The 61860-nt window shown below is 41.7% G+C and overlaps 3 protein-coding genes and 1 pseudogene across 3 annotated transcripts; 3 read left to right on the plus strand and 1 right to left on the minus strand.

Annotated features, from left to right (window-relative positions):
• Positions 1-5273: 5273 nt before the first annotated feature.
• Positions 5274-5813, plus strand: LOC122616562. The gene is given in 4 exon segments (XM_043792057.1): positions 5274-5281; positions 5366-5417; positions 5419-5479; positions 5734-5813. Coding segments are annotated over 4 exon segments (201 nt in total).
• A 29963-nt stretch (positions 5814-35776) lies between these two features.
• Positions 35777-36598, plus strand: LOC122618009 (loricrin). Its single transcript, XM_043794120.1, has 2 exons — positions 35777-36518; positions 36549-36598. The coding sequence occupies exons 1-2, from the start codon at positions 35777-35779 to the stop codon at positions 36596-36598; spliced, it is 792 nt and encodes a 263-aa protein (XP_043650055.1).
• A 2490-nt stretch (positions 36599-39088) lies between these two features.
• On the minus strand, positions 39089-39566 carry LOC122616566 (annotated as a pseudogene).
• Positions 39567-51196: 11630 nt separating this feature from the next.
• Positions 51197-51615, plus strand: LOC122618125. The gene is given in 4 exon segments (XM_043794267.1): positions 51197-51268; positions 51271-51336; positions 51338-51463; positions 51466-51615. Coding segments are annotated over 4 exon segments (414 nt in total).
• Positions 51616-61860: the final 10245 nt, after the last annotated feature.

Raw genomic sequence — 61860 nt, forward strand, 5'->3', positions numbered from 1 at the left:
CGCCCGACAACGGGGGGCGTGGCTGGGGCATAAACTAAATCAAACAAAAGGCAAAAGCTGAGTAAAAATGTGGAGCGACGATGGGAGGAGCACTTCAATTGAGTTTTACATAGATTTGTCGCTGTTGTGTTGCCTTTTGAAAAGTGATACTCTGCGAAAAGGGTTAAGCAACAAATAAGGAAAGTGTAACAAACAAAACAATATGTTATAAGATGTTTTGAATATTTAAATATATATGTTTATAAAATATAAATATATATAGTTGCATTACTTTGTATATGAATTATATACTTTTATATTGCAAGATCAATAATTATTTTCCACTTATTTAACAATTTAATTAACGCCTTCCCAACCAAGTTGGTTACTTTTTTAATATGGCTTAACTTAAATGGTTATCGAGTGTATTAGCCTCGTCGGTTTTCCTCGATTTTCCCGCTGGACAGTTGCTGTTTGGTGTTGTTTTACTTTTGTTGTTGATTTGATTTCCAACTATTTCTCTTTTTTTGAGGGCACAGCGATGGCGACAAAATGGACAACAACAAGAGCAGCAGCAAAGCAACAGAAACTCGTTCGCTTGTGTTGCTGTTGCTGATGTTGATGTTGCTGCGGTGTCAGGGCAGCAGCAACGCCGCAGCAGCAGCAACATCGCAGCAGCAGCAGCAGCAACATCAGAGCGGCAGCAGCAGTCATGACTTGGCAAATGCGCTCGCCAACATTATCGTCTTGACCATCTCGTGAACTTCATTTGCAAGCGTTGAGCGGGGGGCGCCACAAAGGGGGAGCCAAAGTGGGCGGAAAAGGGGCCAAAGTGGGCGGAAAAGGGGGGCCAAAGTGGGCGGTAAGAGGGTGGGTCAAGGGAGCGGCGAGGTGGGCGGTGAAATGAAGGGGTCTTAGGTGGGCAAACATATTCACAGCAGAGCAGAGCATAGCAAGTGTTGCCAACTTTATGGCATTTACAAACACAATTACATTAGCTTCTTTGCTGGCTTCTCTTTTCGCCCTCTTCTTCTTCTCCCCCTCCTCCTTCTCCCTCTTCTTCTTCTCCCTCTTTATCTTCTTAGCCAACTTCAGTTGGCCTTAGCTTTGCCGTTAGCTTTTACGGAGACGGCGAGGAGGCAGCTGGTAGTTGTTTGGCGATGATGAGTTAACTGTTGACCAAGTGCGCAACTAATTTGCATTGGCTGGCCGGCAGATCTTGCCAAACGCAAATCCGCGATGTGGGCCGACTTGAGCTGGGTAAATATATATCAATCGGCTGGCGATATACAGCTCACTTGGCTGGTGAGTTTGGGGATAAGTAACGGCTGGGGAATTGATTGATAGCAGCATCGGGAATTGAAGGAGCGGTGTCCAGACTAACGGAAAGCCATTGAAATGGGGAAAAGCTACTGGGAGCTGCGATTGATGCCAAACTATAACTTTGTTAATAGTTTAAGAAAGTTCAACTGCGAACTTGACTTTAATGGACGATTAGGCCTATTTCAAAAAAGTAATGTACATCTTCGTTGGTTAGATGCTTGATTAAGGATATTTAAAGTGTACATAAAATGATTGTGAATGATCAGATTGAGATGGATTAAAGTCAGTTGGGTATTAACTGCAAGAACAGGAATAATATTTGAGTATATCTGCGCTGTTCTTGGTAACCGAATAATAAAAACTCGTATCCCTGCTTTTCTTGCCACAGAACAATGCTTCCCTTGTGCAGTTTATGCCTTCATCATCACACCAAAGTAAAATGGTGTAAGCTGTATGGTTTCATCTGGCCTAAAACTCGCCCTTTCTCCACCAGGACGACAGCTGATTCTTCGAGGACCTGCGAGCAGGCTCCATTCGCCATCTGAACAATTATTGACACGTGCTCGAGCCTCCACGGCAAACAAATCGAGTGTCAAGAGAGAGGGCAGACAGGACAGGAGACAGGACAGGACTGGGGGTATTCCCCCCGCAGGAGATCCTGGCGAAGAAAGGAGACCGCAGGGGAGTCCCTGCGAGTTTTGCTGCCCAGATGCATTTCCGGGCACTTCAGCTGTTGATTGTGGCCTCCGTCGTCCGCCTGCTGTTTTGTTTTGTCGATATTATCTGCAATTAAATACTCAATGCACAATGCATAGGAGACAGCACAAAACAAGTAAAAATTTCAATAACTAAAAACGCACATGTCCTCGCACAGGACCAACAAAAAGAAGAAAAAAAGTTAAAAACGAAGGTAAGCAGGATGATGATGATGATGATGAGTCGGGCAGATGTTTAATGAAATTTTTGTGGAGCGCGTCCTGCTGCGTCTCCTGCCTACACACACTCCATCCTCGATCCTTGATCCTTGCTATTCTCCAGGGGTTGGGATCCTGCATTCACGTATATACTGTATATGCTACATATACAAGATATTCCCCCGATATTATCCCCTAAATGCCGCCTGTCAATAGGAGAACGGGGAGCGGAACGGGAGAGTTGCTTCCTGCGCAGTTTGCGGCTCATCAGCGTCACCAGTTTAAGGAGATCTCGTTGTTCTGTTATCATACAACCCCTGAAACAGGACACAAAAGGTCGCGCATGCGCATTGCTATCTCTTTCTCTACTCACCTCTCGCTCTCTCTCTCTCGCACTTGCTGGGCTAATTGGTTGCTCTGACACGCGTTATGGGTTTTTGAGTAGGCAACTAAAACACGAAAGGTGAATATCAAATGTTACACAGCGAGAAAACTTGTCTAAAGTTTTCATAATAATAATACACTTTTGTCATATGTTTAGAGTGTTTTCAATAATAAACCAAATAACTGTCAAATAAATACTATAGTTAATACTTTATCAAACGTACTATTTGTTTCTCTCTCTGCAATCATCGAACTGGCAGCCCGTTTTCCCTACTTCTTGCGACCTACGCAATAAAGAAACCTTTTCAGTCCCATTTTCTGCCCCTTAACACATTTTCCCATTCTTGGTTTGTTGATTTCCCCTCGGAAAAATAGAACCCAGTGAAAAGGTGCCACAATGGAGGCACAGAGAGAAGAAAGCATTAGAATGGCATTTCTTTCATGAATGGATCGCATTTTCTTTGCTTTGCCGTCCGCTGTTCTGTTCTATTCTGTTCTGTTTTCTTCTTTCTGGAGAATGTTGGAAAACTCTGGTCGATCGACGATTGTCGTGTGTAAACAGCGTGCAAAGCGGTCATAAAAATGTGGCCAGCGGCACTCGAGGTCACATGATTAGTGTCACATTAGTTGAAGGAGTTGCGAGGGGGTAGTCTCGAGTGAGGGGGCAAAGGTAATGGCCAGAGAATGGGTGAATTAAGCAGTCGGCTTTATATCAAAAGCCAGAAGAGGGAAACTCATGGAGTGGCTTTTACATACTCGAGCTGTAAAATATATTCCTGCTCTTATTGCTAAAATATGTGTATGTCGGCAGCAAATTGTGAATGCAATAGGCGAAATTAAATCACCCTAATTTGTGTAATGTGTTGGAAAGGGTAATGCAATTTGCAACAAATAAATATTTATAAATATCTCCATCAAAATATCATAATTTACTTGAGAAGTAATTATAATGATGGGTAAACAAAAAGAACTTAAAAAGAACTGAACTAAGAACTTAAAAGTGATTTAATTTTTAAATTCAATACTTCAATAGTTTGTAATAATTCAGGTATAGAAACTTTTATGTTTGTCCATATAAACTTGTTAACTTATTCACGTCTAATGTTATTCAAATTCATGTTATTCTTTGTATAAATTAGCAATTAACACGCTTTAGTTAGATTAACACCTATGATTATTTTTAGTATCGTTAATTATTGCAATCGACTTCCCTTTACAGCCGACCAACTTGATCACTGAACCAATAAGCCCTCCTCTGTACCCTCACTTTTGTATGCTCATAAATGTATGTCAATTATTGTTAAAATACCTCATAAAAGCTGCTCAATATTTTGCCTGCTTAAGTCCAAAGCCCAACATGCGGCTTCAGTTGTTATTGTCGTTGTTTTTTTTTTAATATTTTTTTTACTCTGGTCCCAGGAAGGAAACAGCCGTGACAGATGTTAAACCGCATCGGGGACAGGAACCAGGATCGGATCCTGGGCAATTGTAGGACCTCATTGGCAGCTTGTCGAGTGCCGCACTCTTGAGCTTAACCCTTCCGGTACGGAAGCCCAGAACTCAAAGAGAAGTAAAGGGGTGATAAAACCCATTTAATACGACCTCGATTCGAAAGTGATCGCCAGCTTTCCCAGCAGCAGCGAGCTAATCAATCGAACGAATGTCTTCCGAATCAAGCCACAAATAAATTGAGAACAACACTGAGCTGAAGAAGCGGAAAAAAAGAAAGGCCACCGAAAAACAAGTTAGAAATCTTTTTGTTTTCCATTTATTTCTCCTCATTTTTTGTTTTTTTTTGTTTTTCAGTTGCAGCGACGTCGACGACGCATCATTAAAATATTTTCCACTCTTTGCTTGGTTGTTTGGTGTTAAATCAAAAACCACTTGAACGAAATAAAATCTTTCTCACAGTCCGCCGGTCGCACAATGGCCAACTGCTATGGCATGGTATGGATGGTATGGTATAGGGGGTGGGGGGGCCAAACAAATTATGAGAACGTTCGGGATCAAGTCGAGAAGAATGTTTTCGTTTTTTACTCGATTCTGCTGTGGGTTCAGTTCAGTTCAGTTCAACTCATATCGGCTTAGTTCTTTTGGACTCTTTTGTGGGCCGACGATGTCGTTGTTCTTAAATTGATGACAACAACATATGAAATGCTGAAGCGTGCGCTTCAAAAATGTATCTGCATAGTCGCCGGCTTCGCCGGAGATACAAAAGCGTACCTCGAGATACATTTCGGTGTGCTGACCGTTTTGCGTATCCGTGACGATTTCTTTCCCGTTTACCTGTGCGACACAGACCCAAAAAAAAAACAGACAATAAATCAATAATCAAGCCGCCGAGAGACAGAGATGGGTTGCTGGATGGATGGATGGATGGATAGCTGGATAGCTGGACGGATTGGTACGGAATCGGATTCAGAATCAACTGGCATTGAGAAGGCGAGTCTGGGGCCTTATCATCATTATTCAAAGCGAGCCACCAACGCCGCCGACACATGGAAATGGGTATAGAAAAATAATAATAATAACGAGAACAACAAACAGAGACCGAGGGAAAACAAAACACGAAACCAAATCGAACAAAACGAGTTCCTAGAGTTTCTAAAAAGCCATAAAACGACGACGAGTTTTGATTTGAATTTCGAGATCCAATCGACTGGCATAGAACACATGTACGAGTATGTAAAAAATACATTTCAATTCACACTCATCCCAACCAACTCGGGTTCCATTAAAAAAAAACCCCTCCTCAGTCCCCACAGACGGAGACCAAACTCAAAAATGCGTGGATGCTGTGGGAGAGAGTCGGACAGAACCAACACATATTCTGGATGGAAACCTCGACGGAGGCAGCAACTCGTCATCGGTTGTATCGGGTTCGGGGTTTCGAGTTCCACAGAGCAAGAAACATTTAAACTAATTGTTCATTATTATATTAATATAAGCTATTTAAAGCTTTTAATTTTTGGAATATATTTATTTTAAGAACGGATTTTGGACCTATCATAATGGTTTGCTATTTTAATGTCTTCGGTTTATTAGAATCTCTTAATTTATATCAAGTATTCATACATACCTTGGCGCCTAAACTAGATTTTTTAAATATTTATTTCTAAAATTTTTCTCACAGTGCAGGCAGAAAGAGCTGCAAGACAGAGTCCAGTGGCAGCCCACGCCCGCGTTATGATTTTGTGGCCATTTTATAACTAACAGCATTCCAGCGGCGCCGACAACTGAGCCCAAAGTCCCCAGCTCAGTTCAAGTCCCCATCCAGGGACCCCATCCCATCCCAGTTTTAAGACCCCATCCCCAAAAGGGCCGGGCCACACACATCGATGGTTTAGCCGATGACGACGACGACGATGATGACCGCTCTTTGCCGCAGGGAGGAGTTGGGGGCCAAGTGCAGTGGAAACGCCGTCTGGTGACAGAAGCGGCAACGGGAGCAGAGTCAACCATCATTCGAGAAGGAGGATGTTAAGGGCCGAAGGTCCGAGCGATTATGGAACGGAAACCCACTCCTTATACAGCCAACTCAACGGTTTTAATACCCTTTAATGTAAGTTGAAAGGAAAGAACTAGTATCCTTAGAAATTTTTTAATTACTTCAGTTATAACTATAATAATGCACCAATAAAAGATTGCGAACTATATTAAAAAGCAAGTTAAAATAGTTCAGCAGAATTTAATATTTTAATATGAAAGCATAAAATAAGAGAAGTCTGGCCAAAAAGCGTGAAGTTTCTTTTAAAAAATCGGCTTGAGAAGATTAAGAAGGCAATAAAACGAAAATAAATATTTTGAAAAGTCGTAAACTTATAATTAGGCAAGTTATTGCTAAGAATATATTTATTAACGCGTTGTGAAATGACGGAGATAAAAGCGAAATGATAAGCTGGCGCAGGGGAAACCGCAAGATAAGTCCCTTAGATCGTTCGTTTTTACACATAATTTAGGAGCTTATCAAAATTGGATTTTTATCGCGCTGCCGAGAGTAGCTCTTTCAGCTGAAGATACAGTTTCATGTCGCACGAGGAGTATTCGCAAATTGGTTTCGATGGGCGCAAGTATCTGTAACAGAGTATCTAAGTATCTAAGTGTCGAAGTATCGAGGTATCTAAGTATCTATGTATCGAAGTAAATAGGTATCTAAGTATCTAAGTGTCGAAGTATCTAGATATCTAAGTATCGAAGTAACTAAGTATCTAAGTATCTGAGTAGCATTTCCTTGAACTGCCGCTGGAGGGAAGATACATATCTATCTACAGATAGTCTGCGCCCCACATTCCACACGTGGCCCCATCCGCTTATCACCAACCACTGGGTGCACCAGATACAATTTGTATCTGTATCTGCGGTCGACTTCGCTGTTGCTTTATGGCCTCTTTCCAATTGTCTGCAGGTCCACACTGCGGCTCACATGTTTTGTATAATTATCGTGGTTAATGTCTCCGCGCTGGCTGGCTGATAAAACCTTTTATCAGTTTTGGTTTTCTTGTTACGTTTCGTTTCGCTTTTTTGCTTTCTGTCTTTTGTTTTTTGTTTTTGTGTGAGTTGTGTGCTATTTGCCTTTTAATTAAGTTGAACAAAAAATATTGTCAACGCATTCTTTAAGTTGACAACAATTTCAGCCCCATTTTGACCTTGAGTCGAGTAACGGCAAATAGCTGCAAAACGCGATCAGTCCAAAAGATACACTGTATCTGCGGCGAATCAACTTTCAACGCAGCTCAGTCTTGTGAAAATGAAAGTCGGAATATTTTGCAAACAAAAATTTAGTAATAACGGCTGCTCAAAGTGCAGTGCGGCCCAAAACAAAGTTATTACGGCCTAAGCTTTGTTTGCCTTTCTGGCTCATGGCAAAAAAAAACCCACATGGCCAGATCGGCCCCAGATTTGCCCCAGCATCAGTATCTTTTTTTCGGTTTTTTTCTGTTTTTAGCCTCAGCATTAGCCCCCAACCACATGGCCAAATTGCAGAGTTGCCGGCCAGGAGTTGCCCAATCTCGGCTAAGATGCTGCATAATTAGCTATAATTTGCGAGCCAAGCAAAGTGAAAGTCCAGGCTGAACTCCAAACTCCAGATGGGATCATCTATCGCTCGGCTCCATCTCAGTTTCATCTGCAAAAGTTGCAATAGTTGGATGTCAAAGGAGCAACTGCAAATTGCCAGACATGCAGATGAGACATTTTTGGGAGTCATAACTGGATAGGCAATGGTTTTCCCAATCGAATTCGTAAATTGCTGAAGCAAAATGGCAGGGGTATGCAAACCTAGCGTGTTAGCTGATTATTCTTTCGAGCAGAAAAAATTATTCAATATTCGTTAATGTTTATATAGAGGTAGTCAAGTAATCATTGAATATAAATGCTATTTTACAATTATTATTATTTAATTATTAAAGGTTTTTTCCGGCTCTGCATTGAGTGTGAAATGTTTTTTCTGCTTAAATAGTTTTCAATTTAAAATTTCAATTTAAATGTTATATTTTATGATCAGTTTGTTGCACATTGTTTAGCCCAATAAATGCTGCTATTATACCCCTCCGATAATTTGATTTCGAACTTTATTTTCCACGGCCATAAAACAGTGATTTTATATGACCCGCAGAGCAAAGAAAAGTGAGTGATAAACGATGTCAAGCTCAGATTTTATTGGACTTTTCCAGACCTTTTTTTCCGAACAGCGAGTGAGCTTGTGTCCGATCATCGAAAGCCGCATCATTATGATCATTGTCATGGTGGTGATCATTAGCGTGGCCCACAAGAATGCATTTGCATGTGTCCGGCATCAACAGCTCCATTTTCATTCCCATTTTCATTTCCATTTCCATGTCCATTTCCAGCTCCACAGGCACAGATGCAGATACAATCACGGGCACAAAGCATTTTTCCACTCGTGATCGCGGTGCGTCTTTTGAGTTTGTGTGCCAGTTGCATTTACAGCTATGACAAAAAAGCATTTCTAAGTTTTTCATCTCTATTTTATGATCCAGCTAACGGTTTTCGGGGCCATTTCTCGATGATTAAAACTCTTTCTTCGTCATACAAAGTCGTCTGTTTCTGGATTTTGAAAAGGGGCCTAGTGGAGAAGTGACTCTGTTTTAAGTACAACAATAAATCGAGACTTAAGGATGGAATGGAAAACCGGGGAAGGGGAGGGGAGGGGAGGGGGAAAAACCACCACCACCCACGTAACGGGCGAAGACAACTTCATAATTCACTCAAGAGAAGTTGTTTCTTTTTTGTTTTGCTGTGTAGCTGGGCTTCAATCTCAATCTCAGCCTACGGATGAATCGCAAAGTACATAAGTAGGTGGCGGGCTATATGGCTATCCATGAGATACTTGGTGCGTATAGGAATTGTGCTCAATTTCCACAGACACACACTGTGACAATTGGGGGGCCTTATCAACACAGAAGCATCATCTTGCACAGCATGCTTTTATCTCTCTCTCAGTTTGAGTCGTTTGCGAACAGGCGTTCAGAAGTGGCCAGCAGCTCCATTCCACTCACAGAAATCGGGGGTTACGTACGGTGCGATTGGAGGCGTTTCGTTCGTTCTATACGTGCACGAGAGTATATAGGTTTCATTTTCTTTCTTTTTCTTCTTGTTGCTGGGAAACGCAGCTCTCGGGTTCTCTCGGTCACTCAACGCTGGGTTCTCGGTTCTCGGTTCTGGATTCATCGTTCTCATGGGCTCATGGGATGTATGTGCGCCTCTTTCTCTCCACTTGCCAGCACTTGCCAAATAGCCGGGCAGAGCACGGGACGGGATGTGCGAAAACTGGAAATGGAGGAGCTGAGTTGCAGCTCACAAAGGCCACAGGGAAGCCCAAAACACACACACGCACACACACTCCGTATCACATTTAAGCCATAAGCCAAAGGATGTCCAGGAACGAGGCTGAGATTCAGGGAACGCCGGAAGGAGAAGGGCAGTCCGCTCTGAGACAAGCGCAAATGAATCGAAATGAGGCGAGATGCAGGCACAGAAACAGCAGCTAAAGCAGAAGCTCTCACAGTGAAAACTCCTTCGAGGAAATCGAGAAAGTTGTGCAGTTTACATGCTTGGTTTATTACATAAGCAAATGTATCTTTGAAGTACTTATAGTACCTCATCTCTGGCTGCTTACTCACTAAGTACTCCTTTTTTCTACTTTTCAAGATACCCTGCTTGTATGCATCTTACTCGGTGTCCACTGTACCGAACCTCGGGTCCCAGTGCCTCTGTCCCCATATCTGTGTCTCTGTTGCTGTTTCGGTGCTCGGTTTTCAGTCTCGGCCACTTGGCAGCTGTGTGTGCGAACCGAGTTTCGCTGGGCTGAGTGTGAGCAGCTTAAAAAGCAGCGGCTGCCACTTCAGCCCCTCCCTCGAATGACCCCCTTTTCCCTGATTTTCCCCGCCCCCTTCACAATTCAGAATTCCAAAAGAGAAGCTTCTAATGCATCGGGGCTGTCGTAATAAGCGCAGTTTTTGTTTGAAAAAAAAAACAAGCAAGAAAATTACGACAAATGGAGTGGGGAGAACCGGGAAAATGTGGGGTCTTCAAGATTGCACTCTGGAAATATATATATTATAGTATGTGTATGGAAAGCGAACTATATGCATGTGCTTGTATATCTGATGGGGGAATCATTCAAATTTGTTGAGTTTTCTTTGCGAGCAAAAGTTTCAGCTGCAAACTCAGTGACAATGAAGCCATCCCACAAAAACCCCTTCAAGTAAGAAGTTTTCCTCGGGTTTTTCGGTGACTGCGGGGGAGGGGGGGTTTCAACTTTATCGTGAAAACTCAAAGTATGCACTTAACACAGTTTCATCAACTCGGCGTCTCCTCAACGCTCTTTCTCCGCCAAATGCTGAGAATATCGCTCGTTTTCAATAAAAATAGCTTAAAATTGTAACAGGCGAACAGCGGAGAAAAAGTGAGAAGTCCGTAGAGAACGAGGAGAAACGCAGAGACAAGTGCCAAATGATGATGCTGGGAAATTGCTCTGCTCCGCTCAGTTCCCGGTTTTGGTTTTGGTTTTAGTTTTAGTTCGAGGGGAAGTGCAACGATGACTTGAAAGTTTTTGTGTGCCAAACTTGGTTCTGTAGAGAGAGGCAGTGCACTGCGAGAAAATGTAAGCCAAGTTGGGTACAATTTTCGCGAAATTAAAAAAAAAATGCAGACAAAACGTGGTAGTCTAACTGGCTTAAAAATAAAATTGGTTTTAAGTAAGGAATTTTAAAAGAGGTATTTGTAGTTATAAAAGTTAGTGCTTCAAAATAAAAAAAAAACTTTACAATTTAATTTCTGTGTTGTTAAAGGTTGGAGTTATTTATTGCCTATGCTGTTTTGAAAAACTAAAAGTTATAATACTTGTATACCTTTTTCAATTATCTACTTTAAAGAAAAATGTCAACATTAATTATTATTAACAAATTATATTTATAATTATCTTTTGGTTAAAACATATACATTTTAACTTTATAGAGAACAAAATATCTAAAAGCCACTTCTTATTAATATTTTACTTTCTTATTACCATCACTTCTGATTTTGTTCAGTGCACCCCATCCCTTAAACTGGACGAGAATGCAGAGAACTGTGCGACTGGCACTTGCTGCTGCTTTCCTGATTTCGCGAGCGCCGCAGATGCAGATGCAGCAACATCAGCAGTGGCAAAAGCAGCAACATCGCAGCATCAGCATCAGTAACATCGCAGTCGCAGCAGCAGTGGAAGCAGCAGCAGCAGTAGCAGCAGCAGCAATTCGCATCTTCTGTTGGCACGTTTTTACTTCCGGTTCGTGACAGTCGCAGGGATGGGGCGGGGCGTGGCGGGGCTGGCGAGGGGGAGGAAGCGAATTCCGATCCCAGTCGAGTGGTTTGTTTGGCTGCTGCATTTTTTGGAGCGCTGCCTTTGTTGTTGTCGCTGCACGTTTGCGGTCGTTGGCTTCATCGTCTCGTCGCATTTGTTTTTGCATTCTCTGTTCTGAAGTAACAACGGATGCTGCTGCTGCTTACCCCTCTCCTTCCGCACCCCTCCTCAGCCCTTTCAATGCCACAAATCCGTATCTGTAGGTGGAGTTGCAGCAGCAGCAGAAGCATCAGTAAGCCGTAAGCAGCTGTCGGTGGCTGTGGAACTTTGAGGATGCTTGCACCACACTCCGCTGAGTCGTTTCAATGGCGTTGCGCAAGCAAAGTGTTGCTCATCGGATTCTAGATGCCAGATTAGGGGAAGTTTTGCAAGCACAAGTACCTAAGAGATCTGTTTAGCATCGCATTATTACAGCTTTCAGCAATATAATTATCTCATAGTTTTGATCATTCTTTGGCGCAGCTTATGTCCTATATTCACCAGAGTTTCACTATTGAAAACACATTGCAAAGCTGCTAAGCAACAGTTTAAATCAGTATAAATTCAGAACATTTTAATTTATGTACATTACTTTGCTTGAAGGAAAATATGCATTGCGGTTTCTTATCATTCACATTTGACATTTGAAGCAACAGTGGTAGTAAGAACTTTCTTATAGTCTATAAAAGTATACTTAACATTTCTTTCGTTTGCTCATAAATGGCAATGTCTGTTTACATTACTCGTACATACATAAAGCGGTTAAGTCCAATTTTTAAACTAAAGCCAATAACACCCAGCTTTTGACCATTTCCCTCTAGCCTTCCAGTCGTATACGCAATGTTTGCGACAGGTCTTGGCTTAGCTTAACTAGCCAAGTGCCTGATTAATTGGCAAAAAGTGTTTGACTCCTGTCCTGAGTGACTGAGAGTGGCTGAGAAAAGGTCTCGATTCTCACCTCGCCACAGCGCCGCGAGTGCCGATCGTGTTGTTGAACATGGCGTATGCGCAATGTGTTTTTCTCTGCCACAAGTTGCAGTTCTTTGGCGGACCAAAAGCGGTGCGGCCGAAAACAACATAATTAAGTATTTATTTATTTGCGATTTTGGGCAACAACCACAACGATTTGAATGCAACAACTCTGGTGTATTGGCGTTTTACAGCTTCAATCTCAATTTCAATTTCAGTTTCAGTTTCAGCTTCGACTGTGTTGCCACAATTGCTCATTTTGCTGGCTCTGCTGCTTTGTGGCAACCTTGTGCTAAATTTTCCAAAACGTTGAGCCTCGTTCGGCGTCGCCGCCGTCAGCCACCAGGCACCAAAATGTACGAAATACAAAACACAAAACCGAAAAGACGAAAACCAAAACCGACACAAAAAACAAAACAAAAATCCAAACAAAAAAAAAATAGAAAAGAAAAACAAACTCTGTTGCAACTCTCTGCAGCAGCAGCAGCAGCAGCAACAATTGAAGCTGGCGATAAATGTCAGTCAAAGCTCCGGCCACGCCCCCTCCCCCAAGCCGCCCCTCGATTGGCTGACGCATAACTGGAAAAGCTGCGGCACAGTCACAGTTAGAGTCGCAGTCACACTCGCAGCGAGATTTTCCACTGCGATCGCATTATTTATGCTTATGAGCCAATGTATCTATCGGATACAGATGACGCTGCCACCGCCGTTGACTCGCTTTATTAATTTCAAACGGCTCGTGAGATTGACACCATTTTACGACGAGGCGGACGAGTGATGACGCCGTCGTGATGACGACACCGCGGGGCCTTCAGAATAAGTAGTTTACGGATTGCCTGGCAGGGTGCTGAAAGAACTATGCAAATTACATCACGTAATCATCGGAATAGCTTATCGACTATGCCAAATAGAGCTTGGCATTTCCATGGGCAAAAGTACTAAAGGAAAATTCGAGATTGTCGCAAAATCTTTTCAGACATACTGCATTTAAAAGCAATTCATTCATTATTTTTATATTCCTCAGAATAGCTATTAAAAACCTTTTTCTATACCTACTTTATGTATAACTACAGCAGTGAAATTTTCTGCGAATCATCGAACAAGTCCGGGTCTTGACTGTAATATCGTGTAATTTGGTAGTTACATAGCTCAACCGATGGCCATGCACTTGGCATATGAAAAGCTCCAATTAACGCATTGAGAAATCGGAGGAAAATCAATTGGGAGCGAGCGAGGAAATTCGAAAGAAAGCCTTGAATACAAAGCTGGCAATACACTTCTTGAAGAAAATTCAAAGATTGGCGTCGAAATGGCTATAGATTCGAACTTAACCTTACGGAAAGTGTAAACTGGTGGAAACGTTGCGGTAGGAAATTACTTTAATTTGTTGATCCCCATTGTTGCTGCGGCCTCAGATGAAACTTGGCTAACTGAATGAGTAAATGAGTGGATGAGTGAGTGAGTGAGTGACTGGACTGGCTGACTGGCTGACTGACTGCTTGACTGACTGGCGGCCACATGTTTTCACATGATTTCCACACGACGGACAGGTGAAAAGCAAGGTAAAAGAAAACCAAGTACAAGACCAAGAGCAAGACCAAGACCAAATCGAGACAGCAAAGATTCACTGGAGCAAGAAAAAGAAACCGGGCTGGCAAAATACGAGATAGGAGCTACGAGAAAAATGGAACCCAAAGGGAATGTTTGGCAGGGAAAAGTGTTGACTGGGCCGCGGGCTAAGAAGAGTCAAGCCCAAGATCTGACGCGCTGTCTGGGCAATTCCTATAGCCCAAGTAGAGTACGGCATGGCATCAGAAAGATATAGCCAGAGGCAGGGATTTTCCTCTTCGGTTTCCTACCCCGAGGGGCACCAGACAATTGATCTATCACATTGAAATGGTTGCGTTGAGTGGAGCTTGTCTCGTTTTGTTTTGGCTTGAAAAGGGGGATTCTTGGGCTTCCTTCTTTGCTCGGTTTAATTGTTTCTCAAAATGCAAATTTGAATAATTATGAGTAGGGGGGAATCCACTGGTTTTGCTGGCTGACAACTGATTTGTGTTGACTTAAAGTAGCGACCTTCCATGGATGATGGCATAATGGAAGTGGGCATCAACAGTGGCTAGAAAAAAAAAAGGAATAAGTTGGAATTAAGCGTAATTAATTTGGGATTTTAGAGGTTGGGATTTTATGATAATGTAGCATGAAAACAATAGATTAGTACAACAATTCTGGCAAAAAGGAACTTGGCAAAACTGATGCAAATATATGTTGTTAAATGTTAATAAAATAAATATAAAGTATTACATATTTATGTGATTAGCAACATTAAAATCACTCTTATTACGTAGTTGATACTAATGTGATGGAGTATGAGATTCCTTTAGAAATATGCCATAAATTTAATTAATAGTTCTTCCCACCTTTTATCCCATCATAGCCCATAGCCTGGGAACCTTTTCGCCTTTTCGCCTTTTAGCTTTAGCTCTCCAGTGCCCCAAGGTCATTTGCGAGCGTTGCTGCGAGCGTTGGTCTATAAATATGCATGTCTGATATGGCGGCATATTACAATACTTATCTCGAACCCAGCAGAACCCGCCCTAGCACCTACACACAACCACTACGTACAGTGTGTATCACATGTATGTATATAGTACGAGTATGTACGAGTTTGAATCTGGAATCCCAATCTGAATCTGAGTGCAGAGACGAGTGAATAGTTCATTGCTCCCCTTGGAGTGAGAAAATCTTAGGAAAACGGGGATTTTAAGGGGATGCCCGACAAGCGGCGACTTTGGGGCGACGCCAAGACGCAGCAAAACATCGAAAGATACTTTACACAAGTACTCACAATTGTCGTAAGAATAATTAATATTATAATAATATTTATTGCTTGAATATTTAATTAACCAACTACTTGATACAAATCGTATATTACAGATTGACATGACACTTTAACTTCCACTTTGACCTCTGCTGTATAAAACTACGACCTGTTAGCTGCAGTTCATACATCTTGGCCCTCAGTACTTGCTGATACTTATATGTCTGCCTTCTTCGCTGATCCTTCGCCTTTCAGACTTGCTGCACATTGTTTGGCACTTGCAGCTACCACTTTACGATGACTATTTTAATACCAAACTAATGAATGCGTTGCAGGCACGCCGAGTTCCCTAACTTCCCAGAACCCACACTTCGCATTTTTGGTCGCTGGGCAGAAAAAATATATTTATGGAAAATTTTCCCTACCACTTTGCTGCGATGTGCTGGACGACGGCAAAGACCCTTTTTGGAATTACAGACCATTGCTAATTTATGCGCCTTTTGTATGATTTTTCATTTGGGTTTTTACTTTTCTTTTGCTCTGCCAAGGGTATTCCCCATTTCCCTCATCCAATTCCTATCCCTTGTCCATCCTGGGTTTCACATTTCAGGTTTCTTTTGTGCTCCGCTACCAGTAACTCGCACTTGAATTCACTTATATTTATATTTACTCATATGTGGCAGCCGCAAGGAAGTTCGTGAAGAGCGGCTAACTTCGAGGGTATGGGGGTTGTCTAGCTGGTTCGTAGCCACTAATTGCATGATGGGCCATGTAATGGGCTGTGGCTGGGCGTGGCATATCGCATAATGTGTGTATACAGTTGATAGACATGAATGGGAAAGTTTGTTTTCGGCCAATGAGTCCGAAACACGGATTAAAGTAGAGAAACAAAGGAATCAGTAGTGGCCACAAAAGGACAAGTTGATGCCAAGATAGAAGTCAGTTAATATACCAAACATATCTTAATAATGTAACTTAAAGCTTTCATAAATTTATTATTATTTACATATCAGCCAACCGTAATACTCCCTTTATTAAGTTTCATTGGTGAAGCAATGAAGTATTCAGTTTTCATTAATATTGGTAGCAAACTGGAATTATTAGTGCCACTCCCACTCGTTAGCCTTCTCATCATTGGGAGCTGTTAAATTTAGTGCCTCCACTTCGGATTTAATTACGGTCCAACGCCAGAGAAGATTTCTGCGGGAAAACGCTAGGAAAATCGAAGCTGCAGCGAAAGAGGGGAAAGTGAGAGAGTCAGACTCCCCGAATCGCATTTGGTATCTGTTGCACACATGTTATTGGGGGGCTGCCGCCCATTTTTCCCCTATATCAACCAGCCCCCCAACATCCCCCCGAAATGCAGCCATGGAGCTCCTTTGTTTGGCAGACAATTTAACATATTTGGGAATTCATTGCACTTTCTTTTATTAATACGCACACTCGGAACAAGGCGAAGTCGTAGTCGAGCACTCGCCCTCTGAGTTCGTCTGGAACATATGTAAGTGCGTGTTCCTCATTCCACATTTTACACAATACACTGAGAACAACTATAAATCCTATATTGAAAGATCTGTTATGATGAAATTCTTTTTCTCTTCACATAAAGATTCCTAAGTTCCTTAAAGGTTTTTCATTATTTGGAATGTGTGTTTAAAGTTTCTGCATAAAAAATTCAGTTTAAAAGGACTTGTATCTTAAAGTCTTTCCGTGTAGCCATCCCTATATTCCAGAACGTATCTTTGTCTCCGCCTAAATTTAGTCGCATTCCTTACTATTTTCGATGCTGTTGCTGCCCGGCATCTGTTGCTGGCCTATGCCTTGATTGTTCCAATTTTGGCTGCGGCCAATGATGGCAAGTCATTGATAAAAATAGAGGAGATCATCCCCTGGATTCCCCCTTTCTGTTACTGCACTTCTTGTGTCTCTGCTCGAAGATATCAATGGGGAAATCCATCAGACTGCCATTTTTGGGGGGTTATTTCGGGGAGGGGAATGGGGGCGAAAATGGAAATTTATCTGCTAATCGCACATCTGTTTGTCACATGAATAAAGTTGGGGGTACTGGGTGACATGAAGTCATCCAAGTCACACGTGTGCATTGTCTCTGAACCAAGATTGGCCTTAGTTGGATACAACTGAAGGCAAGCAAACAACTTTTAATAGATCTTCTGGCTCCCATGCAGGCCATTTAAGCCCCCCACCATTTCGATTTACTCATTGCAATTGTTTGTCATAAATTGCTTGGCTAATGAGCAGCGCACGCCAATTCAAAAATGATGACAAAAATGCCTTTTGCAAGTAAGATGACGATCTAAAAGTTTTAAGAGACTTAAAACTTTGTAGTTTACTTTTTTTAATTTTTAAAGAATTTAACAAAAGGTATAAGCAGTAAGTATATTCTGATAGTGAAAACTATTGACCTTTTTGATTTATAATATTTAATAATTAATAATAATAAACGCCCTTAAAAAGCCTAAAATATATAAGACTTTGGGTATGTATTTTGAAGCCATTTAATAGAAGCTATTGAATCGAACCTCGCTTATTAATCTATGCAACTCAGTGCAGCTCCCCATTCAAGCAGTCAGATCTTCTCAGGCAGCTGCACAAAATGCGCAAATTGGTTAGAAACGAATGTAAATATTTATTAAAATTGCGCAAGACGCAAGGCCCCACCTCAACCGCCCAGAACTGCAATTCGCCTCCCCCTTTTTTTTCCCACCCAGTTTTGTAAATCACTCAAATGTGCACTGGATGCTGATGATCAGGCAGAGCTTAAAACGCCATGATAGCAATCGCGAACAATTCAGTTCAGTGCATGTGCGGGTGGAGTGATCAGCGAGTGGGAATGAGAGGGAAGATTATGCACCAGTGAAGTACACTGAACAAAAATAAGAAGTTAAATAAGTCAAATGTTATTAAAATAAACTTGGCGCGGCATTAAACACATAAAAATTGTTTTATAGGCATTTTTTATTGAATCTAAAAGGTTAAATAAATAAACATAAAATACATAAAAATATGAATGCTACTATAAAATTATCTGTATGCTATGTAGTAATTATATATTATTGTAAAATCTTTAATAAACATTTTTTAAATTTTTAATTAAGAGATTTACTTTACATAATCGTTGTTATTTTTTTTCAGTCTACCAATATCATGTGACTGAGCTTGGGCCTTTGTTCGATTGCTCCCGCGCCTCCCCCTCTCGCTGGTTGTCAAATCCGATAACCATCATTGCGAATAAATATTTATGCGTATGAGTAATCTGAAATCAACAACAAATCTGTCGCATTCCGGCCGCATTTATGCGACTCTGCTGATTTATGAGAACAAAACATCATGCGAACAAAACGCATAAAACTTCCCAACAGAGTTCTGAATTCATATAATTACCTAAGTGGGGGAGGTGGTGCCTTTTAAAGTGGAGAACAATCAGCGAGTGATACAATTTCTCACTCCCAACGAAAAGTTGTCGTGTCGTCATTATCAGTTCCAAAAGGTGAGCAGCGGGAGGAAAAGCTGATGACGCTCCAACGATTTTCACATTAGATAAAATATTTTTCATTTCAACGTTTCATTTTTGAGGTCAAACTTCGCTTGGCGAAGGTGTGTACTACAACAAAAATAATAATAAAATCTCTTGGGTAACAAAATTTGTATTTTGTTGTTGCTAATACACTAATTGTTGTTGCGGAAGCGGATGCAAAAACAGAAAGAAAAAACAGAAAAAACTGGGGAAGAGCAGACTGACAAGTTGAAAGGCAAACATGAAGTGCCAGCTACGACGATCACTTATATAGATATAGAAACGCCTGCCCAGTCGTCGGGCAAAACAACAACAACAAAAACAACAACAATAATAATAATAACTGAAGCAGCTAATTTCTCAGAGGGTGAGGTGAACAAGGTTGAAAATCGGGGGAAAAGTCGGAGGTAAGTCGGGGATCCCGTCGAAGAGACCTTGCCTTTGGCCAAGAAGTCTGTTTCAGTCTCCCAGCGAATGAAATGAATTTCCATTGTCTTAAATACATTTTTTTTCTGGCTTCCTTAGCTCTTGTTACAGTTAACGTTGTTGTTGTTACTGTTGTTGTCGCTCTCATTGTTTTTAGCATTGTTGATAATTTCGTTATGGTTGTTGTTGCTGCCGCCGATGGCCGCCTCGCCCAAAGGCCAAGATCGTCGTCATATTAGCGTCCAAAAGTCAACTCTGCTTCGTCGCTTCTTCATCGTCAGCACAAAATTGAACAGTGGATGAACATAAATCAAAAACGGTAATTTTCAACAATAAAAAATTATTATAAGCTATTACATTAGAATTACATAGTGATAAATAGCAATCGCATTTATTAGTCAAATACATAAACAACTTAACTTCTAACCTATACCTTTTAAAATTGTTTAAAAGAGTTATAGCAATTAAAACAAACGCTTTTCATACTTTTTGTAAAATATGTCTATGAAAAATTCCATAAATAAGCAAAACAAAGTTTAAAATGATTTTCAAACTATTAATCGTTCAAACTATTTATGTAAGCCATATAAACAAGATTTGTCCAACTAAAAATTAATTTATTTGGAAAATATGTGTAACCACTGTACTCCGTTTTCAGGGCGGCTTTTCAAAAGTTAAAAAAAAACCGTGGAACAAGAAAAGCGATATAAAAAAAAAACAAAAAAAAACGAAAACCGAAATAAGCGACTGAGAAATATGTATGCGTATAATGCAAATTCCGCAAAGTGCGATGGACAAGCGATGCTTGAAATTAAAATAGGGTCATTAAGCGGCCCATGGTGTGAGCTTGAGCGCGAAGAGGGGGCGACCCAGGGGCGTAGGGGCGGTGGTTTCTGGGAGGGGGCGCCTTGAAAAGGGCAGCTGAACGGGGAAGTAGTCGTGGGCTTTCTGGCTGGGCTGTGCTGGTCTTGCCTGGCCTGGTCTGGTCTGGTTCGCCTCGTAATTGCTCTCTTGGCCATACAAATTTCTCAACAATTAGTTTTACGAAATGTTTTTCAATCTTCCACCGTCTGCGGTCGTAGATCGTCTTGCATTAGGTTTTCCTCTCCACAATGCAAAAGTGTGAAGCGGTTACCGCTTTAAAGCGACTCAGGTCCACCCAAGTCGGCTCCAGCACCACCACTCTCGGCTTAACCCAGCTGAACCGAGATCGGGCCAAGAGTGCCGCCTGTCATATAATTATGATTATGACTATTTGCTGTTGTAATACTGCAAGTGATTGTTGCCACCGGTGGTTGCTGCAGTCGTTGCATTCATATTCGCCTGACATTGGCATTTGTTTAGTAATTATATGTGCGCATAGTTTATATAGTCAATAAGGTCTCCAAGACTCGCGAGTGATCGGATGACGTCTCAATGCTGTTTCGTTTCATTGGGCTAAAATCGCAGCTAGGCGGCAAATGGCAAAGAAATATGAAAAAAAAACTAAAGAAAAAAACGAAATACTTAACAATGAGGCAAACAAAGGCAAGGTCTATAAGGTGTTTTGGTAGTGCGAGAATCTTTAATGGAAAATTACTGTTCAACACGCTAATGAGGTAATGCATTGCACTCGGCTATGTGGTATTCCAGTTTTATGGAGTTCTATCTGCTATATATAACTTCTAATTTTATTCAAAATTTATTTAACAAAATATGTAGCTAAAAGATATGTTTTTTCTATATGCAGCTAACACGAGTGTTACATTTGTAAAATCATTTATGTACTTCTTGTGCAGGGTTCATCTTATTTTTAATGGTTTTCATAAATTAATCTTAAATCCTATAATAAAATAAAATTTCGAATAGCAAGCGTAAATGATATATAAATATCATGTATCAAAAACGTAGTCAAATTAGTACTTTTAAATAAGATAAATATCTTTATAAATTCAGTAAGTTAGATATATATAAATTATCCCTGCTTTCTGTTTTGAAAAACTACTTGTAAAGTAGCTGCATTTACCTAACCATTTGCGCAATGTATATGGTTATTAAATCGTTATTAAATTAAAATATTTTCTGCTTTTTGAGCAATATGCGATCGAGTCGATGTTGTTACCTTAAGTGGAGGATTATTCGTAAAAAAGGTGCGAAGCTGCCAAATGAGTAACGTGCGGCCAACAAATTTACAGTTGTTCGTAAGGCGGTTGGTTGCTCGTGTTGTTGTCGCCTGTTTTGGCTGTTGTTGTCACTGCTGTGGTTGTTGTTTTGGTTGTTGTTCGGTTGTTGGTCGCATAAAAACCAGTAAGTGATTTCACAGAGTCGCCTGCCAGCGAGCGGACCAGGCAAAACTAACAAACTTTTCAGTTGAAAGAGAAACACAAAATTTGTAACATATTCGACCAAAAAGGCAGCAAAAAATATTAAATTTTTTTCCCCCCCCATTTTATTTGTTGGTGCCGCTTTGGGTTTTTATTTTGTTTTTGTTTTTTACACAAAAGCAAGCGGTGGCGTTCAGTCGTTGGTCGGTTCATTGAACTTGCCGGCGTCTTGGACTCTGACTGACTTATTGAATGAGTGAGACTGCAGCAGCAGCAACAGCCGCAGCCGCAGCAAATGCAGCAGCCCCAAAATGCAGCAACAACATTGAAGTCTGCACAGATTATGTCACACATTTTCAGATTGGGGGAGTGCCGAGGGTGGCCAAGGGGAGCAGGGGCATGTTGCACTCGTGGTAGCCATGTTACAACATCAATTGCTCGCGCCAGACAACAACAACAACAATAGCAGCAACAACAACTGCGCCCCAATGGAAATCGTATCTCACAGATAGTTTTTTTCCTTTGTATCTGTATCCATTTGGTGGGTGGAAACGGGGGGCAAGAAAATGTTTTGGGGGGACAAACGCACAGAATGAATCACATATGAGTCAAGAACATATCCGGGGGCACAAGTATTTTCCTATAGCTGAAGTCGAGGGTGGAATTTCCAGAGCTGAAAGTGACAGTATCAATGTGAGGTCGTTATTTCCACTTTCTTTATTCTCGGAAATCTGTAGCAGATTGGATATGTATTACTTTCTGGGGACTCTACTGCTCGAGATCTAATGACATCTGCCATTAATTGCACGCAGTTTATTATAAAGTATTACAAATATTTCTATAAGCATACGGTAATAAATCTGAAAAAATTATATTTCTATTGATTACCTTTTGACATTTTCGCCCAAAGTCCAGAGATTGCATAATCAGTTTCCTGACAGCGCTTAGCCCTCTATCGCCCGTCTGTATCCGCGTCTGATGTATCTGTATCTGTAGCTGTATCTGAACCTCCTCCGCCATTGTTCGGATTCGGGTGTCTGCAGTGGCGAGTGGGGCAAATAAGTGAAAGTCAAATGGTATTGACGCATTGAGTGCTTGAACAAATTAACTGCGCAATGAGCAACAGCAACAACAGCAATAAAAACAACATCAGCGCATACGCATGTGTATTGTATCTGTGTATCTGCGGCTGCAACTATTTGTATCTTTTGTTGGCTGGAGCCGGGCTATTTGTTTTTCTGTTTTTTGGCAAATTAATTTCAACCTCTCTCTCTAGGAAGATTATTAAATCCGAAATTGAATTGAGGGGAGGCAAAGAGAAAAAAAAACTGAGAAAGGGAAACTAGTTTCGTTTTATGCAACGCTCGCGGCTTTCGAAAAGTGTTGAATCATTTTGGGACTATCTTATCAGCGCAAATTGCGAGATAAGATGAGGTAATTCCAGCTGAGTCAGGCCATGAGGCTATGAGGAACTGCGACTCGAACCAGAATCATTTGAAGATATCCTTGACCGATAAACGAAACGATTCGATGGCCAATATAATGCTAACTGCCGGATAACGAGAAGCGTGAGCGTGAGCAAATTAACGTAATTAATGCGACAAGATCGCATTTGATTTGCGCACACAAATCGTTTTGTAATTCAAATGTGGCATGCTGTTCGATTTGTGGCACTTGACTCACACTATCCGAGTACGTACATACATATATCTTCAAGATACTTTTGGCAGGTGTTTGTTTTGGCCCAGGCTCTGCGCTGGTGGGGGCGTGGCCGTGGCAAGTCAGAACTTTCACAAATTAATAACACTTTGGTTTTTTTTTGGAGCATCGTCCGGGTTCAACACACTAAGCTGAAACCAAAAACCCAAAGAACTTGGAGAGCGGCATTTTAATTGAATTCGCGAGGTGAACAGACACAGAAAAACGCGAAGAGATGTGGAAGGGTTGGAGGAGCAGCTGGCGGACCGCAATTTCCAAGAACCCGACGCTCAGAAGATATATTCACTTATGCTGTGCCATCCATGGGTTTGTATCTTTGTATCTTCGTATCTCGGTATCTGGGTATCTGGCAAGTGTGCGAGACGACAGGCGCAAGCAAATAAACCGAGTTTGAGCACAAAAATAAGCAGCAAGGAGTCAAAATGAGCAAATCAGCTAAGTAATAATGAGCAATGGAGCCTGCAATAAATACTTGGGCGAAAGGGTCTCCTTGAAGCTGTGGGAAATTGGATTCTAATGAGCGGAAAGTGCTGTTTCGTGTTCAGTTAGAAAAAGGGTCATAAGATTAATGACAACAACGTATTTAATTTACGGGAAGCGAGCATATTACTTAGATTATTACAGTCGTAAAAATACTATTAATACCCTCAAATTATTTTTCTCATTCAAGTACTATCATTAAATCAGATATATATTTTAATTGTGACTAACTTTGCGTAAACTAGCAGCTAATGTTACGCGCTACCTTAATTATAACTCTTAACAACTTGGTCCGAAGCTAATGGATTATTAATATCATTATTATACGATGGCAGAGCCCCTTTGCAGGCCCAGTTCTCAAACTGGAACGGAAATAGTATCAGTAATACATGGCAAGTGGATTGGCTGATTCTGATTCTGAATAGGGTCTGGAAACTCGTTACTTGGTCAATGGCTTCTGCCCTGGAGAAGAAGAGGGGAACCTAATCTCTACTGGAGGGCAGGCAGCGTCATCATTCGCGAAACATCCGAAACGGTCTGTCCAGACTGAATGTCTGTCTTGCTGTGGTTCACTGTACTACACTACCCCTCCACAGCCCCCTTCCCTGTCTGAGTTTTCATCTGGGGGCTTTGGTAATTTGTAAATTGGTTCATAATTCGTTTGTTTGTTCGGTGGCTCCACCCGCGTTCCACTCTTACCTCTTCTCGGCCACACTCTTCATCCAACTACTACTTCTTCCAGTGATTCTGCCGCCCCACCAGCTGCTTCGTTTGGGGGCCTTTCTTTCTTCTCCCCATCATTGGAGACACTGCGTTCGTTGGCTTCTTTTGTCTGTTTTTCGGAGTTGAAGATGAAAAAAAAACGTATAAAAAGGGGGAGGACGGTGGGCTTGGACTGGTAACCAGCTAAAAGCTAACAAAATGAAATGGGCACAATCAACTAACTGTATGTATACTTTTTATTTCCATCTTTTTTTTTGTTTTACTCACTGCTTCTTCTTTGTCTTTCTGGTTTTGCGTTGAGACGCGCTTTAATTTTCTATTTCTCGATTTCTCACGAGACTTTGTCTCATTGTCTCCACGCCTCGAAGTGTACAAGAAATGTTTGATTTGCATATTTTCGACACTCGCTAATTAATAAACGACAAGCGGGCAAGCAAAAAAAAAAAATTAAACAACCGCAAAAGACAAACGAATTCTGCATTGAGGCGGAATGTTAAAGGTCAAAGAGTTTCCGACAAGGCAATTAGATCATCCGAAACCGATTTTGCCAAGACATTGAAACCTATTGCGTAATGGGAGTCATATGGCGGTTTGGAAACCAGTCCAAACAATCGTTGTGGATGAGATTTGTATTACTTTTTAATATCATACATTAAAACCGAGTGCTAAACACATTGAAGTACATAATACTCATCCAATAGGTGAGCTCGTTATCACATAGTTAAAACTGCGAAAATCGACTATTAACACTAAAAATACAGCTATCATAACAGTTTCTTGATAATGAGATTTTAGGAAATCCATTATCAGCATTACCTATAAATGTCAGTACATCGTTGTTCTAACATAACATTTAAAGTCTTTTAGCCAAGATGTATTTTATTGCCAAAAGTACAGCTACCATGAACTTTATCATCACAATACGCCGCTTTGCAATAAGCCGTTTTTAACATAACTCTTCTGCAGAGATCTTGAGATTTATACTTTAAAAGTAGAACTAACCCATAAAAAATCAATAAATTGCAGTAACCAAATCTGGCCTTTCGCTCGCCGGCAAAACTTTTAAGTGTGCGGTGCGGAAGGAGGTCAGCGAGAAGGTTAATGCCAATTTACGTCAACAAATGCCCAGACATGCCATCTAAATCGAGTCAGCCGATCCGAGTAAAACCAATTCAGTTTTCCAAGCAGAGCGAGACTCTTTCTCCCAAGTAACTCCATCTCCATCTCCCTCGCACTCTTTCTCTAGTTCTTCGAAGCTAGAGATCGGTGAGAATAAGTCAAATGCATGGGCAATAATAAATAGAAGGGGATCGGAGAAAGACGTGCAGGCAAACTTGTAACGAGCAGAACTCAAAGAGAAACCCCTCGATCTTCCCTCGATTTTCATCTGGAATCGCCTGAAAACCCCTGGTAATCCCCCCAATTTCGCTCTTTCTCTTTCTCCGTCTGTCAGCGAACCTTCCTCGATCGGCAAACAAGCCGAACAAAACGCTTCCTCAACTGCCAAGCGGATTTACAATGGATGCGCAGCCAGGAGGAGTTGAACCAGGTGATCCGAGGGGGGGAAGTGCACTGAGAGAAAACTTAAATAAATAGAGGAAAATCTATTTCATATGAATTGTGAAACAAGATAAGTAATTAGTACGCCATACATATTTTAAAGCCTAAATGATCTTAATTCCGTTTTGGAAACTGCTAGGTACTCCTTCATTTAAGTCTTAAAAATTATAAAAATATCTTTTTCATAAATTAAATTAAAATGGTTTTAAGCTTATAATAGTATAGTTTATAATCGTTTTACTATAAGTATTTTATACCAATACTTACATTTATACCGGATTTTTGTCCCTTGAGCCTTACTTTCTTCTTATAAATATGCAAGTATAGGTTAACATTCGATCTCTGAAAGCCCCTTAGATTGAATCTCCATTTGGTAACGCAGAGTTATTAACCATATAGTTTCTTCCCATGCACCCCAACCAATTGAGAGCAGGAGGGGGGGAGTGAGTGCTGGATTATAGGCAAAGAGTGCGTCGCGGAATGGCAGAGTATGGCATAGTATGGCATAGAGTGGTATGGAGAGGTATATACTCGTAGTATTGTGGTATGGCATAGTAGTGTAGTGGAGTGTACGAGGATGGAATGCTTCGCTGGTCTCGGGGGCCAGAAATTGGCAAACAATAAGAGCCGTCAAAAAGTGCAGCCAACAGCAAATAGGAAAAGCAATAGCCAGGGAAAAATGTAGTGGGGCGCCAAGTGGCAGGCGGGGGGCTGCGAAAGAAAAAACAGTTTGAAAAGTTGATTGTTTAGTTGGAGTTGGAGCATAATAAAATGTTAGCTACACACAACAACGAACCAAAAAAAAAAACAAAGAAAAAACAGCAGTAAACCAAAACAACGGCGTTGGAAAAAAGTACAAAAAAGTGGAGCGTCGATTGGAGTTGTAGAGAAAATGGTTTTCCATCACAGTGAGAACAAGGATTGGGATGGGGATGTGGATGTGGATGATGATGATGATGAGGAAATGGTGAGGGGTTTTTGGGGGCTGAACAGTTCGGTTTGGCCAGTGCAACGAGAACGGAGTTCGGGATCGGAGCCCAGCTTTCTCAGGAGTTGTCTTAAACTTGGCTCGCGGCTATTATCATATTAGCAAACTAAAAGGGTGAGGGTATAAAAAAGGAGATGGATCTTAATCGATGTATTGATGCAGGAAGCAGCAAAACTTCATAAACTAATTACCTAAAGTTTCGGTAGCTAAATACTTATAAAATAAGGATAAACCTCGAATATATTAATGAATCAAGAAGCTAGATTAGAATCGTAACTTGGGTCTAAAATCATTTATCTGTAAGATACTTTTTATTACGATGTACTGATCGCTCTACCAGCTGTCTTACTAGCATAAGATCTTAATATAGATCTCAAATAGAGATAGATCTCTGGTCACGCTGTCATCTCTAGCTGGATGTGTGCCTCGGTGAAAGATACATTTCAGCTCTTGTCAGAAAGCAGGCAGTGGCCAAGTGTCTTGGCCATGGCAACGCAGACAAATGTGACGGAAGAAAGCGCTCGGTGGGGAGAATGCTGGGGTTTGGAGCAGCGAGTGGGGCTACAAGAGCTACAAAACTGCCGTTGACTGACTGACATTTTTTGCACTTTTTTCTTATATTTTATTTTTTTTGATGACGACGCAGGCCGAAGTGTGGCCTGACAAATGCATAAAACTTGCGGATTGCTCAGAGAAAGAGAGAAAGAGGGAGAGATCTCTGCTATGGAAAGATGGATGGATGGATCGGAGTTAGGGGAATGGGGCTGGGATTGGGGAAGATCATGAAGATCTGCGAGATGCAGTGGGGCTCAAGTTGAAGTTGAAGCTGGGAGCATTTTGCCAGTGATTTGCTGCTGACAACAACAACAACAACCACTACAACAACGGACACAACAACATCGCGCACAACAACCATACAACACCGCTGACGTTGTAGCAATTGAATTTTTGCACGTCGCCCATGAAGTTGTTTGTTTGCCTGGCATCGCTTGGCTCCTCGAAAGCCCCGCTACCCCCCCTCATTTTCGTGGCCCCTTACACTGAAAGAAATGCAAGTAAAGCTTTCATTGAAACAAAATTGTAAGCCCTCTCTTATAAATTTTACATTTTAGAATTAGAATTATTATTTTAGAATTATTTTTGATATTATATGATATAAATTTTGTTATTTAGTCAGCAAAGTGGAAGTTTTAAACAACTTTTTAATAATAAATAAAATTTGTTTGGTATTACTGATATGTATTTAAGAGTGTTTCATATCCATTTGTTTCACAAAGTGCACCTATTTCTCTCAGTGCACTGTTATTGTTGCTGCTGCACTTGGATGAAAAATTGTAGAAGCTGTTAACGAAAACAACAACAACAACTATAACAACAACACATGGCCAACTGTTTGCACGGCTGATTGTGCTTGTTGTTGCTGGCTTTGCGCATATTTATGTTGGCTTTGAGTTACCGTTAGACGGTTATATGGCGGATTACATTTGGCGCTGCTGATGGCAAATTATCTGTGCCACAGTTGAACAAGAGTAGGAAAAAGTTTGGCGATCCGCCTTGGAAAAGGGGGAGGGGAATGAGGGGGGGAACTGAGAATGTGGCCACGATGACGATGATTGAGTTTGCAGTTGGCGAAAATGGATAATGGAGTTTTACTCTTTCCAGCTGTCCATCTCTCAAATGCATCCTCTTATTTATGTATACGTATCTCTAATTGACCATCAATCTGTGGCACTCTTCTATAAATCTATTTTATAATCCTGCTTGCTTCGTGATTGAATTTCTTGGCCTCTCCGAGCGATAATAAATAGTTTATGATTGCATTTTAGTACTCTCTTTTAATTAGAAATTTAAATAAAAAATAACTAGAAATGCAAGGAAAAACATAAAATAAGTAATCGTGCCGTTTGAAACTACAAAACCATTTAATCAAAATTTTTTAAGACGCAACGGTAACGTTACCGTAAATTCAGTGCTGAACCGCTGTAGAACTACTACTATCTTAAATTTACCATATAGAATTTTATTAGTCAACCTTTATATGCTGTAATCTTATTAGTCAAGCTTTATGTAAACAATATCGTATTAAAATTGAAGTAGTTAAATCAAAACAGTTTCAAGAGTGCTGAAGACTAGAGGACTTTCTTACAGAGTGACGATGTTACCAATCTACGTAAACCTTCTGCTATTTATGCCTGCAGCTTTGCTCAGCATTATTCATTTGTATTTATCACTTTAACCATTGTATCCATATCATGAATAAAGCTAATCTCTTATAAAGTAATGTGTAGTGTGCATTTATATACCTTTTATGTAGTTTACAAGGGTTGTGTTTTGTTGATGGTGATCACTTTTTATGCTACTCCAAGCATAATCCATTCACTTCTCGCTGTTTAATTGCGGCTAATTGTCAGTCATGAAAGCGGGAATCCCATTCCCACGTATGCCCTAAAAAGCAGTTAGAGATAGACCTCCTGGGGGATAACCCAACCAAGGCTAATGATAGATACCCCTCTTTCTCAATTTCTGGTGCGAACATCGCGCTACGTTCAACTTTCAACTTACATTTTTGCGACTTTCGCAGCAAGTGACACACAAAACGTACAAAAAATAAAATTAGAAAAAAAGGAAAGGCCTCCATCGAGTTGAAGCACCTCCCCGGATTCCCCTGTTACCCCTGGTTACCCCCACCCATCTGCCAACTGACTTTTTGACGCTCATTTCGCACAAGACTTTCAAATGGCTAAGACACCGGCTCAAAGTGAGGCAAAGCCAAAACGTTAACTTGGCCATTGGCGATCTTTGCAGTGAGCTTCGAAATTCGAAATTCGAGTATCGAGTATTTGTTTCTGACTCTGAAGTTGGGCTCCGATGTTCGGGCGACTCGTAAAACTATTGGCCATTATTATCTTTTGGCTCTGTCTGCTCGCCGCCGTTGTTGCTGGTAATTGTTGCCGCTTTTCGGCTCTTGTGCTTTATTGTTTTTATTTTTAGTTTTTGTTATTGTTTTTGTTTTTGTTTGGCCCGACGTCGGCATCTGAAAAGAAGGTCGCACAAGGTGGTCCACCATCCACATCGAGGTGAGCCGTTATCGTTACCCTCGCTTTGGGCCAGGCACTTGGGCGATATTACAACTCACTGGATTGGCAAATGTTCTAGGCAGCAGCTTTTTCAACTGTGAAAATGGTAAGTTGGCTAAGAATCCATCTTAAATATTTGTAGTGCCATTATAGATTAATTGCAGGATTTAAACTGTTGTCACATCAATAAGTTCTTTCACAAGTTCTTAGCATCTTAAATAATTTTGGATTAATAAATATCTAATATAATATTTTATTGGTTTTTAAACTCTTATTCAAGCTTCCTTTCTTTCCAGAGTATCTGGACTTCGTGGCCACGCAAACTACGCTTTCATCTTGTATTATTTTCGTTTCATTTGTCTTTAAAATTAATGTGCCAGATTTGAAAACCTGTAACGTCAGCTGGTTCACTGTCCGTCGCTCAGTCACAGTTTCTGTTTGTGATTTTCTGGCTTAGAGCGGCGAAGTTGACGAGTTAACTGAAAGAAACTAAACTGAAAGAATGGCCAGCTCTCCAGCTTATTTTTTCTCTCTAGCAGCTGCAATTGATTTTCACTTGAATTTCTTTTTTATTTGGGCGATTGTTGCGATCGCAAAAGCGAGGAGTGATGAAGACTGGCCCCGTTTTCCCTGCCTGTCGCTCACAATTTTGTTGTTTTTCTTTTTCTGTGGCATTGATATCGTGTGGTGGAAAGGGAGTGGGTTAATCGGGCGTCAAGGGGTTAAGGGGCTCTGCCATCACACTCTGATATTTGTCGCTATTTTTCGGCTGCCGTGTTTTGGATTTCGTCTTCATCGCAGCAGCTAGTTTTTTGGTTTTTTGGTTTTTTGGTTGGCAAATTGCTTTTGGAGTCAGCGTAGGTGTCTTGCGAATTTTGGCCAAAATCGTTGTGTCTTTTTTTCGTCTGCATAATTGAATTTGTTTTCGAGGTCAGCCAAAAGCGAGGCAAACGTTTAACAAACTGAACTTTAGAGGTTTGCGAAACCGTTTGTTGGATTTTCGGTTTTTCGATTTACCTGGATTTTGTTTTGTCGATTGCTGATCGCTGCAGTTGTCAATCAAAAAGTCAAATTCCAAGCTGCCAAAGGTGCGCAATTTGTCTTTCAACTGCAATTGAGACGAAAAGCGAATGTGACATGGTCAGCAGCAGCAGCAGCAGCAACAGCGGTGGTGGTTGGAAAATGCAATAAAGCAATCGAAAATATGGTCGAGAATGCAATGGGATCGACATTGCGCATACGCCGCGTGTGTCTCAGTACACTGGCCATCTGATATAGTCGGTAATAAGCCGGTTGCATGGCCTCAGCAATCGACAGTCGACTATTGACAGAGCAGGAATGCCGCCCGAATATGACAATCGCCAATAACGCTAACTACATGTCCAACTTCAAGCATTAACCCATTGGGAACCAACAAAAACTAGGGATTGTACTTATACTATTTTACTCATTACTCTACTACATAAAAACAAGGTTATATTTAAACTTTAAAAGTAAACTTAAACAAATTGTTTATTTAACTAAAAATATATTTCATCAACTCTCTTTTCAACTCTCCAATCAATTTAACACATTCGAGGTACTAAATAAATGTGTCTAAGGCTTCATTTAATTCAATCTCCCTCAAAAACCCCCAGAGAATGTTCTTGCCTTCAATAAATCTTATTAGGAGTGACTAAAGGCCACGATGGGTTAAGCGTACCCGTGTTGCCCTGACAGTTTACAGTTTACAAGTTATTCAAAGGCAAATGTTCAACAATAAGCAAATAATTCTCTGTGCACATGTCACACAAATCAAAGAGCCGGCCCAAAGGAGGCAAAATCGAGGGATTGCGAACTGCTCCATTGCTGGCCAACTCCCAAGGGGCCAACTCCATTTCGGCTATGCAAACTCCGCCGTTCAAACGCTATGCAAATCAAAGCGAACTGCGTAATGAGCCGCAACCGTAACCAAAATGCGAGGCGGGAATCGCAGTTGCGACTACTCAGTGCCCCGCTGTTTGCCACTTGACTTACATGTGTTTGCCGCTGATTGCTTTAATGGGTCACCACTGTACCAGTTGGCACATACATATATCTACGTGTGTGTATATGTGTGTGCTAACGGTAAACTGGTTTCGATGACATGGCGCATAACACCCCAGTATATATGTATGTATATATATCGTATGTTATAGTACCCGTGTACTCGAATATCTGTACAAATGCCAATTGCCCAATGTTTCGCTGACCCGCGCTCCACGTTCATCGCCCGTCGATGGGCTCATGACATATTAGCAAAGGTTTTTGCCCCACTGCCAGCCATTTATGACTCGAATGCTGGCCGCTGATTTCATTTAGGGCCAGGCCGAGCTAATCGCAAGTATTTCAGCTCGCAACTTGCCCGTCGCCACAGTCAGCCAGCCAGCCAGTCAGTTGCAACATCCATTGCGGTGTGTCACGATCCTGAAGGCGAGGAAATCAAACGAAATAAAAGTCGACTGGGGGCCCAGCACATGTGATGGAATAACTCTAAAAAGAAAATCTGAACAAAAAATTAATACTCTGGAAAATCTGCGAATTTAATTACATTTTGTAGGTACCAATTATGTTTGAAACTATATAATTTGAGTTCTGGCAACGCCTAAAATAAGTAACTAAAAATCTACAAAAATTATAATATTTATATTTTGGATTGTTAATAAGCTGACACATTCTTATGTTCATTAAAATCAAATATATAAATTTATATAAAACGAGAAAAGTATAAGATAAAATATTTGAATGTCAACCCACTTCTAACTGGCATAAAAATGTAAGCAAATTTTCAAAATACCTCCAAACTAACCAACTCTTTCTAGATCCCATTTCTAGACCAATTCAAAGTACCCTCTTTAAGGGTAATGGAAAACTAGGCACAATCTGCAGAGGTGCCATGCGGAGTTATGGTTATGTGAACAAGCAACAACAACCAATGCGGCAACTGCAACTAGCAACAACAGAAACAACAATCGGTGGCAGCAACAGCACAGCAACAGCACAGCAACAGCAACAAATATCGCATTGAAAATCGCTGCAAATGAGGCAGCGTGAAAAATGCGCGACTGTCGAAATTGTTTTTGGTAAAAATTTCAGGCAGGTTGACTGACAAAATAGGGGAAGAGGAAGGGGCAGCGGGTGGGTAAACGAAAAATTGAAAGGGGTTAGTCGGGGGCGAGAGGGTAAGCGCTGGCAATCGGTTAAGCATTCACATGGGAAAACGACGGGCAGCAGTCAACAGTCAGCAGGTTGCCGAGCCCAGCAGCAACTGCAATATCAACTGCAACAGCAGCAGCAGCAACTGCAGCAGCAGCAGCAGCAGCAGCAACTGCCACTGCAACTGCAACAGCAGCCACTGCTGCAACATTTTGACAGCTCTTGCTGGAACTGCAACTTTATTTCACTTTTCGTCCAGCGAATATTTCAAGCGAATATTTCCAACAATATTTCCAACAGTATTTCCACCAAATGTCAGACTCGCTAAATGTGACACAAGAGAAGGGCGAGGGAAAAGCCAGCCATTTTGACCCTAAAGCAACTTTCCCAAGGGTTCATCTTAAGACGTGTGAAATAATTTAATGTAAAGCCTTGAGGGAAATACCATTAAAAGCTATGGCTGGAACTATTAATATTATGTTTCAAAATGGCATTGTTATCAAATATGAAGCCTCTTAGGTTGGCCTGCTATGGTTTGCTGTCAAAAATATCTTACATAAATCCAAAGTAATATTCTTTAGACTTATTAATTTTACTTTACATCACCTTTCTCCATTTAAATATGATAAGGAATTTATCAAAAATTCCTTTTATACTTAGACTACTGATTTCCCCACTTATCATCCAAATGCATAGATCCCCCAATAGAGTTGTAACTGCTTGAAAATAAATGACCATTAATTTATCTCCAATGCAATCCTGTCTTTCGCCCCTCGGGCTGCGAAAAGTGTATGAAAATGTCAGTGGATTGCATGCGTGGTCTATTTATTGGTAGGAAAGGGGAACAGAGTGCGGTGTTCGCAGTCGCTTGACACATTTGTCATGCGTGGCCAAGCGCAGTCCAAAAAATATTCCCACGTTAATTTTTTTTGTGCGGAATTTTGTCTTGGTTTTGTGCTTAATTGAATTCATTTGGCCGAGTGAAAATGTAAAGAGATACAATAACATAAAGCCAAATGGACTGTGCAAAAAGCTGAAAAAACCAAACTGGTGAAACCATTTATCATTATTGGCAGAGATCGTTGGCCATATTTAGTCGTATTTATTGGCAAAACAAATTGATTAATTGATCTGGCATTTGCATGCGGCTCTCGTCTTAATGAGAACTTGACGTCTCATTGAGAACTCTGGCCCCCAGCTAGATGATCGATGAATGGAGTTGGTCGATCCGCAAAGGTGCAAAGGAACGGATGAATGAACGCAGGGTCGAAATCCAGAAATTAAACAGGAGACGGTGCACTGAAAGAAATAACACAAATATATATATACTCCTGTTTCTGTACTTACCAAAATTATATGTCTTTACTATAATTAAAAAACTTTTTAAATCATAATGATGCCAAAGTGCAGACAGTTAAACAACTATGCAGTGATAAAACCAATAAGTACCTCCTTTTAACAATATCTTGCTAAGTTCCCATGGAAGCGTGCCATTCACTTAATTATTGCTCCATATTTTACAACATTTTTGAATAGTTTTTTTCAGTGTACTGGCCAGTTGACCCATCCGAGGCGCATGCGTAACACCGCAAAGTGGTAGCCCAGCGATCGATGTCAGGGACAGTTGAAAGCGCACGAACCTCGCCTGGCTGTCGTCTGCTCCTCTCACCTCTTACCTCTCACCTGGGCTTTGATCCATCACCTGCGTCTTGAACTCCGCACTCATTAATCACGGCTGCGATTCGATCGGCGGAAGGAGCGGGGTCGCGAGGGGCAATGGGGCTGATGTGGTTGCGATTGGGGGAAAAACTTGGTTCAAGTGCGCTCAAAGCGCCAAAAATAATGCTTACTGCCTCTGCTCGCTTTTTTGTTTGTTGGCTGTGTTTTCGATTACATAATGCAAACAAATCACGAGAAAGTATAACAAATTTGAATAATAGTCGCTGATAAAATACTCTTACTCAGTTTTAGTTTTGACTTGCAGCTGATTGAGGTTTTCACCTATTTAAAATTTTATACCTCAGTTGTTGGGAGCAAAATATTGATTTTAAATATCTGGCTAATTAACAATGGGTTTTTTTTAAGGCACTGAAGCGTAATACTCAAACTTTATTCGCATTTGCACGTTTTGAATAAATATCTTTCTCCATAAAGCTCTTAATTCGACCGGTTTAGTAAACCAACGTATCGCGAATTGGTCTAATATAATTTAATAATATGTTGTTAGCCTAGGAAGCGTATATTCATTTCCCAATTGATTTGATCAGCAGATGTAGCCTTCAATTGGGACTAGGGGAGAGTCTTTCGTCATCGACATCCACATCGCCATCGACATCAACCCACCGATGCTTTCGCTGGAGCCACTCGAGCCTGTGTTAATGCTGTTAACTGGCCCGGGGGTGTTCGCAGTGCAGTGCACCACTTGCGTGGTGCTTCCGGACAAGGCCGTGGTGGTGCTGTGGTGGTGCCGCGAATCGCGGTGGTTCGCTCTATAAAATGGTAAACGCGACCTGCTAGAGACATCAGTTCGACGCATTGGCTCATCTCCATCAGGTCAACATGAAAGTATTCGTCTGTTTGCTGGCTGTGGCCGCGGTGGCTCAAGCAGGATTCATTGGAGGCGCAGGTGGTGGCGGTGGTGGTGGTGGCTACGGCGGTGATGCATCCTCCCATGGCAGCGGAGATGGTGGCTACAGCTACGGCGGCGGCGGTGGTGGTGGCTCAGACCACCATGGCGGCGGTGGTGGTTCGCCACCGGTCAAAATCATCAAGGTGATCCACGAATCTGCTCCAGCTGGTGGCTCTGGAGGCTGGCAGTCCGGAGGAGGCGGCGGCTGGTCGGCTGGCGGTGCTGGCGGCGGCGGTGGCGGCGGATATGGCGGACATGGTGGACATGGCGGACATGGCGGCGGTGGTGGCGCGCAGGAAATCAAAATCATCAAGATTATCTCGCAGCAGGCTTCGTCCGGCGGTCATGGTGATGGCGGCTACGGCGGTTCCTCTGGAGGATATGGCGGTGCATCCGGTGGCGGCTGGTCATCGGGTGGTGCTTCCAGCGGTGGCTGGTCCGCAGGAGGTGGAGGTGCTGCTCCGGCCGTGAAGATTATCAAAGTCATCTCGGAATCGGACTCTGGCGCTGGCGATGCCGGTGGTTGGTCATCCGGTGGAGCATCCTACGGTGCGCCCAGTTCCTCCTACGGTGCACCCAGTTCCTCCTACGGACCTCCCAGCAGTTCCTACGGTGCTCCATCCAGTGGTGGCTGGTCATCCGGCGGCGCTTCCAGCGGCGGTTGGTCCTCGGGTGGCGCCTCCAGCGGGGGTTGGTCCGCAGGTGGCTCGTCCAGTGGAGGATGGGCTCCCCAGGGCGGTGGCAGCTGGTAATTGTGATAACCGATGATTTTATTGTCTTCATTCCACCAACACCACCCATTGCTCCATCTCCATCTCACATCCATTTCTTTGTTATTCCCCATGCCACCATATTTGTTAAATAAAACTTTTCTGTTTGATCATTTCCCAAAAAAACAAAAAAAAGGAGTGTCTAATTTGCCAAACTCTAGCGCAGAGCGAAAAAGGAGCAACCCAAGAAATCCTTTTACAACTTTTCAATTTAAAACAGAAAAGTCTGCGAAGTACAAAAAAGAATACCCTCCATTCTGCACGCCTTTTTCCTTCCTAAGAAGCACACTTAAGCGTTAAGTAATAAAATGCAAGCAAAGCTGGGCTGAGAAAAAAAAAAGGAGCAGCCAAGAAGGGACAGGAAAGTGGGAGAATAAAGGAAAAACTGTCGGAAAATATGTAAAATATCACTTTTGACTAGCCGGCAAAGTCTAGCCACCCCCAAGGAGCCAGTTTCCTCGCAGCGGGTGGGTGGTGGGTGGCAAGTGGGTGGGCGGGGTGATTTGGGTGTTTTGGGTGCTTTTCGGGTCGGGATTCATTGGGTTGCATGTATAAAAATATATTTTCCATATAAATCTAACAAAGAACGTGTTCGGGTTACTTGATTAGGGCCAGCAGGAGCGTGGGCAAAACATTTTCAGCTTTTCCTTTCTTTCTTTTTTTTTTTTTTTTATTCGCCGCTATATCTTTGGAGCGCGGGGAAATAGAGTGGCGAAGAAAAGGATATAAGACGAACTGGGTCTCTTTTCGGTTTCCTCGAACATTTACACAATGAATACAAAGAACATTATATACACACACCCGAAAGAAGTGAGCAATTTGTTGCTTTGGAGGGCATAGACGATATGATAGGTTTGATTTTCCCTATTTTCTGTATTTTTTCCTGTATTTTCTGTATTGATTTATCAAAAAGAGGAAGTGAATATTTCTCACCCACCCCCACCCAAATGGTTGATTTTGGGGCCTGGGCATTTTCCATTGTGGGAATTGCGCAATTTTTCGGCATTTGGGGAAGAAACAATCATTAAACAATCATTAAACAATCATTAAACATATTTATTCTCTCCCACTCAATAGCCATCAACTTGTTGCCGGCATTGTAAACAAACATTTGGGGCCACATTCCTACACAAAAACCGAAATGCACACACATTACTTGAACTTAATATAGGCAAATCGAAAAACGAAAATCGAATCTCATCTCTAAACAAAATCGTATACGAAATAATTTTTATGAGTTAAATGGAAAATCGAAAAAAGGAACAAATGTTTTCCATTGAAATTCCCCCTCTCCACTACTCGATATAATTTTTCCCCCATTGCGTTGATTATATTTGGACTGCTGCTTCTTGGCCGAAAATTTGTTATTATTTTAATTTTACTTATTGACTGATTGTGCCATTGTTCTTGCCGCTCTTCAGCACGTGCAAAGCGGTCCAAAGAGTGGAAAATTGCGTGTTTACCCAAGGACAACAGTGGGTGGTTCGCTTTTTGCGTGGTGTGGCCCCCTTTTCTTTTTTCCAAGCAGTTTTCTTCTTATTTTTGGTGGGTCGTCTTCGCCGAGTCAACTGTCTGAGCCAAACTGAAGTGAATTGAACTGAACTGTTGACCGAATCGCTTTTCAAGTGTGTTTACTGTGGGCGCGTGTGCATCGACGGCAGTCGATTCTGAATCGCAAACATCAACAAACACAACTGTAGAAAACACAATCAGCGAGGCGAAAGCAAACAGTTTAAGCGCCCCTCGGAAGTCGTCGTTATTAGGAATCGCACCCGCTCCATTTGCCGCGGGATTCTGGATGAAAGCGCAAACCTCTAACCGAAAGTAATTTCGATCTGTCTGGCTGATATATACTTTCGCAATAAAGGGATGAATCGATTGAATTCATAAAAAATCTCGTTTTGACGGAGGTTGACAGAAGCTGCAAAAAAATCGTCTATATTTTCTCTATTTATTTGTCGTTCGCTTAGGACAATGTTTGGTTTTCTAATTAAAAGTCGGAAGTGTGCTGCTGCTGTGGGTAAAGTTAGCAAATAAACGATGACCTTTGAAGATTGTTGGGGGATATAGGTAAATAAAAAGGAAGTTTCCTGTGTACATAAGCAGATGACAATAAAATATAAGTCTTTAAATGAGAAAGTTGAGAACAACTTTTCTTATAGCTCTATTAAGTTTTCTTTCCTCAAAACTCTAAGAGATTTTTTACTACTCTTTTGTTAGAATACAGGAGATGTAAATGCTTTATATCGTGTGAAGTTCAATATCTTTTCTTCGTTCACGATTGAGTTTTCCCATTTACTTACTCTTAAGAAGTTCTTAACCTAATATACTTCATAATAACATTTGTTCCTGCCATCACATCCTTTTTGCGATGGACGTGATTTGTTATTGTCTGCCTGCTTAGTTTTGAAATTGCTTTGATTTACTCACAACTGATATGGTTGGGGATTTTTCCTCACTCCCTGGCTTATTTCATTTCATTTTTTTTTTTCGGTTCTCCGTCATTCCAAAGGAGTCTGTCTGCCTGGTTGAGTGGAGTGTGTGTATGTGGTGTGTATGGTGTGTGGCACTATTTTCCTGCGAGATATTGCCTGCTGGCGGGATTTCGTCTGGTCGACGACACTGCACCAGAACCAGAGTCACCATTACCATCAGCGGATCGGTTGGCTGTCGCCAAAGTCGGGGCTTCCAGACCCAGACGTGCGCCGTCGTTGTCGCCATTAACTGTCCCACCGACGCCGTCGGCGACGCCTCCACCGTATCCACCTCCACCTCCACTTGGAAGGAAACCTCCATCACAAGTTGTCGTCTCATCGATTTCCCCACTTTTCCAACGCTCACCCCCCCCTTCGCCTCGTAGAACCCATTTCGATGTCGCCTTTGTTGGCTGCCAAAACACTGAAACAGCTACGAAATCGTTATAAGTATAAGTATGGCGAAAAAAGAGAAAAAGTTTTTGCAACAAAAAATACAGAACGGGGTTGGTGGGGGGTGAAGGGGAATGAGCAGTACAAAGGCAAACAAGCAAATATTATTACTAATTCATTTGCGTATACCCTCGGTTGCACCCTTTTTTTGTCAACACCCACGGTCCAATTGCTCTTGATTCAGTTCCACTGCATTCTTTCTTTAAGTTTAGACTTTTGCATTGTAATAATTTAAGACTTACTTAAGAATAGATTTATACCCGTCTGTTATAATAGTAATACTATTATTAATATTAATTTTCTCATTTATATTTAGTTTTATGCAAAGCACAGTAATTATAACAAATTTGCCACTTTACAATTTTGTTTTTTTCCTTCGATAAAAGCCCGTGTAAGTAAAAGAATATTTAAGTCCACATAATTTTTTAGTAACTTAAATAAGTATCATTTATTTTAATATGTTTCTTTTAATCACGGATCAAGAAAGAGAAATGCCTTTGGGATTTAATATCACATCCATGCACTACAATATTAGAAAATATTAATATCAATATCAATACCAATTGCCTTTTTGGATAAGTCAATCATGTTTACCAGGTGTACAAGTATGAAATGTCGTTTTTTTTAAATTAAAAAACACGTTAAATTTTGTGGAAAAAGAAAAAATCTCGCAAGCGATTGGAAACTGCTTGTTGACTTACTTCCAACTGCTCTGCGAGTTGTTTTTGCGTTTGAGCATCGTCTTCATCCAATAATGCTTGCAGTTCGGCGTCTTCGTACCTTTTTGGTGGTTTTCCGTGCTCTTTGTCGTCGACGTCAAAATCACCACTTTTGAAGCGTTGAAACCACCGTTCACACGTTTTCACAGTTGGTACTTGTTCGCCAAAGGCTTCAACAAGCATTCGGTGCGATTCCGCTGCTGTTTTCTTCAAATGAAAACAGAAAATTAACACTGTCCGCGTTTGCTCTTTATTCGGCACGAAACTCGACATGTTGACTGCACTGAGAGTAAACGATAATGACGCTCGATTGGCGCAAAACTATGGTGGTTCGACAGTCAAGGTTGACACTTCACAAGGTCAAAGTTTTAAGACAATCGATAAATATTTACGTTTGGGAGACATCTATATGTTCGAACCGACATTCCATACTTGTACACCTGGTATAAGCTAAGTATAACCAAAGAACTATATTATATAAATATTTTGGTTAATATGGTAATATTTTTTAGTCTTTTTTTATGTTAATTTTTGTAAATCCTTTTAAAGGGTATGCAATAGACCCATCTCTTTCCGCCCATTTCGCACCTTGTTTGTTTATCGTTAAATTTTTTCAGGTGCGCACTTGGTGATTTGTGCTGCGTGCCCGAGACCGCCCCTCCCCTCCCTCCCCTCCCCTCACCATCCTCATGCCATTAACCAGCGGAAAACCGACAAGTGAGTACTGAGTACTGAGTAGTGCGAGCTGCGAGTACAACGAGTACTCATCAATGTCTGGGCCAGTCATAAGTAATTTATCAAGATACCAAATTGCAGTTGCCCGGCGACGCGTCTGCGTCGACGTCTGTCAATGCCAATCAGTGGCTGGCTGGCGATATGATGGGTGTAAGATTCGGAATCGCGATTCACGATTCACGAGTGCCGGTGTGAATGATATTCGAGGTATTTGTCAGGTGGTCGCACACACTCAAGTGATGCCAAATGTCAGCCAGCGATTCGGGTGGTGCGGCAGTGGTGGTGATGGTGATGGTGGTGATGATGATGGTGGTGGCGATGGTGGTGCTGGTTCAGGTGGTGCTGGTGCAGGATTGCGTGAGAGAGGTGGGGATGGACAGTAATTGGCCAACTGCGATTCCTATCTATTTCCAGATACCGGGTTTGAAGGTCGAGGGATATCGGGTGTTCGGTGTCAATTGATTCGAAGTCGAAGGGGAGGCGAGAAACGGGAATGAATGCGGGATGGTTTGACTTATGGACATCCTGTGATTTATTGGTTATGTTTGCAATGTGATATATTTGAAAAAGTGAAGGCTGTCATTTGCTTCAGCATGAAATCGTCGATGTTTATCGTTTTGGGATTTCCCTTTGTAGTTCTTGTAATGTGACACGTTTCTTAAAATGCAATAATCCCAGTCAATTGACCTTTAAATTGGATTTTTTGCATAGCGAACGGATAAACATCTGCAAATAATCAAAATTGATATGCATTTGAAATATACTTTCAGTATTGAACTTAGATTGCTGTCATTTATTTTTACTTCCTAGTTAAATAATACAAAATGTATCTTATAAACCTAACCATTTTGTGCAATTTGTATGACATTACTCATGTAGTTCATACACTCAATTAAAATTTCAATTCATAAGTTATTATCCCCAAGTGATTTCCCCAAGTCACACTTCCACCCAGCCAACAAGTAGAAGATTTCGCAATCATCTTTTAGTAATTCAAAAAATCGTTATTTCTGTCTCTTTCACCTCATATCTCTGCCCTGTTCCCACTCAATTACGATGCAAACTATCAGCAATAAAAGCAAATTTCCTTCACCCTAAAGCAGAATTTTCCAACGCACACACATGGACACGCATTTCCCACTGTGTGTGCGTGCACCAGAGAATTGTAATAATTTGTGTGTGTTTTATTTTGTATGTGGGTCATGTCCTTATGAAATATTCAAATGTCCTGAATTACGTATTTATGCCATTTCCACTCTTTTATTGTTCGGCCTTTCAGTCCCCGAGCAAATCCTTTACCCTTTAAAAAAACACACACAAAAATCCAATTGTAAATGCGTTCAGTGCCTGCTTATGTGTGTGTGTGTGGGTGCGTTGGGGCTGGAGCCTCAATTCCGTTATTGAAAATTGACCAAATATGTGTGTGAAAGCAGAAGACGGACGCATGCAAAGTGATTCCCCCTGTTTTTCGGGTTTGGGAGGAAGGAAAAATGAGGGAAATGGGAAATGGACTCGGATGAAGGCAACAAAGCGACAATGACAGCAACAAAAGCTGAGGCAATAAAACACACACGAGGGCATAAAAACAAATAAATTGGTAACATTTTCACAATACACACTCCCACAAGCCCAATGGCAAACACTCACACATGAGCACACATCCGCACACATCCGCACACACCCGCACACACACGGACATTGGTAAATCCGCAACGGAAGTTGTGCTTTTAAATCGATTTTGATTGATTTTCTCACTGCGCCGGGAAATGCCTTTCGGGCACACACACACACACTAATACAAACACACACACACACACATACACATGCACATATAACGTATCACCGAGTTTTTCCCGCCTGTTTGTCAATGGCGGCAAAAATAAAATCAAATTGTAAATAATCGAGTCGCAATCGTCGCCTGTTTGTAAATGTATATATGAGCATATATTTTTGCTTTTACCCTTTGGCAATGTTACACTCGGCAAGAAAAACAAGAGTAAGCGCTTTAAAAGATGATATACCAACTACAAGATGCTCTTTAAAATTAATATTGAACAAAAGCTTACCATGAAATAATTTAATAGTATTTTTATAATATTCTCAGCTGGGATAAAAATATATAAATCTCTACAAGCTATATATTATTTTAAATATAATAGTCCAAGCAATTTACCACTTTTAAATATTGTCATTATTCATGGCTTGCAAACCTATTCCTTATTTCGAATTTATTTTAACTTATTATAGAATTATTTTCTATTTATTAAATGATATAAATGAAATGCTTACTTGGGCATCTTCACCAATAAACTCCATACTTACTCCTCATACACACCTCACTCAAAAGCAAAAGCTTACTCAAACAATTTCCCCCTTTTTATATTTGCACTAAAATTATTTGATTTAACCTTTTCATTCGCCACTCAACATTTTTGCACCACGCAACGCACACGAATCCTCTTCCTTTTAGAATGCAGTTCTGAAAACCTTTCGTACTGTTTAACGTTATTTATTTATGCTTATTGAATGTGTGTATCGCTTTATTTCAATATCGTAAAAAACTTAACATCATCCTGGGCACGAGAACGCAACCAAACTAAAAGCACTCACTTACATTTTTAATACAAAATCAATAAATATAAAAATATATAAGCAAGTGGAAAAAAATCATAAATGGATGTGTGTGTGTGTGTTCGCTTGCCAGCTCATACAAAAGCATAACTATTTGTGTGAGTGTGAAAAGGAATTTTTTTATGATGCTGCGGACTCATAAAAAGCGCATAAAGTGGCCTTAACATGGCATAAAAAACGCACTAGCAAGTGCCAGCACAGTTGACGGGTCCAAAAAGTGGGGGAGGCGTGGGGGGTTGGGGGCGTGGCAGGAGGGCCTGGAATCACCATCTATGGTGCAAGCTAGAGAGCATATGTCTGGGGAATATCCACAATGAGGGGGGCATACAATGGCATATGTCCCGCAGCAAAGCGAAAGAATTTACCCACGACTAGTCAAGGATAAGAAAAGAAATAAAAAGACGTTTAAGGAATTTTAATAGAACGTGAAAACACCTTGGGGATCCATAAATCGTTGGGGTAATTAAACTAAATTCGAATTCCTGATCCCCAGTGACTCACTTTGATTGGAATACCTGAGCAATTTGTTCAAAGTACTTAAGAAGTTTTTAAACTTTTGAAACCAAATACTGAAAAAATGGTAATTACATTCAAATAAAATTGCCATTAATATCATACCAAAAATAAAACTTTCTCTATTACAGAAAACCATAGGTTGTACTAAAAAAAAGGTTCAAATACTTATTTTCAACTCTGTGCACTTTGATCAAATATTCAAGGGAGTGTCATGCTCATTCCATTACCATTTCCCGCAACAAGAATCCTAATTTATTTCAATATTAATTAAGCCATTTCCTTTTGGAATCGTCTGATAAAGTTTACGCTTCCTCTTATTGTTTGCCACTTTATAAGGACAAGAGCACCGAAAAACCCCACCATTTTGGGAAAGTTCTTTGGTGAAACTTTTTGTGAGGTGGACTACCACCACTTCCACCGGCACATTAATACTTGTAGTTCGAATATTTAACCCCTTTGTGTGCGTCGGCCTCAAGACAACCCCATTAAGAGGCAGACCTTCCCTGCAAAGGAACATAAGTCAGAATTCAAAGCACTCAATAATCACACTCGTACACTCGAATTTACATATCTACATCGGGAATCGTCAGGTCGTAATTAAAATATCACGCCCAGGCAAACAAAGAGTTTCGCCGCGAAGGGTGTGGGAATTCCTTGCCGCCAGTGCAGAACAAATAATCTTTAAAACCGATTTTTGTTTTTAATAAAACGGGCTTTACAAATATTTTAAGCCGCTCATCATTGCCTTCTGTCGCTAGCCTCTCTCGATGGTAACCTTTTTTTTCCTTTGCTATTGCTGATATTTTTTAAGCCATTTGCCCCAACCCCACGAACTGCCACTCGAAGTCTCCAGCTCCTTGTGCATTAAATCAAAGAAGCGTAGCCAGCACGTGTCTGAAATATGCATTAACACACCACCATCACCATCGCAATCAGATGTGCCATCAGTCGTGCCATCACCCACTCCACAGTTTTTTTTGTTTGAATATTCGTGACCCATGCCACAAACAGATCACACCAACATTTCCACGCGATTCAGGAGGGTTAGAGGAGGTGGCCCAGCCACCGGGAATGAAATCATTTTTAATATTAATTGCAGCAATCGAGTGACCATGACAACAGCGAGAGAGCAACCCTCAAGGACCCATTGGATGGGCACCAGGAATAGACTCAGGAACAGGAACAGGAACTGCGCACCCATAAATGGAAACAGAAAACAACCAGCAAAGTGGTTGGCTTTGGAGTAGTAGCCGCAGTAGCAGCAGCAGCATCTTTCTTCAACCACCCGTGACAAGTCGCTGGCGGATGTGGCAATTGAATTTGGCTTTCGTACTCCGATTCTGGCAACTGTCCGTTAAATAAAACCCCAGACAATATTTGTTTGTCGCTCCAGGGAAAGGTCCTTTCTGGTCCAGACTGGGACTGCGACTGGGACTGGAAATGGGAATGGGACTGGGATGGACTGGGCCTGACAGCTAAATGAACCACTGGGCAGCTTCGATTTGTGATTGCCGGCAGATTAATGGACTTTGTAATGGAATCTGAAAAGGCTCATCTGAACATAGGCATTCAGAAAAAACGCCACTCAGTTTGGTAAGTGGGGTTATAAAGGTTTGATTTCACTCGTTTATTTTTATCTATTTTGTCATTGTAATAAACATCACACAGCATTTTTTCAAAAAACAGGGATTTGCATAATGTATGTAGACTTTTCGATTTAATTTAAAGCATGTCAACATTTTGATGTAGGATTTTTTAAGTTAAAAGCTTGAAGTCAGATTGTTATTGTGTTAGCTAAATAAAGTTTTAAAGTGTTTAAGACCCGATTTGCGTATGTATCCAAAGAGCTCTTTGCTGAAGCAATGAATTCTTTAACAACCTGCGGACTTAAGAACAAGCAACTGAATCTGATTGCCTGGTACTTTGAAGGGGTAAAAGCTCAGTTTTTGCCTTCTTGCACTCGTAACCTGAGTTTCGTTCCCCAGGGGCAGCTCTACCCCTAAGACTTTATCCGCTAAACGATTTTCTTGGCATCCTCTTTGTGCCGAGGTGCTCGGCTTGGGCACTTGCTCTCGAGCACATCCCACATCCACCATCCGGCATACACCATCCGAAATGCTGAACCGAAACCCCTTTTGCATGCCCCCCATTCCCAACTGCCCAACTCAGACACAAATAAACGATAAAAGCACAGTCGTTTGCCAACAACAGTAACAATCAGTAGCGAGAGGATGCCACCCACTCGGTCCATATGCAATATTGTCTTGCGCCCTACACTCGAAATAATGTATAGATTAATGAAGAATATAAAGAAAATTCCACATTAAATGGGATGGTGCTCGTTTAGGTATGTAGCAAATAATAAAAATTAAAATAAAATTTAAACTTTCAGTTTAAGCACATATAAACAGCACTACCTTTCCATAAACCCTAAAACATCTATAAAATCTAAAAAAGAAATCTAAAATCTATAGATTCCAAAAAGTTATGCCAGTATACTACTACCCGAATAAGCTGAACAAGAAAAGCAACCATACAATCTGGAATCCAGGAGCGTTCGCCACTTCGACCCACTCGCCCACTCACCTACTCGCCCACTCGCCGTTCTTTCGTCGCACTCGCTCGCCAGCTGTTCGTTCGTTGTTCCGTTCGCCGTTCGGTTCGCCCGCTCGTTGGTTGCGTTCGACAAACGCGGGAGTTGACCGGGCGCACAGAGATTCCAGGAAGCGGATCTAATGGAAAAATGCCATAATGGAAAACCCGCTCAGCAGAGAGAGATAGAGAGGGAGAGAGAGGTAGGGCGAGAGAGAAGGAGCCAGCTCAGGGGGTGGTGAAAGCGGAGAGAAAGCGAGAGCTAAAGTTGAAAGTTAAATTGAATTGAGGTGGGCCAAATGTGGCCTGAAGGGTAGAAGGGCAGAGAAGGCATTGGCATGGTACTACTCAGCATAGGGTTGAAGGCCCCTGGGGTCCCTTCGGGTGGTTTGTAAATGACGAGAGGTGGCGGGAATGAATTTGTTGGGCCATCAGAATGACTTTCAGCATGTGGAAGCCGCTGCTTAGCATGTTTCCTGACAGGCGGCCACGTGCGGCTAGCGGGAGCGAGACAGCCGCTGATAGAGACAGCTATAGGCAGCGAGTGAGACGGGCTAACGAGTAAGGTCCTTTCCCGTCTCGTTCGCTCGCTACTGTGGTGGTGGGGCTGTATGAAAATGAGGCGCAAATTTTGTGGCCGAGCAAACAGAAAACGGGAATAAAAAGGAATAAGGTTCAACAAATGGTTGCCAACCAAAGCAGAAACCCCCAAAAATAACAGGACCACCCCACACACACACTATTTAGTAATGACACGCGGGCAGTGGAGGTGTGGTGTACTAGTTAGTGTTATGTGGCATACTAGAATTAGGGCTTGCCAGATAAAATAATATGAAAAACTAACACTATACCACATTTAATAATAACTTGCTTAGATCACACATATCAATTAACCTCCTGCTGTTCAAAATTTGTAAGTTAACTTTGAATTATTTTGAATGTTAAACCAAAGATAATAAGTTAATCTGTAGTAAGTCACACTTCATTTTCCAATTTCCTCACAATTTAAACAGTTTTCCATCTGTTAGGGCTCTGTTAACATAATTTTCCCCTGGGCTTCTGTAATTTCTTGGTGGTTTGTGGACTTAGCCGGGTATCGGGTATCTACTAGTCCAGCTCTTTTCACTGGGCGCTCAGCAAAGAGCAGCACGTGAAAGCATACACACACACAGACAGACACACACACAAAGTGCTTTTCCATTTTCACCCCCTTTCTCCGAACTTCTATCTCCCTCTTACACTTTGGGATGCTTGAAAATTATGTCAACGAGTTCTGTTGATTTTCCCCATTTCGTTTGGCTTTTATTTCTGACCACCTTCTCGCCCTCTACCGCAATTTTTCCTTTTTGTTGTTTGTCAGCTCGGCTTTTCCCCGTTTTTCCTCGACCATAGGAACCCGGCGCTGGTTAATTACATTTTACAAAATTTGCTGTCAGGCAGTTAAGTTGGGTTAAGTCGAGCAAATGTCGACGGCGGCAGAACGGCATTTTCTGCTTTCCCTGCCGGTTGGTAATTTAATATTCAATTTTTGTAATTTTTATGCGCTGACCTTTTTGCAATTGTGGAATTTTCCTTTTTAATTATTTATGTGCGGTTCTTCGGTTTTAGGTGTGGCGGTGGTGGGGGGCATGCCATCGTTTTTATGTCCTACGTTCTGTTCTGCATCCGCAGATTAAAAGGAAAATCGTTTTGTATTTAATTATTCAGTCAGGTGATGGTAATTGGGGATTGTAATTCGGAGTGTTCACTGTTCGCGGGTGTGGGAGGGAATGTTTGCATAATGTTTACACGTTTTGCGAGTGGGGCTCGCTTGGGTTTGGCATCTCCCTGTTGACCATTTCATAGAGTAGCTCCAGGGCCCGGTATGTATGTCTGTACATATGTACATACCTATTATGTACACCCACTGGTATGGTACATAAGTAAATCCTACATTTCGGTTAACTTTCCGTGTGTTTGGCGAGCGGAGAATTCAGAAAAAATATTTTTAAAAGCTCAAGTCATAGCAGGCAAACACAGACGGAGGAAAAAATTGCATGCCGCCCAGGGACAGGGACAAAGTGAGATGGAAAGGCGATGCAGGAGGGGCAGTTTGATGTGGAGCAGTGGCATTTCAGTGGCAGGGGAAGGACACTAAACAAGTGGGCAAGGAGCACCAAAATGTTCTATACCCTAACCAACGAAAAATTAAAGTTTTTTAATAATAAAAGTAATCAGTATGGTAAAAAGACGTAAAAGCTGTTTAAAAAATAACTTATATACTATTTTGAGCAATTTGTTTGTCAAAAAAAACAATATAAATTTAAAAAAAAACATATTTGATTTATTATAATTAATTATTTTATTTTTTTATTTTATTTTAATGAAAAAAACAAAACACTATTTTTTCAAATATTATGACATAACTTTTATATAATTTTTAAATACTTCTCCAATTTTGTTAGTTTTATTAGTATGACAATTTTCAACTTTTTTTGTTTATTTGTCACCTTTAATAAAATATATTTTTAGCAGAATTCAATTTGTTTTCATGTAAATGGAACCCATTTTAGGGTATAAAGAGCTGCTCTTGCTAACGCAAAAGACAACCCAGCAAAAAAGGAAAATTGTGGCGCAAAATGTTACGCTTGCATCGAGATGGAGGAGAAAATGTGGAAACGTGGGGGCGCGGTGGGGGGAAAACTGAGGATTCGTGTGCCAGGGGGGAGGGGTGGAGGAAAGCGGTGGAAGAAAAGAGGGGTCGAGGGAAAGCGAGCATGTTGGCTCCTGCAATGACAGCAGCCTGCAACAGCCGGCGAAGGACGTTGGGTGCTCTGGAGGGGCTGGAGAGGGGTGGTGGCAAAGTGGGCGGCATGTTGGCAAAGGCATTAAGCTGCGCCCACACACACACACATACACGCAAACAACGAGGGACATTATAGAAGGCGAAGGATGCGTTTTCTATGGAAAACTCACACACACACACACACACAAAGAGGACGACATACTTTAGCACAGAAGAAGAAGATGGAAAACTTGGCGCGACTTTCGACTACGTGAAGCTGTGAGCTCCAAAAGCGGAGAATACTCACAAGCACACATACACACGCACACACACACACCCACTCGTGTGCATAAAGGACATATATCCCCACGCACACACACACACACTCACACACAAGCGGAGAGGAAAAATGGCAACATAACTGTAGTGAAAATGTCAAGAGAGAAAAGATATTAAAACGTATTTGACTTCTGTGAGTTTTGGATGAGTCGCTGGGGCGGGCGGATGGGGGCGGCGAGGGGATTTTTGGTGGCAGGGTGGCACAATGAAAAATATATAAAGAAGCCGCCACTCACACAAGCACATCCGCCCGCACACTCGCACACTCACTGGGACACACACACACAGACAGACACACGGAAAGGGAGCTTATGACAAAAATAATAAAAATGGCTCAAGAAAAGAAAATGGCAAAAACGAACAGAAATAAAAAAGCAGCAGGGGAAAAAATAGGAAAAAACGTACAAAAAAAGGCAAGAGAGAAAATACAAGTATAAAAATGAATTTTAGATGACAGGCAAAGCAGCTTGTTGGGGGGGGAGGGGTGGAAAAGCCGGGGGGAGTTGAGTAAGGTTTGTCTTTGCAGTTAAGCAGACAAGTAAATGTTGTCCTTGTTGTTGTCCCTACACCGCCCATTCATCCACCCACCCAGCTCCCCTCAAAGGCGGTGTGGCAGGGAAAAAAAAGAGAACCAGAGGAGGAAAAATTGTGGAAAAGTTTTATGGGCAACAGCAGCAGAAATTGCAATATAGCCAAGGAGCAGGAGGGCTGTGCTCTTGATGGCTGTGGAAGAGATGGCTGTGGATGCGGCACTGATGGAATGGGAAAGGCAGCTGGGAGGCAGATCTGAAATGGGAAAAATGGGTAAAATACCAATTTAAAGAGGAAACTGCTCTATACATATGTATATATGAAAATATACTCACGAAATAGTTTAATTAATATACCACAGTTTGATTAAAATGCAACTTTTAATCTTTTACTTATATCTTATATATTATAATATTTATTTAACAGAAAGAACCAATTACCAGCAGAATAAGGAGAGCAATAACTTTTCCGCTTCCTGTCAAAGTCTTCGCCAAACAAACAGATTCTCCTAATTCGCTATAATATTTCAACAAACAAGTTCCCCATGGAAAAAACTGTCAGCATATGCACCATAGGGCTTATGGTATACCCCAAAGATGAAGCCACAAAGTCCCAAAACGAACAAAAACAGCAAAGGACCGCGAGAGACAATGCATAAAAATAAATGAATAACATAAAAATAAATCATACGCCCCATCGGCCACCCAGTAAAAAGTAAGCCAATACCGTAACCATTACCCTCGCTTCAAAATCACACCCCAACCTCAACCCAAAAGCGAAACCCAAGCCGAAGCCCAAACCCAATGGATGTCCTCCGCCCATTTTCATGGCGCTAATAAATGCTTATCGAAGACGCATAAAGCGAGTAAATTCGCAGCCATTAAACGGGCATAAAACTCGAACCGAAGCCGGGACCGAAGCGAAATTGTGGGGCCGACAAATCAAAGTACAAGCCTCAGGACCAACCTCATACCTCATACTCCTATTTCCCTGCCATGAAATAAAACCAGGCAACAATGAAACCCAAAGCGTCTCCCAAGCGATTTCGATGCGGGCATTCATCGGTCGAGCCAAGGAATTGGCCACCCACAAGAACCAACTCCCAACACCCAACACCCACAACCCAAACCCCCAGTGAACCTTCCTCCTCCACCCTCCACCCTCCTCGGCACCTCCAGAGCACCCCATTTAAAGGGCCTTCCTGCGAGGCAACACTCGCTATATAACCATCTTACCCAACGTTGACAGCATACAAAGTAACTTAAATCGAAACAATAAAGCGGCAACTTTGTTCCAAGAAAAAATGCAAAAGAAAGCAAAAGGAAACTCGAAAGGAAACCAGTAGATGTGTGGAAGTGAGAAACAAGCGAAGTAGGTTATACCCTCATGGGTTCTATATTATTCAAAAAATAAACTAATAACTCAACTAACAGTATTGTTTTAAATACACTATTATTTAATTCTAATCAAGTGAGCTTTATTTTGTAAGGAATTCAATTGCATAGCATGGAAGGTAGAAAATTCAATACCAATTAGGGTATTCGTGGCACCATAAAACGCCACGGTTTAAACTTCCGATCGAAATTCCCATACCAACGGGCGTGGGTATTATTACAAAAAACGGAGGAAAAGTCGTGAAGGAAAGTTCCCAAAGAAATTGAGCTGCAGGCAGAGGGCAGGGGGAAAGGCAGGGGGGGAAGGCAGGGGGAAAGGGGCGAAAAAAGAAATGTAGAAAAGCGCAAATAAATGAATGAATAAAAACGCCAAGGATAGCGAGGATACCATACAGGCAAAGGACTCGCGCTGCAGGGACAGCGACGGCAGCGGGGACCGAAGGGGGGAACAGAGTTCCACAAAGAAATTACAAAATGTATGCAACAAAAAAAATTAAAAAAAAAAACAGTAGAAAAGTCGGAGTGAAAAGCGAACTGGGGTGGTGCAACAACGCTGAAAAAATATTAATAAATCCCCGCTACTGTGCGACACGAATACCAACTCCCTGCCGCGCCTCCTTTGTGCTTCTCTTTTTTTACCAGTGTATCACGGGGCGTATGAGCAATACGCGGTAGCAGAAATTGCTGCTCCCAGCAACCAAATCAAAAACGTTAACATATCAGCAACAACCATTTTCAAAAGACCCCTACTCTCTATAAACAAAATATTGTTGGTTTTTTGCTAACTAAAGATCCTTGCGTTAGTTTTGAATACATAGCTTAAGTTAACTATCTATCTAACTTGTTGATAGAAATTATTCCGGTAATTACACGACTCATATAATCCAATTTCACTTGGCCCCTTTTAACGAATTTAACGAATATTTATTGACCCCAATTTTGTGAAAAACTGTGCTTACTCGCAGTTCTGCGTGGCATGCAATCAATTTATTGAGATCTTTATCACCCAATTGCTCTCAGCTAATCATTCGCTTGCCCGCCCATTCACACGCCGCTCACATACCGCAACGCCCAGAACGCCTGCCACACCCCCTTTGAGAGCAACAACGACCCTTTGGAAACCGCAGCTTCCCGGACGGAGTTGCCACTCGAGCGACCACTAATCATAACGATAACACCTAATCAACCGCAACTCGGCGGGCCATCCATCCAGCGATACGGAATTCGTAATCCGGACGGAATCCGGAATTCCAATCGAAATCCGTAACCGAATCGAGGCGCCACCAACCACCATACCCCCCCGCACCCCCCACCACGCACCCACTGCGAGCGCCCACAAATCGAAACCGAAAAAGGTTTCGGGCTAAATTAAATGAAACGTTGATAAGGCGCAAAAGGGCGCACTAAACGATTAAATCGACTGAGCGAGCAAATGAGAGAGTGGCTTTCTCAGCCGCTCGACCTGCTCTGCCAACACCCAACCCCCCCCACCTGCCGGGGGTCACCCACTCGACGGGTGTTTACCACCCAACCACCACCCACACAACTGCCATTGACAACTGACCCGTGGACCTGACGGAGGGCGGACGTGCCCGACTGACTTTCGGCACAAGTGCGCAGCGATGGCGAAAAGTGAATTTTCCGCTCGTCGCTCGCCTGGCTTTCCGCTTGTGGGCCAGCGGGTGGCGGGGTGAGCCGGAAAATTGCCAGCTGAATAATTTCCAGAGCCGACTGCAGCAGGGCGAAGTGTTTTTCGGGAGAACACGCAAGGCGCCCATAATCAAATGGTGGCAATTTTCGAATAAATTGTACTCTGTATTTGGAATTTGGAGTACTATAAGCTATTTATAAAGTATAACCTAACATTTACCATTAGAAAAAGCTATATAAAACGTGTTATTTAATATTTATAATTAACAAATTCTATATAAAAAGTGTCACTTAATAATTACCATCAACTAAAGCTATATAGAAAGTATTAATTAATAATTACCAATAACTAAAGCTATATAGAAAGTATTACTTAATATTTACCATTAACAAAAGCTTTATAAAAAGTTTTACTAAATATATACATATAACGAAACTAAAGCTATATAAGAAGTATTACCTAATAATATTACTTATATTTACCATTTACCAAGGGTTATAATAAAGTATTACTTAATATTATTTTAACAATCTTTTAATTTGAAGTTAATGAAACTGACTTTCTTATTTCCAATTATATAATATTAATTGTAATTCAGGTGCTAGAAGTTAATCTCGTTCAAATGGCGTATAGAAAGACTCAAGTTCAGAACATATTTTTCTTGATATAAACATAGGAAATAGGTGCAAGAACATAATAATAACACTATAAGATTCGATCATACCCCTTGGGTTGCACAAACCCATCGAACCAGGCGCCCTCACAGTTGGGTGGCGTTTGCTCGGGTTCGCCTCGGCTTTTATCACGCTTGGTGGCTCGGTTCGATTGTTCGACTGGGTTCGCACGGACAAATATATATATCTGTATATACATATATCTGTATACATATATATATCCAGAGTTTCACGTGCCATTGCGCATGTGGCAATGCGACGGTCTTTTGGGTCTTGCACTTTTCCTTGGACTCTCTCGCTCGTCGAATTGATACTTCTGGGCGCCTGGTTCATCGGCAGCGTGTTGCGTTCGTGTGTGACGTTCTGTGCGGACCTCGGACCGATTAGTTGTGGCCGAGCGGGGGTGGGGGGACCTTGAGGCAGGGATAACACCCGGGGCACGACACTCTAAGTGAGTCCTGGTGGCTGTCCTGGTTGCTGTCCTGTGTGCTGGTAATTGCAGGACCCCAGCCCAGTTGTGCACACATTTGCTTAACTGGACTTGATTAGGTTTTCGAGGTTAGATACATTACGAATTATTCAGCGCACAGCGGGCGGTTCGACCGCCCAGCCACCCACAGAAGCCCCTTTCCCCCCTCCATCTCGTAGCCCCCGGAATTGGATCTCTCGGCCGACGCCGATCCAACCCCACTTGTTTGGCCTGCCGGCGAATGTTCGTTCGTGGCTCGCTCTGTGTGTGTTCATTGAATTATTTCAAGCATGCCGAGCACTTATTAGCACTGAAACAAAAAGTATATCACAAGGGACTACTTTTTAATGTAATAATTTAAGTTTTATTGCAAATCATTCTTTTTGCGGCCGGGGAACTGGGAATTTTCCCCAAAGTAAAAATTTACCAATATCTTTATGTTCATGTAACAAAACTGATTAGCTGCAATATACAATTAAATTGTTCTAAAATTAAATTATTTTATATTTTAAGAACAATACTTACTCTGTGTATATTAGCACTGCAAAAAAATTTCAATTTAAATTAATATTTTTGTTGGTGCATGAATTATTGTTTGTGCTGCTGGTCGAACTTCCTCAGCTGCTGCTGCTGCTGCTTTTTTTGATTGTCCTGTAATTGCGTTAGGATGCGAACTTTGTTATCCTTGCCACGTAGCACATAATTGTAACCATTAATATTTTATTGGGTGGTTGGTGGTTGCTGTCTGACAGCCAGCGGTACGTTAATGCATTGTTATGCCAAGCCTCCGACCATCGAGGTTAAGTTTAATTAATCGAAGACGGGATGCTCGTATTGTTCCAGTGCCCAGTCAAAATATTTGACTTGTAGATGCGCCTCTAATTGAGTGCCCCTTCAAGAAGTTAATGCCCAAAGTGAAAGTTGCTTTTGGCCCGACTTTTGGACTTGTTTCTTGGGGGGGCGCAGCCCATCTGGCAGAATGTGCACGAAAATGATGTAAACCTAATTAAATTTCCAATAGAACAAACGACGCCCCTCCAACAGATTCGATGGAGTTTTGGGTTTTGGCTTGTGTTTTGGGTTTTGGGTTTTGGGTTTGGCGACGAGCAAGTAGGAAGCAACTTTGTGGATGGCAACCAGATAATTGCCAGATTGCGTCATGCGAGTGACTTTCCTTTCTCCATTACCCCATATCCCCGGCAGTTTGGAAAGCTATCAACTTTAATGCGATGACCAGCGGGGATTGAGGCCTTGGGCGGAACCAAATGGTTCTACATGCGACTTCCTGACCTGGGGGGGCAAATTGACCAAGACAGATCAAAGAACTCCTCTTTGGAAACTTATTTCGGAAGCTGTCAAAAGCTAATTGGAAAATGTTTCCAGGAAGTTCTGATTAAAAACTAACAGTGCTTACAATACTAATTCATTTAATATCAAAAATATTAAAGAATGCTATTAAAATGCTTATAAAATTGTGTATTAAATGTTACTGGAATTTTAAAAAAACACTTCTAATCCTGTTTTATTATTCAAAATGGAATCAAGCATGTGTCAACTCTTTTCCACTTTAAGTTGATCGTTCATCGCTTTATCCCTTAAAAGCTTTCACCTAACTCTGAAATGGCTCTACACCCAAATCAGCATAGATGACATAGATAAGTAATTTCATTATCGAAGGAAACACACAAGTGGCCTGTGCCGAACACAAATCTCCCCCAATAAAATGGTATATACATTAACAGAAGCCTGCTGTCCTTCAGTCGGCGTCATCCCCACAGAATAAAGCAAAACCCAAATATATCCAACAAGGCGAAAATTATCGAAATGACAAAATGAAAGTGAGTGAACCACCGCCCCCTAGAAAACCCCACCCATTCATGGGTGGTTGGATGGATGGGTGGTTGGGTGGTGGGGCCCATGACATTGTCAACGTCTTGGCTGCTGTCTTTGTATATTGATGATTTTCCACACCCACACCCAGACCTACACATAGCAATACACATACAAATTGAATTATCCCAAGGACCAAATGTTTCTGTCCTTGGATGTGGGGACTTTTGGGTGGCTGGGTGCCTTCTGTTTGTGTATCTGCGAGACGTCAAAGTATCTTAATTAAATTTCATCCCTTAGACGAAAAACAAAAACGGAAAGCAAAAGAACACATAATAAAAATGTGCAGCAATTTCTCTCTCGTTTACTCCACGGACTAATAGACAATTTACGCCTGTGCTCACAACCACACAAACCAAGAATTACGACGGCAAAAAAGTCACCAAGGCACGAAACATTTTCAAATTAGTAAATATCCCAGGCAGCGGCACCCCGGTGTTTCCACTTTTTGGTTTGCCATTTTAAGCTCTTTAAGTAACTCATGGCGAAGACGTACTGCTTTTTTATAATTATGCTTGGAGTATCCCAAAAAGTCAGCAGACTGCTACTCCCTGACTAATGACACTGTTTACACAGTTGAAATTTACAAATATTTTCCAGCTGCCTAATAGCTTTTATCTCTTATATCAATACCACTTAACCTTTACTTTAATTAACTTTATAATTCTAAAACAAAGATAGTATAGCTGTTACAACCGATGTCTATTTGATAAATATTGCAAAAATCCATAAATTCTGTGTTCTAAGAGCTTTAATTCACTAATAAATCCCTGTTCTCCAGAGGCTTGTTTGTATATATTTAATAGGATTTTAAGACTCTAGATAATTCCATTATTTCACAGTGCACCAGAGTGGAGTGCGAGGCCAATGACTGGCAGTCAACTGTTATGCCATTAAATAAAGTTGGCAACACTTAATGCACAGCGACAACAAAACCAACAACTGTTGAGTTCGAGGTGGGGGGACTCTCCCTTCCAGGGGTGTGGAATTGCTAATAAAACGCTGGTGGCGGGGGGGTGGAATACCCAGAGGTAGTGCAACCAAAATCTATAAAATGCAGCAACAATTTAGTGGGATGGCGACTTTTGTCCTAAAAGTGTTTTGTATTGCTTTTGTTGCAACCATTTGTTATTCGTACGGTTATCCCTTTTCACTTCCCCTTGAGTCCGTACCCCTGTCCCTATGAACATGTCACATTTAGGAGCGACTACGTGCCAAGAGTTGCCGAGTTGCATGTGCCGAGCAACAAGCCAAACGTTAGTCCCCGCTTTATCCCCATTTTCGTCGACCCTACGTGGTGCAACAACAACGAGGACGAAAACAACTAGAACTTTTCGTGGCGCCCAACGTGGGGCCATCCATTGCTTCGCCTCCGTTTCTCCCCTTTTGCAGCCAGGCACCGCAATTTGCGCGTGATATCCTTTACACCCACACCCTTGTGCACACATACAGACAACAACCCCCCGCACCAACCCCTCACCACCACCACCCGCAGTGGCAACGTTTTCGTTATCCTTTAGGAAGCTACCACTCACAGCTACCGTTCCGAATTGAATTAAACTCAAACTTTTACCAATTTACAAAAGCAACATAGCAGCAAAACAGCGGAGAAGAAAACTGGCGGAGCAAGAGAAGAGTCCTGGCAGGATAAGGACCAAAAGAGGGGGTAAGGGGCGGCAAGTGGGCAAGAAAGTCGAGGCAACTACTAACAAAAGTCGGAGCTAAGAAAGTTTTGCGCCAAAGTAGAATCAGGTTTTTGCCAGCTTATTTTCCGCCAACGTCTTCTCTATATTGGCGAATATAGCGGTGGCAAAAGGTCGTGACACGCACAGGAAAAAGGTTAAAGGTCAACAGAAAAGGGGTATATTTAAATGCTAATTCTTAATAATAACATTAAATATTACTGTCAAGCTGAAAGTTTTAATTATTTTAAGTCTATCGTGAGTTATCATTAGTATATCCATTCCACCTATTCCAAATCTTTTTAAATATTTGACAAATTTGCTGTAACCTTATACTCAATGAATACTCCCCTGTAAACATTCTTCAAGCTATCGAAATTTGATCAAATATAATAAGATTCTTGGAGTAATGTACTTAGACCGAAGCCCATTAAGATTAAACACTGAGCTATCCTTAAGTCATAATTGTGGTCCGGCCATCGCTAGCTCACTTGGCTTTCATATCTCCTTGCCCCCACTTTTGGCCATCAAATGCAACCTTTTCCGAGTTTACTTTGCTGCCTCTCCTCCGCCTCCCTCTTGCCTCGTCCTGATGCTCGAGCTGTTGCTTGGGTTGTTGTTGTGGAAACACAATCTGCCCCGTAAAAGAGCTTAAACCCTGTCAAGCCACCCATTAAGAGGTGGGTGCGGATGGGGGGTGTCGCCGGCGAAATGGAGGTGGAGCGGGTGGACAGTGGAACATTTTGCGTGATGGCATACCAAGGCATGCATACCAATACAGGGATAATTGCACTGCAAAAATATCAACAGCTTTTCATCAAGAATTTAGTGCTTAATATACGAAAAACTATACAATGCTTTCTATACAAGTTATTTAAGCCTACTTCGAGATGAAGAACTTCAAATTTTCAAATGTACTTATTTGAGCCCGAAGAATGTAGTATTTCTCGCAGTGTACGCAGGAGGGGTGGCGGAATGGACAACTATGGGCGAGCTTTTTGGTCGCACAGGGACATGGCTTGGCCTAAGTTGTTTGTAGCTGTTGTTGCCGCAGTTGGGATTGTTGCTTTTTTTCCTCTGTCGGTTTTCTTTATTTCTCTATCCCTCTCACTCTTTCCCATTTGGGTTTCCCCCCACCCCCCACCATACAGCGTACACCCTGTTGTTGCTGGAAATTATAGCATGTCCTTTTCGGACTAAGGACATCGGACCGTACGGAGCGTGGACTATGGCATTGCTATGGTTTTTCCCAAGGAGCGGGCGTCAGGTGGTGGAAAAGGGGCAGGGACGGTGGTGAGGGGAAAGGGGGAAAAGGGGGCAGATGGCTGTATTTATTTGGATCGGACATACGGATGGGATTGGCTAAAAGAGGGAAAAGAGGGAAAAGCGGGAAAAGAGGGAAAAAGAGGCAGCCAGAACTGTGACGGCGAATGTCGACTTTGGTGCGATATTTTGTCATCTGCCAACTGGAATATAATCGAGTTGTAGTTGGTGGATGAAACGAGGACGACGGACAAATAACGAAGGATATGCCTCATAAGATGGTGATGATAATATGCTGTTTTGGGGAATACATGATAGATTATGATTGCCCGAGGATGGAAAAGCAATTTGAATAAAGATCAAATAAATATTTGCTTAGGAGATGGAATGTAGAGCCCATTGCTCTTTTTCGTAAGAAATCCTAGGGGTACAATTACAGGATGTTGAGCAAGATTTATAATATTATAAATAACACTAGGGTGAATACATTTTGATTACTTTTATTACTTTTACTTTCAACATGTTTGCATTTTCAAAAACATTCTATTTAGATGATATAAATATGTAACAAAACTACAGAACATAAAAAGCTAGTTTTCCTGACTTCAGTCCTTTAATAGATACAATAAATTAATAAACTGAAATGGCATTTAAAAACATGGTGTATTTAAATAAATTACACATATTGAAAATACACAACAACGCATAATAATACTTATTATAATTAATACACATAAATGGAAATGAACACCCACCCAGTCCGACATTAACTCCATCCAATTATTCATTGGTGACTCTTCAGCTGGAGTTTCATCCCCTAAATAGTTTCAACCTCTTGTTAACCATCCACAAATCATTTTTCGCCCCTAGCCTGGCGACACTCGAGCGACAAACCCATGCCAAATGGAAAACCTAACCAACCCAAACCCCCAGTTCCGTCCAGATCCCGTGGTCATCAGTCTCTGCAGGTCACAGATACACGTACCCAAAGACTGATGGACTGAAGGACTGACGGACCGACTGTCCGTTGGATGGGACAAAGAAAAAGTAGCTAAAACGAAAAGTTAATAGAGAAAGGCAGCAGTGGCAGCAGCAGCAGCAGAATTTTGGGGCCAAGGCAACTTGGCAAGGCGGCAGAGGAGTCCAAGGACCGCAGGACGACGGACAAGTCAGTCAAGGCAAAAATTCACAAAAAGGTCGCTCTCGCACACATACACAAGCACACACACACACAAGCACTTAGACCCAAAAAGATGGAGAAGGACAATGTCCAATGGTCAGCTGAAAAGTTTGGAACTTTTGGCAGGGGGTGATGTTGCCCTGTGAGGGAAATGTACAAACAAATCGAGCAGACATTGAGTGCGCCCCGAAAAGGCGGGCCAAAAAGGATGGTCATAGTGCAAAAGCCGGATTGGTAAGAGAAACCCCCGCGGAACAACAACAGCACAAGCACATCAACAACACCAACAACAACAAGGACAGTCAGACGCAGATAGCAACAGACAAACGGACAAACAAATAGACAAACAGACGTTGACCCAAAAGTTGAAGTGCAGATCTGAAAGGACCCGCCGACGCCCCCCCTCCTCGCCACCCTATAAACCTCCTCAATTTTGAATGCCCCTCTCCCATCGGATGACCAAAAAGTTTGATTTAAGCTCTGCAAGTTTTTGGGTTGGAAAATTCTGTGGAACGATGCGATGTTGGGTCGAGTATATCACGCATACGCACTGTGGCCACGCTAGGCCAACACAATATTGTATCTGCGTGTGTTTTCCCCTCTTGAATTTAAACATTTAGCCAACTTTGGTAGCAAAAGTTAAAACTTTGCCAGCTCTTATCCAAAAAAAACGAAAAAAAAGGCTGCAAAAAATGGGTATACAAATGGAAATAAAAAAGAGTTTATGACTAAAAGTGGGCAGAGCACTCAGTTGAGAGGGTGCTATTTTGTAGTGGGTGGCTCCATTTTAGGGCTGGGCTTCTGCTTTTTGTGGGGAGTCATTGCCGCAGGCAGCATAATATTTTCTGCTAACGCAGTCACTTTTCATAAACTTTCACCAGCAACAACAATGAAAACTCAAACAGTAACAAAAACAACACGGCGGCAACTTGTAGAAATGCTTGCAAAAGGCAAAAAGGATTATAGAAAATTGCCAGCAATATGAGCATGGGTTAAGGGTTGGGCGTTTTGGTGTTTGGATGTTTGGATGTTTGGATGTTGAACGTTGAACGTTGGGCTGGAGCAGCGGCTGAAGACTTTGCTCCGAATGGAGAGAGGGCAGCAAGGGGACAGACTGACGCGACTTGCTGGAGACAGATGGGCGGTGAGGTGGTGGAAGTGGTGGAGGATGAAGGATGGAGGACGATGGTTCTGCGCATATTGTCAACTCTGCTGGGCGACTTCGTCGTCGTCATCGTCGTCATTGTTATTACAGCCCTCTGGCACACCCAAAACCAAACTCAAACC

The sequence above is a fragment of the Drosophila teissieri genome, chromosome 3L (assembly GCF_016746235.2).
Source record: "Drosophila teissieri strain GT53w chromosome 3L, Prin_Dtei_1.1, whole genome shotgun sequence".
Lineage (NCBI taxonomy): Eukaryota > Metazoa > Arthropoda > Insecta > Diptera > Drosophilidae > Drosophila > Drosophila teissieri.

What these genes read in the sequence shown, in the direction of transcription:
- LOC122618009 (XM_043794120.1), top strand. Translation starts at nt 35,777, where the DNA reads ATGAAAGTATTCGTCTGTTTGCTGGCTGTGGCCGCGGTGGCTCAAGCA. An exon ending in CAGCGGCGGTTGGTCCTCGG is followed by an intron (nt 36,519 to 36,548) that starts GTGGCGCCTCCA and finishes GTTGGTCCGCAG; the next exon opens with GTGGCTCGTCCAGTGGAGGA.